The sequence below is a fragment of the Eulemur rufifrons genome, chromosome 12 (assembly GCF_041146395.1).
Source record: "Eulemur rufifrons isolate Redbay chromosome 12, OSU_ERuf_1, whole genome shotgun sequence".
Classification (NCBI taxonomy): Eukaryota; Metazoa; Chordata; class Mammalia; order Primates; family Lemuridae; genus Eulemur; species Eulemur rufifrons.
Genome location: NC_090994.1, coordinates 26,792,615 through 26,864,703, shown reverse-complemented (window position 1 = coordinate 26,864,703; position 72,089 = coordinate 26,792,615). Strand labels below are relative to the sequence as shown.

General features: G+C 40.3%; 1 protein-coding gene and 1 long non-coding RNA gene across 2 annotated transcripts in view; one reads left to right on the top strand and one right to left on the bottom strand.

The window, feature by feature from the left end:
* The window catches only part of LOC138393825 (uncharacterized), an 8,132-nt gene extending 6,770 nt beyond the window's left edge, over nt 1–1,362 (bottom strand). Inside the window, exon 1 of the long non-coding RNA XR_011235247.1 lies at nt 1,095–1,362. This is a non-coding gene — a long non-coding RNA (uncharacterized lncRNA). The remainder of the gene's footprint in view (nt 1–1,094) is intronic.
* A 34,811-nt stretch (nt 1,363–36,173) lies between these two features.
* On the top strand, nt 36,174–65,877 carry LOC138393683 (centromere-associated protein E-like). The gene is made up of 7 exons (XM_069485059.1): nt 36,174–36,326; nt 42,252–42,356; nt 44,306–44,386; nt 44,495–44,524; nt 46,695–46,892; nt 47,722–47,925; nt 65,414–65,877. Exons 1-7 carry the CDS (start codon nt 36,174–36,176, stop codon nt 65,522–65,524), a joined length of 882 nt encoding a protein of 293 aa, XP_069341160.1. The 3' UTR covers nt 65,525–65,877.
* Nucleotides 65,878–72,089: the final 6,212 nt, after the last annotated feature.

Below are 72,089 nucleotides of genomic sequence, written 5' to 3'. Positions count from 1 at the left end.
CATCTCCATGATCAGATCAAATCCTCTGTCCTGGTTCCACGGTGTTCGTGTTCAAGTAACTCTTATTTTACTTAATAGACTTAATAGTAGAATGAAGTAAATACTACATAATAGTGGTCCCCAAACTCAAGAATTGTGGTGCTGGCAATTCGATATGCCAATGAGAAACTGTAAAGTACTTCCTTTAGGCAGAAAAATGAAAGTTCTAAACTTAATAAGGAAAGAAAAACATAATATGCTTAGGTTGCTAAGATCTACGTTAAGTGAAAGTCTTCCTCAGTAAAACTGTGACAAAGGAAAAAGAAATTCTTGTATAGCATATAGAGGGTTCAGTACTACCTGTGGTTTCCAGCATCCACTAGGGGGCTTGGAATGTATCCCCCTCAGATTGGGGAGAGGAAGGGGAAAATACTGTGTTTAAGACAAAGGAAAACCAACCACTATTTTGGGGAAAGAGATTCTGTATTTAGAATAGCTCAGTGTTGGAGATAAGTTCTTTGTGCCTCTGCAAAGGCTCCTTGCTTACCCAGTTTGAACCAGTTAGGTGGTAAAGAAGAAAGGATGAGGTCACTCATTGCTCACGCCATAACTTTGAGGACCGATGGTTTTGCAGTGGTGACTGACCTGCAGGATCCTCCTAATGATCCTGAAATTCAGGATCTGTGATAGCTGGGCTCACTTAGAATTTCATTTAAACTTCTTATGTAGTTGTAATTCAAGTAATGTTTTTAAAGTTTTAACATGGATGTCCAAGTTTCAAGCTGGTGTACAAATCTTGGCACACAGCCAGATTGCTGTAAGCCGTGAGAAAGCTAAGAGAGTTTAACAGGGGTGTGCTTTCTTTTGAAGCTGGACATTTTCTTTGATCTTTCAAGAATAAAGTAATTGTATATGGTAAAAAAAAAAAAAAAGGAGCTTTCTCTTTCAGCTAATGAAAGTATCAACACATTAAATGAACTTTTCCAGTCCTCAGCAGTTCTTTCCCCTAAGTCAGCCTCTTAGAAACTCACAGCCTATGGAAACAAGAGTTAAAGACACAGAAAGAAAAAAACCTAAACTCAAATAGTTTGTCAGGAGCACAACGAGCTTCTTACCTTTCTAGACCGGCCAGTGAGTTTCAACTTTCGTCGTTTGAGGTTTTTTCTTTCTTTCTTTTTTTTTTTTAAACTGTTAGTGTGGTTTAAAAAAAAAAAAAAAATGGTAATTCCCTTCTAGTGGAAAAGTACATGTCCCTGCCTGGTTTCTTCTACAGATTGCAAACTCTTCAAGGGAGGGGGTGGAGGATAGTGTTCAGGGGGTTTTAGCAAACAGCAGTGTCCGGCTATTACCGAGACGGCCGCTCTCTGTCAGGCCACCATCCCGTCCATGCAAGCCCCCCTCCCGCTCGCGGCCAGTCTCCGTCAGGTGTGCGCCGCCTGCCATCGCGCTCCCCCGCACCGCGCCGCAGGTGGACTCGTCCATGACGTCACGAGACCGCGACCCAATCAGAGGCGGCGTTTTGGAAATTTTCAACTTAAAGGCGGGTCTGCCCTTGCGCCCTGAAGCGCCGGCGGCGGAGGGTTTTGGCCACTTTCCTGGGACCCAGCGTGAGAAAGCTGGCGGAGGAAGGCCCCGTGGCGGTCTGCGTGCGCGTCCCGCCACTCAGCAGCAGGTAGGTGGCCCAGACCGCGGCGGGGCGCGCACGGCTGCCGGCGGCGCGGGCCCGAGGGGGAGGGGCGAGTGCTCCAGCCTTTCCCAGAGCTGCTTTCTGGGGTTTGCTTGTCTGTGAAGTGACAGGGAAGGATTCCAGATCTGGAAGATAACTTCCAGCTGCGAGATTCACCTAACTCTAATGCGGGCTCGCTGACGTTGAAGACCTTCACCTGCTGTTTTTCCGACATCTGAACCTCCTTACCCATTCCACGCCCTAAAGAAGTCGTATGGGATGGTCATTTTAAGCTTAATTGGCGACCTCTAAACTCCCTGAGGGCAAGGACTAGTCTGTCGCATTGCATTCAATAGGCACTCAAGACTGCATCCATTCAGTCGTGCTACAAATACTTATGTATCTGCATATATGTACTTTAGTACACCGTTACAGCACTGAACAGATGCTACCACATTGCCCTGTGGATCTTCCATTCTAGTGGAGAGACAGAACGTAAAGGTAAAAATATAGCGTGTTAAGTGGTTATACGTAAGTAGTAAATGCTATGGAGAAAAACAAGGAAGGGGAATAAATGAAGTCAGTTTGTTTTAGTAGCCTCTGGTCCTCGACCCCAAAGGCTAACATTTTCTGTGTTTGAGAAATTTTTATTGAACACAGCGTTTAATTACAGAGAATATCAAGATCTGGGATTTCCTGGTTTTAAGGAGCTCCTTATCTAATACATTAGAAGACATCAACATAAAGAAGCCATTACAATAGGTTGTGACAAGTGTTATGATGGGCAGGTGGAGAATGTTTGCTAAAATGATTAGTCCATAGGAGAGATGACAGTTTGAGTGGGGTGGGCTCCTGTCAGGAGAGTCCTGACAGTTTTCACAAGTGAAACAATAGATAAGTTACTTAATGGAAAGGAAGGTCAGAATATTCTAGGCCCAAAGAGGTTAAATCTGTCATTTTGAGAAGACCTTCAAGTAGAGCTTAGGGTTCATGTAGAAATTTAGAGGACGATGAGGTTGGAGAGTGAAATGACATGATCCAGGTCTCATGTGCTATGCTAAGGATTTCATAAGTTTCCAGAAAGTTTTCAAGAGTTTTAAGCAAGAGGGACATAATCAGTTTCATTTTTAATCTATCCTCTCAGCTGCCAGTGTTGGGTGAAAGGGTGGATGAATGGTTTCACAAGAAACTCCCATGACAGGGCAAGAGGCACTGAAACCCCATTTAAGAGGGCTGAATCCTCAAAGCTGGATTTTTCCATCTTTCTCTTATAAGTGGTATATTATTACTATCTTTTAAAATAATCTTCATCTGGGCATGGTGGCTTATGCTCGTAATCCTAGCACTTTGGGGACTAAGGTGGGAGGATCCCTTGAGGACAGGAGTTCAAGACCAGCCTGGGCAACATATGGATACACCACCCCTCCACCTCCTACAAACAATACAAGCATGGTAACACAGGCCTGTAGTCCTGTCTACTTGGAATGCCGAGCCAGGAGGTCACTTGAGACCAGGAGTTTGAGATTGCAGTGAGCTATGATTATACCCCTGCACGCTAGTGCCAGCAACAGGGCAAGACACCATCTCAAAATAAAATAAAATGTTCTTGAGAAGATGAAATCTTAAATTATCCTCCCTATAACATAACTTTTATGACCAATTATGCTAAAATGCAGTATTATTATATTTTTAGAGAAGAACTTGGAGAAACTGCCCAAGTTTACTGGAAAATTGATAATAATGCCATCTACCAAGTTGATGGAAGTAATTCCTTCAATTTTGGTAAGATATAAAAGCATCAAAAATTAGTTTGCTATTCTTTTGCTATTAAGAGTACAGAAGGCTTATCAATAATACCAGATTTATTACTAAAGATCAGACTAAGGCTTTTGTAAACTGCTTCATTGAAAATGAAAAATTGTTTAGCCATCATGTATGATACATGAGATAATACATTGATATTTAAAGCACAGTTATATAATTTGTATGCAGACAAATTCCAGACCCCATGTGCAACCACTGTGGTCTACTGCCTTGTAAAAACACATAGGATCATTAACTTGTAGTATATTTTTTGTCTTTGAGGACCAAAACATTTTACCTCAAGGAGAGGTTTTTTCAAAGGATCAAAAAGTTGAAGAAAATACTGTCTTAAATATTTTATCATCCTAGATTGACAATTTTATTTCTTTGGGTAATTACTAGTTCAGAATGAAAACACATTTGATTTGTTTGGTTTAACTTCAAATGTGTTGTTGTTTTGCAGGTCATGTCTTTCATAGTAATGAAACTACTAAAAATGTGTGTGAAGAAATAGCAGCACCAATCATCAATTCTGCCATACAAGGCTACAATGGTTTGTATTCGCTCAGTGTTGCAGAAACATTTTAGTCTTGGGTGTCTGTGCAACATGTATTGATAGTTCTATCCACTGCAGATTCATTTTAAATCTTTGTGTGAGTGTATTTTGTTTGTTCAGGGACTATATTTGCCTATGGGCAGACTGCTTTGGGAAAAATGTATACTGTTATGGGTTCAGAAGATTACTTAGGACTTATGCCCAGGGCAATTCATGACATTTTCCAAAAAATTAAGAAGGTAAATAACTTAGCTGAATTTCTAGTATATACTGGTAAAAGTAGCAACAATGTTAGTGTTTTTCTTGTGTAATAATAAAAGGAAGTAAATTTACAGTTATCTCTTGATTATCCATGGGGAAAGAAGAGAGGCATAACATAGATTTACTTTTATCCCAACAAACTTACTTTTTAAAGCTTAAAGTTCTTTTATTCTTTCCCTTGAATCCTGCAACAGTAATACTTTCTACAAAAGTAGTCATTAAGGAACAGGCGTATGTACAAGCCGCCATGATAGGTATACAGAAGACACTCAAGAACTGTGGGTTGACTGACTGATGAGTAGGAAATAGCCCAATGGATGGCTTAGGGAAGAATGTTCCAGGAGGAGACCTGTATGTACAAAAGCTTGGAGTTGTGAAGCAGCATGATATGTATTCTTTGGACTCAAGATTTTCTGGTGGCAGGGGCATTTTAAACCACATTGAGGGATTTAAATGTGACATTATGCTAGAGACAAAGAAAAGCCATATGTGACATCAGAATTGCGGTTTAGAAAGATGTAGCTGCTGTGCTGATCACATTGGCTGGGCCTCCACAAGGATTGTGGCTCCGGAAAAGGAACAAATTGGATAAATTGGAGAGCTATTTGAGAGGCAGACTCAACAGGACTTTGTGATTGGAATTTGGGGGCAGGGAAAGGGAGATGTCCAGAATGACGTGCAAGTATTGCTTGCCTTCCTGGATAGCAGGTGGCAGTATTCATTGAGTGAAGGGACACTGAATGAAGAGCAATGGAGATACTGAACATATTATTTGGTACTTCTTCAGTTTGAGATGGCGGGCAGTCGAAATGCAAATACATGAAAATAAGGTAGAAGAGCTAAGATACAGTTAGTCGATTTGGGCATTAACTACTACAGATCTAAATTAAAGTCACGGGAATGAATGAGCTTGTTCAGTGAACATGTTGAGAATGAAAATAACAGAAGGCCAAGGGCAAAATCTCAAGAAATAACTTTTCAGATGAAGGCAGAAAAAGAATCCATAAAGGAACCCAGGTTTAGCTCTAGAATTAAGAATGAAATGAGGTGAATACGGTAACTAAGGAAAGAGAATATTTCAGGCAGCTAGTGGTCAGTGGTGTCATGGTCTGCCAAGAAGTTAAATAAGATAAAGATAGACAAAAATTCTTTGCATTTAGAAACAAGGAGCTCATTTGCAAATGTAGTTTGAGTTATGTGGTGGAGGTGAAAGCCAACTTACAGGGTGAGATGGCCCATAGAAATGGGGTCTCAAATATATTCGAAGGAATTGGCCTTAGATAGGAGGAGAAAGACCTCTTGAATTGTAACAAACATAGAGGAGAGGATAGGCCTCCGTGCAGGCAGTACTTCTATAAATGTAAGCGTACATTTTCTTTGTGGAATAAGTTTAAGTTTTCTGTGGATGTGGCAGGTGATGGTAGAGTCACAAGTTTGCAGAGTTACTAAGGATTTGAAATAGTCTAGCCATTGTAGGTAATGGAAAAGAAAGCTGACAGGGGGGAGAGGAGCCCTGCCATGTAGCATTAAGGACCTGATTCACGTTGGCAGCCAGTCTTCTGGCTTTATGGCTCTGGCAGTGCTCAGGAAGCTGATAAAGGTTCAGAACGCAGTGTATTCACCTGGGTATACATTGTGTGGTATAGGTGTGAGGCACAGAAAATGGGGCAAATAATTTGAGGATATTGACTTCAAATGTCAAACATAATTAAAATAATGATATGGAATCTAAGATGATGAGATGAGAAGCAAGAGGGAGCTGGCCAGAAGAAAGTCATATAACAAGGGAATAGAGTCCCTGGTAAGCTAAATAGCTTTAATTGGATTAACCTAATAAATGAGTTGGGAAGGATGGCAACTGGAGTAAGTGCAGAAGGTCTAAGATTTAGGTATATGAGTTTCAGACAAGGTCCAGGGGTGGCACTGGGAGCAAACGAGGTTGAGCTAAAGGTTATGGGAGTCAAGGACGTTTATATGACTAGGCTTTTGCAGAATGGGCTGTGGAAAATGCTGTTCATTTCAAGAAGAAGGGCAGTGTGTGGAGTGGCTTGAGAGAGCACGTAGTATGTTCTGGAGACAACAGATAATCTGGAGAGGCAATGTGGTAGGGTAGGCTCTGAACTTGTAGGCATGAGCTCAGCCACCAACTGGCTGTACAACCTTAAACAACTTCTCCAAACTTGTTGGGCACCCAGTTCATATATTAAAAGGATCTAGTAAGAGAACGTAACCCATAGGGTTGTTGAGAGGATCACATAAGATGAGATGGTACTTGTACCTAGTAAAGGCGCAAGAGAACAGTGGAGACTGTGAAACCTGGAAAAACACACACACTTAAGAGTCAGGCAGAGGAACAGAAACCAGCAAAGCGGAGTGAGTAGTAAGGATACCCAACTGGGTAGGATCAGAAGCCGGAAACAGAGGGGTCCCTGAAGGGATGAGGAGCCAGTGGATAAATGATGAGAGAGAACAAAGTAGGAAAAAAACAAAATGGTAGCTAGAGTGAAGTCTTATTTATGTTTTAAAAAACTCAACCAGAGAGGCTTGAGCATTTGTGAAGCAGAGAGGAGGGAGTCTGTGGAGATGACAGATGGACACATAACTGAATGAGCAAGTCTCAAGAGAGAAAGGAAGCAATGAGGTCAGGTGCACTGGTGGAGGCATTTGCTTTACCAAGGAAACTGGAAGGGAGTTGGCATTGGGAAGTACTCTGTGAAAGATTTATTTGCTGAGGGAAGTTCAGATGGGCTACCTGTGATATTACCTGCGATCTGTTCCTTCCCAGTTAGGGCTGGTACCCACAGGGGGTCGCTACGGTGATGGCAGCAGCAGCTGTCCCTCCTGTCTAATGACAGATTGTTTCAATGGTTGTAAGTCAACAACTTCCTTTCAAATAAGTCCCAAAGAAGCTTGTAAGTAACACTTCAAATAAAAAGTGAAATTTAAACAGTAGTTTGATCATATTATTGGTACTATGGGGTTAAACACTCATTTGAAAAGTTTGAGTATATTTTCTGATCTTGGGATGTCCTTTTTTCTTTTTTTTTTTTTTTTTTTGAGACAGAGTCTCACTCCGTTGCCCAGGCTAGAGTGAGTGCCGTGGCGTCAGCCTAGCTCACAGCAACCTCAAACTCCTGAGCTCAAGCGATCCTCCTGTCTCAGCCTCCCGAATAGCTGGGACTACAGGCATGTGCCACCATGCCCGGCTAATTTTTTCTATATATATTTTTAGCTGTCCATATCATTTCTTTCTATTTTTAGTAGAGGTGGGGTCTCGCTCTTGCTCAGGCTGGTCTCGAACTCCTGAGCTCAAACGATCCGCCCACCTCGGCCTCCCAGAGTGCTAGGATTACAGGCGTGAGCCACCGCGCCCGGCCTTGGGATGTCCTTAGACTAGTAAGATATCAAACTAGGCTCAATAAAAATTCTACCAAGTGAGTGGCTTTCAAAAATAGAAACTAGTTACCTTGTTTGAAACCAGACCTCTGTGACATAATTTTGATTTTTTTTTCTTTAGGCTAAAAGAAAACGAAGAGTTACTTGGTGCCTTGGCAAAATTAACAAGATGAAGGACTCAAACTATGCAGGTGGATTTCAAATGCCAACAACTATAACAGCAAAAACACATAAGCCTGCTATAACTAACTCTATTAGGAGAAATTGATGAATGTGAGTTCTTTTTCAAGTGAATCTACTTGTAATTTTAAAATTATAAAAGCCTCCTTATAAAGAGAAGCTAGTTATAACTTAGTTAATGTGATAAACATGATTTTTAAATAAAGTGTGTATTCTGTATGTGATTACAATGGAGACTATTTATGATAAAAATAAGTAATTTTAAGAAAATAAACATTTATGAAGTTCTTTATTAATTCCAAATCTCTTAAGAGTGATGCACTATAGGGGAAACACACAAGAGAAAGGTGTTTTTGTTTCTTTGTTCTAATCATTATCCAATTAAATTACTAATGATATAACATCTACCTTAAACATTGCTAATCTTGAAAGGATAGCATTTACATAGGAATCTGTTTCAAAATTATGTCTCCAACATTATAATCTACTTTGGGGAGCATTTTAAAATCTCCTTACAGGGACCAAATTTCAAATTCAGAATTTGTCCTTTTTACCTATATTTCATTAAGGATCTTATATTTTATCACTCATTCATACCAGTTATCTTAAGTCACACAACAAATGAAAGACCACATCTCTTAATGTATTTTTGGCATTCATACTCTAAGCATGTATTAGCTAATTTGAGCTTATTATTTATTACCTCTGATTGAATTTTTTTTAGGGATCTTTGACTTAGGATTTTCAATAAATATGTTTATGGATAAATTTCTTTTTCCCCTAATTACAGCTCTCTGTTCAGAGTCTGACTTTTGCAGTAACACTCTTGATACATTAACTGAAATAGAGTGGAATCCAGCAACAAAGCTGCTAAATCGGGTAATTCAATGATTTGATACAACATAATCTTTTTCCTCTTTTTAAAATTCTTTTCTGATTGGATTTTGTTGTTGTAGCACATTACTAGCTCTGACTTAATTTCAGTAACAATTGTGGCACTGAAGAAGGCTTCGCTCACTCTTTATATTTATACTTGATACCTATGAGGCATCTAGAGGAAGGCTAAAAATTTCATAAGGCAAGTGTGTACTAATAGGTAAAACTTTGCTTCTGGCTCTTCACTAGCAGACCTTGGTATCTATGATGTCTGTGAAGTTTCTGTTTTGCCTTAGGAAATACCATGAGGATAAAAAGATTGATTTTAAAAGTGTCAAAATTCTCAGGCAGATAGAATGTACAGCTGGATACATTAGGGAGGGGTCATTTTTCCAGATAATACTGATAAAGATATGTAGTCTCATCAAAACTTTAAGAAAGAAGGAATACTGTGGTAAATAATAAAATAAGTTTAGATTCCATGTTTACCATCTAGATTGTTCATGTTCAAAGACACATAGTTATATAATGTATTTATTAAAGAAAATTTCATTTTTTTTTTTTTTTTTTTTTTGAGACAGAGTCTCACTCTGTTGCCCGGGCTAGAGTGAGTGCCGTGGCATCAGCCTAGCTCACAGCAACCTCAAACTCCTGAGCTCAAGCGATCCTCCTGCCTCAGCCTCCCAAGTAGCTGGGACCACAGGCATGCACCACCATGCCCGGCTAATTTTTTCTATATATATTTTTAGCTGTCCATATAATTTCTTTCTATTTTTAGTAGAGATGGGGTCTCGCTCTTGCTCAGGCTGGTCTCGAACTCCTGAGCTCAAACGATCCGCCCACCTCGGCCTCCCAGAGTGCTAGGATTACAGGCGTGAGCCACCGCGCCCGGCCCATTTTTTTTTTTTTTTTTTGAGACAGAGTCTCACTTTGTTGCCCAGGCTAGAGTGAGTGCCATGGCGTCAGCCTAGCTCACAGCAACCTCAAACTCCTGGGCTCAAGCGATCCTACTGCCTCAGCCTCCCAAGTAGCTGGGACTACAGGCACGCGCCACCATGCCTGGCTAATTTTTCCTATATATATATATATATTTTAGTTGTCCATATAATTTCTTTCTATTTTTAGTAGAGACAGGGTCTCGCTCTTGCTCAGGCTGGTCTCGAACTCCTGACCTTGAGCGATCCACCCGCCTCGGCCTCCCAGAGTGCTAGGATTACAGGTGTGAGCCACCGCGCCCAGCCGGAAATTTCATTTTTATTTTGGAATGCAAGTGCAGTGCTTCTTATTATCATTAGTTAATGCCTATAAAGTACCACAGACAAAGTGCTTTTGTGTTCCTGAGACATACTCTAAAGGTTTGTTGTTTTTTCAAAAATCCCTGGTGTAGGCTTTTTTTTAACTTGTAGTATAACTCTTTCTCATGATAGTAGAGAAAGTAGAGATAGGCCTCTTTGAGTATGGTAAAACTTAGCCATACTCAAACCCATACTATTAGTTTTAAAAATCAATAAATAATATCTGTTTCCCTTCCTGAATTCAGAGCCATCTGAAACATAAAATAGGATTTGGGAAATTAAATTATCAGCTGTATTGCTGAAGAACTTGAGGATTTGTAGCCAAATAAACTTTCCAATGTGCACCCTACCTTCCCAGTTGAACTGTGCCTGTCAGGCACAGACAACATGATTTATTTCTATGATTTGTTTTTTATTCTACTCCTTTCAAAATAATCTATTCTAAATGAGTCACTTTACCAAAATGTAGACCGTTAGAACGTTGTTAAAGAAAAGAATGGCTTAAACCACCAAATGCATCAAAGTTAAATTAATTACTTAATCCAAATTTTAGTTAAAGAAACAAAGCATATATGACATGAATTCCCTCTGATTGGAAAATCTGGTTTTGTTTATTATAGAAAAATGTAGAAAGTGAGTTGAACTCACTTTGTGCTAACTATGATAACCTGGTAATAGACTATGAACAACTAAGAACAGAAAAAGAAGAAATGGAATTGAAATTAAAAGACAAGAATGATTTAGATGAATCTGAGGCTCTGGAAAGCAAAACTAAAAAAGATCAAGAGGTAAGAGAGATAGAAAATATGAAACTACTCTAAAGTATACTTTTGAAAGAAGTCTCATTATCTTTTCTGATAATGTAAACATTTATTAAATTTTATTTTTAAATTCACAGACAACATTATGTTTTAATTGTGTACAGCATGATGTTTTGAGGTATTGTGATACGGCTAATCTAGCTAAATAACAAATCCACTGCCTCACATAGATATCATTTTTGTGGCGATAGCACATAACGTCTACTTTTTACAAGTTTTAAGAATATAATAGGCCGGGTGCGGTGGCTCACGCCTGTAATCCTAGCACTCTGGGAGGCCGAGGTGGGCGGATCGTTTGAGCTCAGGAGTTCGAGACCAGCCTGAGCAAGAGCGAGACCCCACCTCTATTAAAAATAGAAAGAAATGATATGGACAGCTAAAAATATATATAAAAAAATTAGCCGGGCATGGTGGTGCATGCCTGTAGTCCCAGCTACTCGGGAGGCTGAGACAGGAGGATCGCTTGAGCTCAGGAGTTTGAGGTTGCTGTGAGCTAGGCTGACGCCACAGCACTCACTCTAGCCTGGGCAACAGAGTGAGACTCTGTCTCAAAAAAAAAAAAAAAAAAAAAAAAGAATATAATATATTGTCATTAACTATAGTCATCTACTGTACAATAGATCTCTTGAAATTTATTCTTCCTATCTCACTGTATTTATGTATTATCTGACCAAGATTTCCCTCTCCCCCTTCCTCGTAACCACCGTTTACTTTCTCTTACGAGAGATCGACTTTTGTAGGTTCTGCATTTGTGTGAGATCATGTACTATATTTCTTTCTCTGACTGGCTTGTTTCACTTAACATAATATTCTTCAGGTTTATTCACATTATTGCAAATGGCAGGATTTCATTCTTTCATATAATTCAATGGTAGTGCATTGTGTCTATATACCGAACTTTCTTTATCCATCCTTCCGTTGATGGACACTTAGGTTGGTTCCATATCTTGCCTATTGTGGATAGTGCTGCAATAAACATGAGAGTGCAGAGCTCTCTCTGACATACTGATACGATTTCCTTTGTGTGTATACCCAGTACTGGGGTTGCTGGATCATACGGTAATTCTATTTTCAATTTTTCAAGGAACCCTCCTCCTATTATCCCTACAGTCCCACCAATATTATAAAAGAGTTCCGTTTTCTCCACATACTTGCCAAAATGTTCTCTTTTATCTTTTTGATAATAGCCATTCTAACTAAGTTGAGGTAATACTTCATTGTGGTTTGGATGAGCGATGTTGAGCATTTTTTCATGTACATGTTGGCCATTTGTATGTCTTCTTTGGAGAAACATCTCTTCAGGACTTATACCCATCTTTTAATAGGGTTATTTGGTTTTTTGCTATTGAGTGTTTTGAGTTCCTTATATATTTTGGATATTAATAGTTGATCAGATGTATGATGTGCAAGCATTTTCTCCCATTCTGTAGATTGTCTCTTCACTCTGTTAATTATTTTCTTTGCTGTGCAGAAGCTTTTTAGTTCAATGTAATCCCATTTGTCTATTTTTGCTTTTGTTACTTGTGATTTTGAGTACTTATCCAAAAAATTCTTGCCAAATATCCTGTTTCATTAGTGGTCCAGTTAGATTTTTTATTTCTTTGTAATTCGGTCTTGGTAGGTTACAGAAATGTATCCATTTCTTCTAGATTTTCCAATTTGTTGGCATATACTTATTCATAATAGTCTCTCATCAGCCTTGGTATTTCTGTGGCTTCAGTTGTAATGTCTCCGTTTTCATCCGTATAGCTAAGCCCTTTGAGAAACGAAGCTGTTTCCAGGTTTAAACCTGGGAGTGCAATTGCCAGATCTCTCACCTGTGTGTTGTTAGGCACTCTCAAAACAACCCTCCTAGGTCTGGGGCTCCACAACCTCCTGCCTGAATCCAAAGTCTCCCACAAAGCATTTTGTCTGTAATGGGTGCAGAATTCTCATGGGTGGATATAAACAGGTAACCTCCTGTTCCACCATCTTCCTGATATCGCTCAGAAGTATTCTCTGAAAGATATTTATTTCTAAGATTGAGATATTCAGTATCTAACCATTTTTCAGATGTACACACAGTTTAGAGAATGTATTTAATTCATTTATGTTGTTTTAAAAATAGTTGAGTCATATTTGTTTCCCTTGTGCTTACACAAGACAAGAAAGAATTAAAAGCATCTATGGGAGCGTTTGGTATATCTGCCTCTTGGCAGATTTATATTGAGGAAATAGTTTCCTTATAGTTCCTATATTATCAATATTTAATTTATTGAGCATGCCATAAATGTGCCTAGAGCATAGCCATTTCCTGCTGAGACCAATATGAATTTAAATATCTAATTGACTGTTTTATATGTGGATGTTGCATATTAATGGATTCCTTTTCCTTAGAACGAAAGTATATTCCTAAATAGTTAAAACATTGGAATAACTGGAGAAGCTGATTTTGCATATTTTATTTTTCTTTCTCCATGTAAGAATGTTATTGTGAAAATTAATATACCTAATACTAAATAGTTTTAATGGAACTTTTAGAAATAAAGCATATGACTCATTTTCTAAGTATGTAATATTAATATTAAGCTACATGTTAAGAGACCCTAATCCAGAAACTGTCAGACTATAGAATCACAAATTATCCAAAAGATTTAAGGGACTTCTTAGTGCAATGTGTCCTTAACCTAGAGTCCACAGACACTATGAAATCATTTTATAAAATTTTTAAATACATACTCATTTTTCTAAAACACGAAACCACGCCTGTTATCAGACTTACAAAGTTATCCATGAACCAACCCCCCACGATATATAAGCCAGTGCTTTGATATAGTTAAAATATGAGTTAATTTGCAGCTACTTTTTAGATTTCTGTATATGGCTAGTCCTAAAAGACATTCTCCCTTTTCCCTCAGTATCATTGCTTACTTTCCCACCCTTGTTTTCTTTTTAAGGGAAAAAAGAATTCTGTGCCAAAGCTATTATTTCCATTCTTCCTGTAAATTAAAGTTAGTCCTACATTTCACAGGTATGGTATTCAGAGAGGTAAGAGTCTATAAGTTCTCCACAGGGTTACATTTAACTTGTTTTAAAATGTACTTATTAATAAAGTGAAAAATGTCATGAAAAGAACATTGGATTTCAATCCATAAAATTGGGTTTTATTGAGGGAGGTTGTCTAGTGTCATGGTTAAGAGCATGGTCTCTAGAGCAAAGCTGCCAGGATTAAAGCCCTAGTTTTGCTACTTAAAAACTCACTGCAGATCCAAACCCATCATGAATTATTGGCAAGACCTCGAGCAAGTCATTGAATCTCTCACAGTTTCCTGTATTTCTCCACCCTTGAGATAGAGACCAGGTGCTCACTAAGGTCCCTTCTGACTCCAAAATTTCATCTGATGTTTGCATATTTCTTATTGGTAATAATAATATTACATAAAACTATGGGCATAAGTATGGCAACAATTTATCTAATTTTTTTCTCACATCATTAATATAACTAGTTGATAATGAAAATTGAAGCTCATTGAATTGAGTCAGCACACTGAGAGATTACAAAATACCGCAGGGTATATAACTTCTTTCACATCCCCTCATTACTTCCCTTTTAACCCCAGTTGAGGAGGAAATTAATCCTACTGCCTTCATTTTTAAATGGACACAAAATTTAAGGTTACCTAAAAGATTATGTAATAAAGACTTACCCTGTTCAAAAACAGTCTTGAAGGATCTATTCCATGTTACTAAAACTATAAGTCTATGTGTAAGCAGCAAAATATGTTCCTAAACCTGCACTTTGGGGAAGAGTTTAACCAAAGGGAATAAAAGTCAAATTATGGCAGTAGGACACGTGGTCATTTTCCTTGTTTTACTGAGGGTTTTGTCACAAATTATCAAAGCTGTGGGTAATTTTCAAGTGGGAATATAGTAATATAGGATACTTAAATAGTAAATTTTAAAGCGAAGAATAAAAAAGGTCAAGTGTCATCATGCTGAGGAACAAGAAAAATCTTAACCATTTACCTATTCTGATCTGGTTTATTTAATTTTATAATTTTCACAATCTCTAAGATTTAAGTTAAATATTTCATTTCACCTGCTGAAAATTATAGTTGAAATCTGCAATATTTTCTTATGTAGCAATGGTTAACTCTTGATAGGATCTTATGTTTAAATCATTTTTGGTTTTCACACACTTTCTCTTTGCTCAGCAACTTAAGCAGCATGTCATTGGGAGACTACACTTTTGTCTTTACAAAAGTTAATATTTTCTGTATATAAGAACCAAACTTAAGATGAGGTGCTATTTCCAATGAGAAGTGGGAGAGTTTTTCTTTCTAAATGGTTACTTCCTAAATGTTTTCAAAAGTTAAGATTATTTGGTCCTTCTTTATCGATAAATGTGGATTTTCTTATCCAGACAGTAAAAATAGGAAAGAAAAGGTCAAGGATGGAAGCCACTTTAAATTATAACTAGTACAAATGTCTGAGACTGCGCTGTACAATAGGGTAACCCCTAACCATAGGTGGCAATTAAGCACTTGAAATGGGACTTGTCTAAATTGACTTAAGTATGGGAAAAAGAATGTAAAATATTTCATTTATGTTTTTTAATGTGTCTGCTAGAAAATTTTGAATTACATATGTGACTCACGTTATTTTACTATTGGACAGCACTGACCTAAAATAGGAATTTCAACATTGTTACTAGTTTGAAATCTAAAACTAGTCAGAACTGAATTAAACATCCAGAAAATATTGTTTAAACAAGACACTATTTTCTTAAATCCCTTACATACTATTAGATTTTGCTTTCACTCTGTAAGTGCTCATTTGACTGAGAAGATTAAATACTTCTAAGGGAAAATATGTTTATCCTCGATAAGTTGTGGTTTGTTTTGAACACAACATATTTGTACTCAAGTATTTAATGCTACAGATATTTTTTTTTTTTTTTTTTTTTTTTTTTTTTTTTTTTTTTGAGACAGAGTCTCACTCTGTTGCCCAGGCTAGAGTGAGTGCCGTGGCGTCAGCCTAGCTCACAGCAACCTCAAACTCCTGAGCTCAAGCGATCCTCCTGTCTCAGCCTCCCGAGTAGCTGGGACTACAGGCATGCGCCACCATGCCCGGCTAATTTTTTCTATACATATTTTTAGCTGTCCATATAATTTCTTTCTATTTTTAGTAGAGGTGGGGTCTCGCTCTTGCTCAGGCTGGTCTCGAACTCCTGAGCTCAAACGATCCGCCCACCTCGGCCTCCCAGAGTGCTAGGATTACAGGCGTGAGCCACCGCGCCCGGCCTAGATATTTTGATAGAAAGGCAACTTTAATAGAAATACTTGTATCTTTATACTTTTACACAGTTGAACAACATAAAGCAATAGCATCATCTTTCCAATATTTCCTGTAGAATAAATCAACAAGGTAATAGTTGATAATCCCATACCTCTATAGCTTTGATGAACAGTAATAATATTCTAAAGGGACTACATGAAACGACTCTAGTCCAAACCTAGATTCCAAATCAGAACTTGTTACAAATTATGTCAGTGTAGAGCCAGATGGATAATTTATGGGAAGAAAAAACATCTTTATAGCATCAATACATTTCTACGCTTAACTTGCCGAAAACAAAAATCTATTAAAAGTGTATTTTTTAAAAGTTTGATTTCCACTTCACTACCTCCTCAAAGTGGTGCATACTAATTTGATATTGGCATTGTTGTAGCTTTAACAGAAAACTATTGGGGTCATGCTGAAATTGAAATTTTTTTTCTTATTTGCTTGTTTTATGGGGTTTTGGTGATTATTTTTTATATTTTTAAATAATGAAGTACTTTGTTATATAGTAGCTTAAACAGTTGATCTCTCAGTCCCTTCTAATTGTCTTGGATGATTCTGAAGCAGGGAATGATTGCTATCTTTTTTTGTTTTTGTTTTTATGTTTTTTGGTGAGTTTTTTTTTTTTTTTTTGCTTTATTAACTATTGGTTGGCTCTATTGCCTGTTGATGTACTCTCACAGATGCAACTAATTCATGAAATTTCCAACTTAAAGAATTTAGTTAAGCATGTAGAAGTATATAATCAAGATCTGGAGGTGAGAATTCATGTTGGTAATTCTATTGATAAGTAACTAGAACTATAAAACATGCAACATATATAATTAATTGTACATTATTTCAGAAAATAGAGGAATTATTTTTGAAATATTAATAACTTTGAATTTTACTATGAATTTAAATTGGTATATACAAGTTCTTTTTTAATTCCTTAGAATTGCAATCAGATGCTAAATCATGTTGCCCTCTGCTTTGGTTCTTTTAGAATGAACTAGGGTCAAAAGCAGACCTGCTTAGAGAAAACGAAGACCAGATTAAGAAGCTACAGCAATACGTAGCCTCTCAGAAGTTAGAAAATACGAAAACGGACTTGTCCTACTCATCGGTACAAATCAGGTTTATTTTGTTATGTAATCATGTTGGCATTTATAGTATACCATCATCATAGCAAATATTTCATTGCTGTAATCAATTTACATATATTTCATTTAATTTGTCAATAACCATATGATAAAGTGACTATTAGTATAACTAAATGCCATTTTTACAGATAAGGTAACATTCATAAAGAGTTGATCATATTCTTTGAAGAAATATAAGGAAGTTAGGGACAAGCTTCCATTAAAAAGCAATAATTTTAAACATTTTGGATTTTTTCAATTGTTTTATTCTAATTTATGTGGAAGTATATAGTCAAGATCTTAAGGTGAACACTTAGAATTGATAAGTAACTGAAGCTATAAAATACATAAGTAATGGAACATGACTTCATAAAATTTATTTAATTAACAGATATTAATGCATTCTCATAATTTAAGTAACTGTTTTAACAGTTTGGTGAGTATTTTTTTAGAATTTTATATCTCTAGATTTGACATTAACATTAAATAACACTGATTCTGGTGGTGAAATTGATAATCTCTTTTCAATTTGCTTTCAGTCTGCCTGATTACTTCAATAATGTATCAGTTTGGTTCCAGTTTTTAACACCCTTTTTTAAGGCAATGGTTTCTAGCTGGGGCTCTTAAGCTATTAGTTTCTGTTGTTCTTTTGTTTTCATTTGAGTTTTTCAGAGTACTTTTTGTTACCTTCTATTATATTCTTTTTTTGCCTTCTATTTGTCACAAATGTTTCTCTTTAAAAGGGTTCACACCAGTTTACACCACACTATTCCGAGAGCCTGGGTAGGAAGGCTCTTTCATACATTTCTGGAGTATCCATTCATAGTGTGGCAAGCAGAATTGCCCAGTTTTTTTCTTATTCATACAATTCATTTATTCCTTCATTCATGTATTAATTTATTGCCAAAGATACAGTGTTGAATTTATGTAAGCTAAAGTCACTTTAAAATGCCACTGCTCTCTAAAAATGAAGTTGTGGATTTTTTCATGTATTTGTCATTTGCATTTTCTCTTCTGTGAGTTGCCTGTTAATATCTTTTTTTATATGTTTCTATTTCATTGTTTGTCTTTTTCTATTCAATTTCTGGTTTACTATCCTTATTTTTAGCTGTTAACTACTCACCTGTCATGTGTTCGAGAGAATAACTCAAAATGAAAATACGTAGGGAACTTAAACAGCATTGTTGAAACAACAATTGTGTTAACCTTTGGCAGGGCGCGGTGGCTCACGCCTGTAATCCTAGCACTCTGGGAGGCCGAGGCGGGTGGATCGCTCGAGGTCAGGAGTTCGAGACCAGCCTGAGCAAGAGCGAGACCCCGTCTCTACTAAAAATAGAAAGAAATTATATGGACAACTAAAATATATATATACAAAAAAAAATTAGCCGGGCATGGTGGCGCATGCCTGTAGTCCCAGCTACTCGGGAGGCTGAGGCGGTAGGATCACTTAAGCCCAGGAGTTTGAGGTTGCTGTGAGCTAGGCTGACGCCACGGCACTCACTCTAGCCTGGGCAACAGAGTGAGACTCTGTCTCAAAAAAAAAAAAAAAAAAAAAAACAATTGTGTTAACCTTTAATTAAACAGTAATAGATTTCTAAATTATGATACTTCTATACATTGCTTTTGTATTTTGGAAAAATATGACTGGAACTTTTAAAAATATTTTTATTAAGGAAAACATGATTTCTTTTCATTTATTGGTAATTAGCATATTTTTAGTTAGGAATAACATCTATGTACATGTTCACTAAAGTATTTTCCAACTCTATGAAAATTACGTTTCACTGAGGCCCTTTTGTCGTCTGTCTAGGAAAACACTGAAGACCTTAAAAAGATGAAACAGACTCTGTTTGATGCTGAAACTGTAGCCCTTGGTGCCAACAGAGTATCAGCCTTGCTTAGCAGTGAAAATCTGGAGCTGAAAGAGAAAATGGTAAGTAAGTTTTGTAATATTTTTTTTTTTAAGCAGTTGTAATGATCAGTACATTTTTGGGAGTTCGCAGTGTTTTTTTTTGTTTGTTTGTTTGTTTTCACTAGAAAGAGCTTGCAAGTACATGCAAACAAATTGAAAATGATACTCAGTTATATCAAAGGCAGTTGGAGGCAAAAAAAGAAAGTGCAAATTGATCTGGAGAAAGAATTACAATCTGCTTTTAATAAAATAACAAAACTCACCTCCCTTATAGACGGAAAAGTTCCAAACGGTATTTTTTAATTTCAAATATTTCTTTGCAAGTCTGACTTCCTCTAGAAATGTACCTAAATGATTTGACAACTATATTCCAAGGATTAAACATCCATTATACTCTGATTTTTTTAAAGAACTTAATATAAGTTTTAAGATTATTGGTATTGGTATTTAAGATATGGATATCATTGGTATTAGTACTTATAATGATTTCCATGGACTTCAAATAATAAGGATTTAAAAAGTATTTTTCAAATACACTGGGCCTGATCTTAAAAAAGGCGATTCAAAGATATTAAAAACAAATTATCTGTTTCCCAACATTGGCTCTTTATTTAATTTATCAGAACTTCCTGGATTTGCTCTCTAATATGGAACTGGAAAGAAAGATTACTGATCTCCAAAAAGAACTGAAAAAAAAAGTTAAAGAAAATGAGACTTTGTGGAAAAAAGTTAATTTGCTCTCAGAATTAAAATCTTTACCCCCTGAAGTAGAAATGCTGAGGAAAGAGGTAACACAGTTTTAAGCACTTAACCTTTGTTTTAAAATAAAAAACATCGTAATAGTACCTTAAATATTTTGATGTCATTTATTTTAAACTAGCGGAAGAGACACTGAAACATTTGATTCAACTCGTTAGGAGGAAAAATGAATATAGTTCATCTTTTAATTTGTTCTTATGCTACTGGATGAAAAAAATACTTATTTTCAAAGTGTATTTAACAGTATACTTAATGACATAATCCACGTAGCAGCCATTCCTCTAGTCCTCAAATGGCCCACCCTTAGTCTTGACCTCTTTTTTCTTGGTAGTAGCCAAGAGAGTAATGAGGTAAAGGGGCAGCGAACAATTAAGCATTTAAATTATTCATGGATTAAGTTTTGGGACATCTAACCTGCATTCAAAGCCTTTAGGGAAAAGAAATAAGTCAAATTCTCAGAAAAACCATAAAATACCTGGCACGCAATAAAGTTAGAAAACTCTTTAGAATAAGAAAATAAAGACACATCCTACTTAAGTGGTTTCACTGACTGTTTTCCATGCAGTCCTTACTAGACCCAAAGAGATTAGAAAACACAATATTGAAGGTAAACAGACTAAGAGAAATGTGGCAATAAGAATACTGTATTGCCTTTCCTCAGTCAATTCTTTAATTTAAATGACTTTTTTTTGCAGAGAAATTTTTTCCTGAAAATTGCTTCAATGAATTATACAGTGCTAAATCTTATTTCTTTTCATAGATACATGATAAATCTGAAGAGCTCTGCATAATAACATCAGAAAAAGACAAATTGGTGTCTGAGGTAGTTCATAAGGAGAATAGAATTCAAGGTTTACTTGAAGAAATTAGTAAAACTAAAGATGACTTAACAACTGCCCAATCGAATTATAAAAGCACTGATCAAGAATTCCAAGATTTCAAAAGCTTTCATATGGAATTTGAGCAAAAGTATAAGATGGTCCTTGAGGAGAATGAGAGAATGAATCAGGAAATAGGAAATCTCTCAAAAGAAGTACAAAACTGGAGGACTGAGTTGGTACAAGATGCAGTCTAAAGAAATGACCTTTAGTCTTCTTGGGTTTGCTGTGTGTGTGTGTGTGTGTGTGTGTGTGTGTGAGAGTGTGTGCACACACACATACACAGCCACACCGTAAACTGCTCTGCTTTTACTATGTCACGTTTACTTTTTTTTTTTTAAGCTTTCTCCCAAGACCCAAGAACTTCAGCAGAAAACATTTCAGGATCATGAAAGGTTAAGAGAGGTGGAACAGCTGAAGAAACAATTAGAAAATAGAGGCTCTGTGCTGCAAACTGTAGAAAAGGAGAAAACACTGATTGCTGAGAAACTTCAGCAAACTTAGGAGAAGTAAGAATTTTAACCCAAGAAAGAGATGAACTAAAACAACTCCAAGAGAGCCTTCAAATTGAGAGGGACCAACTCAAAAGTGATATTCAGGATACTGTAAACATGGCAACATTTTGATTGATTAAACTTTGAAAAAGCAGAGTCTCTAAAAATATTTTAAGAGCCATCATTTATTATTTATGATCAAGTAGTAACTATAAAATAATTTTGTTTCATATGCGTATGGAAATTATTTTATATTTATCTGACAAAGAATATAGATGCTCAAGAACAATTATGAAATGCTCTTGAGTCTTTGAAACAACACCAAGAAACAATTAGCACACTAAAATTGAAAATTTCCAAGGAAACTTCCAGGAATTTGCATATAGTGGGAAACATAGGAGAAACTAAAGAAGAATTTCAGCAAAAGGTAAAGGGTGTTTATTTTCAGAGTTTTCATATACTTATATATAAGCTTTCTCTTTAACCTCAAACACTTAAGTATATAATGATAATTTTGGTTTTATTTGTTATTCACAATGGCAATAACTAATAATAATTTTATAAGTTTAACCCAAATGTCTTTGAAATAACTTTGAACATAACTGTTTACAATCAATCTGAAAAGGAAAGGACAAAAAGGTAGTTCAAACTTTGGATAGCTGATATTTTTGAGACCCAAAGTATTTTAAATATCTTTAAAAGCCCCTCTGAATTATAATTATGGCTAAAGTATTTATTTTATGTCAGATTTTCTGTACTAAATTTGCTTAGAGTTCACAATTCGGTCCATTACAGAGGGGATTGCCTATAATGTTATAAAGGGCTTTATTGTCAATGCATTTCTATTTTATCAAAATAACTTTAAAATATATTGTCAATGGTAAGTTTTTTAATAATCTTTCATTTTTGTTTTAGTCAATACCATTTTAATCCAGAATATTTACTATTAGAATTTTAAAGCATTCTTCAATGGGAAACTGGTGAAGTAACCTTTCATACATCCACAGCTCAGAATAGTGTATAGTCATATTTTTTAAAATTTGTGGTAAAATATGCATAACATAAAATATACCACCTTAATGATTTTTATGTATATAGTTCAGTAGTGTTAAGTTCAGTCACAGTTATACCACCAATCTCTAGAACTCTTTTTGCAAAACTGAAACTCTATACCCATTAAACAACAGCTCCCCAATTTCCCCTTTCTCCAGGCCCTTGCAACTACCATTCTATTTTCTGTCTCTATGATTGACTATGATGGGTACCTCGTACAAGTGGAATCATGCAGTATTTGTCTTTTTGTGACTGGCTTATTTCAATTAGTACAATGTCTTCAAGGTTCATTCAAGGTTTACATGTTATAGCATGTGTTAGAATTTTCTTCCTTTTTACAGTGAATAATTTTTCATTGTGTGTACAAGGGGGCATGCAAGAGTTTGTAGAAAATGAAATTAAAAGATAAAAATTAAAAATATGAACTTTGTTTTTGAACATAAACTCCATCAAAGTCAAGACACTTTTGTAAGCAGTGATACCAGCCATTTAGTCCATCCATAATGAACCGAGTCCTCGGAATTTAACCATGTCAGTGCAGTCTTCTTTACATCATTAACTGAAGAAAAATGGGTACCCTTTAAAGACGTTTTTAAGATTATGACACAAAAAGAAGGCAGAAGTGGCCAAATAAGGACTGGAAGGTGATTTCGCACCAAAACTCTCCCAGAATTGTCCTCATTTAATAATAAGCAGGAGCATTGTTGTGGTAAAGGAGGATTATCTCATGAAACTTTCCTGGGCATTTTTCTGCTAAAGCTTTGGCTAACTTTCTTAAAACACTCTCATAATAAGCAGATGCTATTGTTTTTTAGCCCTCCAGAAAGTCAACAGATGAAATGCCTCAAGTATCCCAAAGAACTGTTGCCAATCTTTGCTTTTACTAGTCTACGTCTGCTTTACCACTTCCACCTCTTGGTAGCCATTGCTTTGATTGTGCTTTGTCTTCAGGATTATACTGGCAAAGCCACATTCCATCTCTTGTTAAAATTCTTCAAAGAAATGTTTCCAGATTTTTTTTTTTTTTTTTGTGAAAGAGTCTGTGTCTGTTGCCCAGGCTAGAGTGCTGTGGCATCAGCTTAGCTCGCAGTAACCTCAATCTCCTGAGCTTAAGCAATCCTTCTGCCTCAGCCTCCCAAGTAGCTGGGATTACAGGCATGCACCACCATGCCTGGCTAATTTTTTCTATATATTTTTAGTTGTCCAGATAATTTCTTTCTATTTTTAGTAGAGATGGGGTCTTGCTCTTGTTCAGGCTGATCTCGAACTCCTGACCTCAAATGATCCTCCTGCCTCAGCCTCCCAGGGTGCTAGGATTACAGGTGTGAGCCACCATGCCTGGCCCATGTTTCAAAATGTTGATCCCACTTGTTTAAAATTTCCATTGAAAAGCCCTGCTTTTGTGTGCAGCTGATCTGGTTGCAACAGTTTTGATACCCATCAGGTGGAAAGTTTGCTCAACTTTTAATTTTTCAGTCAGAATTGTACAAGCTGAACCAATTGCGATGTCTGTGGTGTTGGCTTTTGTTTCTCATGTTAATTGTCTATCTTCTTCTATTAAGGCACAAGCAAGATTAATTTTTTCCTTGCAAAATGATGTGGATGGTCTGTTGCAGTGGGCTTCATCTTCAACATTGTCTCATCCCCTCCTAAAACACGTTATCTATTTGTAAACTGCTAGTTTCTTTGAGGCATTGTTCCCATAAACTTTTCATAAAGTATCAATGATCCCACTATTCTTCCACCTAAGCTTCACCACAAATTTGATGTTTGTTTTTGCTTCAATTTTAGCAGGATTCATGTTGCTCTGATAGGGACTCTTCTCAAACTGATGTCTTATGCTTCTTAGTGCCTCAAACTAGATCCTGTTCAGACATGTTATAAGAAGTTAGTATAAATTTATTTTGGTGCAAAAAATTTTGAAATCTGTTCATAGATTTTTCATAATATACACTTTCCTTGAACTTCTTGAAGTCCCCTCATGTGTATCATATTTTGGTTATCTATTCACGCATCACAGAATCACGGATACTTGGGTTGCTTCAAACTTTTGGCTATTGTGACTAATGCTGCTTTGAACCTAGGTGTACAAATATGTCTTTGAAACGCTGCTTTCAATTCTTTTGGATACATATCCAGAAGTGGACTTTCTGGATTATATGGTAATTCCATTTTTAATTTTTTGAGGAAGCATCCATAATGATTTTCACACAGCTGCTCCGTTTTACATTCCCACCAACAGTGCACAAGTATTCTAGTTTATCCACATCCTTACCAATACATTATTTTCTATTTTTTTGGTAGTAGTTGTGCTAACGGATGTGATGTGATATTTTATTGTGGTTTTAATTTACATTTTCTAATGATTATTGATATTGAGTGTCTTTATATGCTTGTTAGCCATTTGTATATCTTTGCAGAAATGTCATTTCAAGTCTTTTGTCTATTTTTAAATTGGGTTGTTTGATTTTTATTGTTGAATTGTAAGAGTTCTTGATATATTCTGGATATTACCCTTTTTTCAGTACATGATTCGCAAATTTTTTCTCCCGTAGGTTGCCTTTTTAGTCTGTTGATTGTGTCTTTTAATACACAGAAGTTTTTGATTTTGATGTATGTAGTCAGATTTATCTATGTTAACTTTAATTATTGCCTGTGCTTTGATATCATATCCTGGAAATTATTGCCAAGACCCCTCTATATTTTCTTTAAAGAATATTCTCCTATGTTTAGGTCTTTAATTTATTTTCTGTTAATTTTTATACATATGGTATACGGTCAGGATCCAACTTCCTTTTTTTGCATGTGGATATTTAGTTTTCCCAACATCATTTGTTGAAAAGACTATCCTTTCCCCATGAAGTATTTCAAGAATGCCCCTTTCCCTGGCATTTGTTGGAGATCTTGTGACCATATACACAAGGGTTTATTTCTGGGCTTTCTATTCTTTCCATTGTTTTATATGCCTGTCTTTATGCTGGTACCATACTGTTTGATTACTGTAGCTGTACCGTTAAGTTTTGAAATCAGGAATTATAAAACCTCCAACTTTGTTCTTTTTCAAGATAGTTTTGTCTGTTCGGGGTCCCTTGAGATTCCATATGAATCTTAGGATAGGTTTTTCTATTTTTACAAAAGACATCATTGGGATTTGGACAGAGATTGCATTAAATCTGTAAATTGCTTTCGGCAGTATTGACATCTTTATAATATGAAGTCTTCCAATCCATGAACATGGATGTCTTTCCATTTGTGTCTTCTTTAATTTCTCTCAGCAACATTTCTAGGTTTCAGTGTACAAGCCATTTACCTCCTTGGTTAAATAAATCTCTGTGTACATTTATATGCTACTACTCTATAAAATGAGCTGCTGCTTTTCCCCATTTACTCTGGAGCACAGTCCTGCCTTGGAAAAGGAGATTTTTCTGTTTCTGTCTCCTTGTGCTTCAGTACTTCTCTCCTATAAAAACATTTTCGCTTGATCCATATCTTGTGTCTTGGCTTATATATAATTTGGATCAACCATGGGCCAAAAGCACTTGACCTTGATTTGAAATTTTTAACTTCTACTTATGTGATGGGAAGGTTTTTTGAGTAGATTTTTGAAAATAAGATACAATAATCACTGACTACTTCGAGTAAATCCAAAATGCAATTACAGGACCCTATAGGAAAGGGGCAATAGAGGAGGAAAGAGGGTAAAGGAGTGTTATACTCACTGGGAACTGCTAGATCCTCTGTTATAAAGTTCATTCTGGAATCGTCCATCTATGTCAATAAAAAGATCTAGCTGTGGATTCTTTGGGGCAATTCTGTTCATTAGGGGTCCTGTAGTCTGGGATACAAGACTGAGATCAATTTGGTTTTCTATCATGTTCATGCTGGAATTGGCCATGAATATATAAGAGTGGGTGTGGGGATTTCCAGGGGTCCCCCTGTCCATCTGGGCACCAGGGGCTGCATCAGTAGACCTATCATGAATCTGCCTGGAGTGCTCATTTTCAATCCTGCTCGATGTGTCTCTGGAAATGTAGTTCCTTTAGCATATCTCAACAAAAATTTTAAACTTTGTGATTAGTAAACTTATTCTCCTATAAAGGACAAAAGTTTTTTCTTTATGTAATAATTAGATCTGTTAGATTTTACTGATAACCATGGTAGCTGAAATGCCTTTTGGGCTAAATTCAGATTGGAATGTACTTTGACTATTGCTACAGAATACTCTGTCTCAGTCTACTTTGTATTTATGTATACTACTGTTTTTAGGAATAAAGATGCAACATTATACATTATGATATCTAACAGACTAATCCCAAAGATTATGTGTTCCCCACCTTAATTTCTCATGTAGTTAGCTCTGTGCTCACCATTGTCAGAAGCTCATGCATATTGCCAGCAATAAGAGTATTTCAATAAAGTATGATTTATCCATATCCACTCTAGAGAATGAAGCAGCTACTAAAAATTATGATTTGAAGATTACGTAACAGCATGGGAAAATAGATATGATCTAAGTAGATAGAAAAGACAAGCTAAAAATAATCATAGGTATATAAATTAATTACAATAGATATGTTTAAGAAAAATTTTTAATAGAAAAAACTCTTGAAGGAAATATACCAGAATTCTAATAGTTGGTTATATGAAGTTGCTAATATTAGATGTCTTTCCTTTATCTTTCGATTTTTTTCTAATGTGATTATAGATTATCATAAAAACTTTTAAATACATGTGTGGCCAATATGGATCTGAACGTGTGTAGTGGGCTAATGTAAGGTTATGGAATAATACCCTAATGTTGTGCTAACAGTTGTAATGTCAGTCTCTGTCTCCCTTTACCAATGAGTTCATACATTAGGTTACCTTTGGTTGGTTATGACTTATTAATATTTATGGATAAATGAATGTATATATCTTGCTTTTCTTATCAGCATATAAAAATAAGTATATTAAGAAAAGATGAATTATGCCATAATATTATGAGATAGGTCTCTATCAAAATTATTTTACCCTCTACATATAATAACACTCTCTAGCCTTTTGTGAGTACAACTGCCTCAGAACATATAGATTTGCTGGGAGTGGGGGATAGGGAATGATCTCCAGCTTTGGGGTGCGGGAGAATAGGTAAAGTGATAGAGTTCAAAGTTGCCCATTCCACTCCTATAGTAGTAAAAAAGCAAACTACTAGTAATGTGAAACTTAGAAAGTATTTATGGAAGATATGTACAAAGGAAAGGCAAATATCTTTTATTTATTATGTAATTGGTTTGAAGTAAGTGAATATGCATACAGTCAGGTTAACCTATCATATATCAAGATTATTATAGTAATTCTTATCAGTGAACAGGCATGAGAGCACAAACTCTGGAGTCAGCCATTTGGGTTATATCTCTCTGAGTGACCATGGGCAAGTGACTTTACCTCTCTGAAGTTCAGTTTCTTCATCTCTCAAATGGGGATTATGATAATACCTACCTCATAAAGTGATAGTCAAGATTACATGTGTAAAGATATGAGAATAGTACCTGGTACATAATATATGTATTGGCTATTTTATTAGTATTACTGAAGTTGTTGTTATTAACTACAAATTTAATGAATTTGTATTTTAGATGGATGCCATAGATAAAAAAAAGAATTTGGATACTGAAAACACCCAAACACTGATTGCAGATGTTAAGGATGACAAAGTAATTGAGCAACAAAGGAAAATATTTTCTTTAATACTGGAGAAAAATGAACTCCAACAAATGTTGGAGAGTATTATAGTGGAAAAGGAACAATTGAAGACTGACCTAAAGGAAAAAATCAAAACGGTAGGATTTAGCACTGTATATTGGCAATACATTTTCATCTTTGTTTTACATTTTTATCAACTTTATTTAAGTATAATTTGCCAGCAATAAATGTATCTGATGGAAGTGTACAGTCTGATGACCTTTGACAAATGTCTTTACCTTATGTAGTCCCCACCCCAGTCAAGATAGAAAATATTTTCATCACGCCAAAGTTTCCTCATACCCCTACCAGCTGATCCTCATCTCCCCTTTTGCCCCCGATACCGCCATGATGTGTTCACCTCATACTGTCTCTTCTAGAACTTCATACAAGTAGAATCATGTAGTATGTAGTGTTTTGTGTTTGACTTGTTTCTACATTGCTTTTTATTGCTGAGTATTAGTCCATTGTATGAATGTCCCTCTGTTTTTTTTCCCTTATTCCTTCTGCTATTGATGGAAATCTGGGTCACTTCCAGTATTTGACTATTTTGAAAAAAACTTTGAAAACATTCTTGTACAACTCTTTATATGTGTACATTTGTTTTTTATTTCTCTAAGGTAAATATCTAAATGGAATTGCTGGGTCATAGGGAGGTGTATGTAACTTCATGAGAATTTGCTAGATTGATTTCCAAAGTAGTTATACTGTTTTACATTCCCATGAGTAAATTAAGAGAATTCTGGTGGCTCCACATCCTTCCTCACCAACACTTCCTATTTATTGTTGCTTTTAATTTTAGCCATTCTAGTAGGTGTGTAATTTGTCTTTCCCTAATGACAAAAGATATTGAACACTTTTTCCTATGCCATTGTATATCTTCTTCTATAATTTATGTGTTCTCTCAGTGGTATGCTGTAGATTTTCAGTGAACAGGTTTTACATATTTTGTTAAATTTGTTCGTAAATGTTTCTCTTATCTATGCTGTCGTAATGTTTTAATTTCATTTTAATTGTTTATTGTTGGTGTTTGCCAATATTTTCACACCATTTAGTTTCTGTATCTTTGTTTAGGAGCAATATAATGTGTATAGGTTGAAATTAATATTTGGAGAAGTTCACTATGGATCACAGTCAAACTTGACCATTTGTGTTTTAATTTTCTAAGTTTCTTGGTATTGTCAGCTTGGTCAAAAGAGCTGAATGTAAATAAACATACAAACAAAAACTATATTCTCTTCTCTTTCTCTGGCTAGTTTTGTTTTTTGTTTATTTTATGTTTTTATCTTGATATGAGAATGTCACTGTGTGAGTTTACTGACTGGGATTAGCCCAAGACATGCTAGCAAAGGGTGGCTGCCATTTTGAGCTTGCTGGTGATCGGTGCCACAAATCAAAGCCATCCCAGTGTTTGAAAAACCCATAACTACAATCTCATTATTAGTCGATGATAGTTTGACAAAGTCTTTTTTACCTTACAGGCAGAAGTGAGTAAGCTCTCATGATAGAATGTAAAATCCAGTTCTAATTCTCACAATAGGAATGTAGATTGAACAATAAAGAAACAATAAATAAAACATATTCTTGACATCTATATGATTAAGGACTCACTTTCTTTTTAGAATTAGTCTTTTCCTAAATAGTTTGCCTTGATGTCTTCATTTGTAGGCTGAGGTAAATGCTGATTTTTACCTGATTTCATAAATATAAGTTAATATTTATTTTAATATCAACTTTTTTTAAAATTATAGACCATTGAAAACTAAGAAGAATTATGAATTCTTGGAGATGAACTTAAAAAGCAACAGGAGATAGTTGCTCAAGAAAAGAGCCATACCATAAAGAAAGAGGAAGAGCTTTCTAGGACCTGTAAGAGACTGGCAGAAGTTGAAGAAAAGCTAAAGGAAAAGGTGAATTTTTAAAATTATCTTCCTGGCCATTTTTTCTGACTAAACATTTTTTTTTGCTAATGTATTTTGATTCCCATAGACCTAAATCCAGAAATAACATGTACCTCCCAAATGAAGATCTTAATGCTAATATTTTAGACAATTTCATCTTACACTAAGATCTAAATTAACATACTTTGTAAGGATTATATTATTCTAGAGTCTTTAGGTGAGAGATGGCCTGTGTCATTTAAAGAAATCATTCATCAAATATATATTGAGTAATACCATGGACCAAGCACTGAGATGCATTAGACAACAAAACAAATATCCTCTCCTTATAAAGATATGTTAGTCATTCTCTAAAATGTAAGATTTATAACTATCACCATGGTTTTGATGTCTGCAGTTTCCTGAATCATTTATTTTATAGAAGTAAAGTGCTGTTGTAATATTTGCGTAAGAGCTAAGACCCCTGTAACAACCTGGGCATTTTAGCCCAGGTGATTCTAAAATGCACCCACAAAGATATTTCTAGATAAGCTGAGGGCAGTGCCACATGTATTATAGATAATATATTGTGGTTTCTATTGTTCTCCTGTTGAGTGTTTTTTCCCTAATATGTGTTTTCTTTTAATTCTGATCTCTCTCATCATTTCGCCTAATTGAGTTTACTAAAACCTTATATCTATTTCATACTTCTCCTAAAGAAGTAAAATCAATAGCCTGTGAAGGTCGATGTCTCAGTATTTTGGGGGGGGTCACCCCTTATAAGCATTTTATTAGACATGAAAGTAAATTATCCAAAAAGTTTTTAAGAGAGTGAGGAATTAGTCATTTGATAGCCATATATGTACATTTAATTAGTCTCTTTGCTTTTTTACTTTATCTCATTTTCCCCTTACCTCCTTAATGAACCTATATCAGTGTCCTAGGGCTGCCAAATCAAATTACCATAAAATTGGTAGCTTACAACAACAGAAATTTATTCTGTCACAGTTCTAGAAACTGGAAGTCCCAAATTGAAGTGTCAGCAGTGTCATGTTCCTTCTGAAGGCTCTAGGGAAGACTCCTTGCCTCTCCCTAGCTTGTGGTGTCTCCCAGCCACCCTTGGCATTCTTTGGCTTATTACTGGATCACTCCAGTCCCTGCTTCCATCTTCACATGACCTTTTAATCTGGGTCTTTATGTGTCCTTTTCAGTCTCTTATAAGTACACTCTCATTGGATTGAGAGACCACTCAGTAGGGTCTCTTCTTAATCATAATCTAATTACATCTGCAAAGGCCCTATTTCCAAAGAAATTCATACTCTGAGGTTTTAGGTAGACATGAATTTGGGTGGGACACTATTCAGCCCACTACAGACACGTATGCCTAGAAGATTAGTTTACTTTTAGTGATACTTGCCTGTTTCCTGTGGGGAGGGGAGGCAGGGCTATTAATGATTTTACATAAGAATCTTGAGAGAATGTAGACAAAATGGTAATTATAAAAATTGTACATCTTAAGAGCCAACAACTTCAAGAAAAACAGCAAGAACTTTTTAGTGTACAGGAAGAGATGAGTGAAAGGCAGGAAAAGGTGAATGAAATGGAGAATTTAAAGAAGGAGTTAAAGAATCAAGAATTAACGATGGAACGTCTGGAAATAGAGCGACTTAAGTTGGCTCAGGAACTTCATGAAAATTATGAGGAAATGAAATCTATAACCAAGGAAAGAAATGATCTGAAGGAATTACAGGAATCATTTGAAACAGAGAGAGACCAACTTAAAGGATATATAAGAGAAATTGAAGCTACAGTAAGTTATATCTTTTTCCTTTATCTGTTAAATGTTTCTTTCAAAAACTGAGGAAAGGGGGAGGCAATGTTGGGACAATGTTGTTATATTTCTTAAATTTCACTTGTTAATTAAGGGCCTACAAACAAAAGAACTAAAAATTGCTCATATGCATCTAAAAGAACACCAAGAAACTATTGATGAACTAAGAAGAAGCATTTCTGAGAAGACAGCTCATATAATAAGTATTCAGCAGGACTTAGAAAAATCCAAAACAGAATTACAAAAAAAAGGTATGTCTTTTCTTCGTCTCATTGTTTGACACTTCTTTCCTTACTTTCTCCTTTAAAGAAAAGATAAGAAGTAAGTAGTGGCTAAGTTATAGTTCATTCATTTATTTGGTAAGGATTTGGTGAGTGTTTAATGTGTCAGGCATAGTCCTAGGTTATGGAAATACAATGGTAACAAGGTGGACAAAATCCCTATGATCCATTTGTAGTGGAAGAAAATAGTTGATAAATAAGTAGTCGAAGGTACAAGATAACATCAGATAATGATAAATGCTATGGAGACATGAAACATTGGGATAACTGGGACAACGTGTTAAACAACTACTCTGTGCCCAACATTGAGACTATGGATATAAATAAGACATCGTTCTGTGCCCCTGATATAGGCATATAGAAAATCCCTCAGGTCCAATATGGTGAATACAGAAATATGATAATGCAAAATTACATGGTACCACTAATGACCATGGATAGGGTAATAAATCTGTACACATAGAAAAATTGAAAAGTAACATGGGGACCTATTTGAAAATGGGCACCATATAGTTACTGGAATACAGCCTGCTTTGATTTTTCTCTTGTAGCATTTGGAAACTAGTATAGAAATAAGGGTGCAACTGACTGAATCAACAGTTTGTTGGTAAAGCATAAGGATTGGTTCACTTTTGGTCTAAGCTGGAAAGAAAATTATGATAGAAAATGCCTAGCATGGGGGGGAGGGACATATACCTACCTGATGGGTGCAATGCGCACTACCTGGGGAACGGACACGCCTGGAGCTCTGACTTGGGGGGAAAGGCGGTACATAGGCAACGTATGTAACCTGCAATTCTGTATCCCCCATAACAATAAGATGAAATAAATAAAATAAAATAAAAAAAGAAAGAAAATGCCTAGCAGAAAAGTCATGAATAGCTTTAGTTGGAAATGAGGGAAAATGGATAGGAGTTTGCGACCCAAGGTAGGCTCTGAGGGTTCAAGATCACTTTCATTGTTGTAGAAAGTATCCTGATCTTTTCCCTTTAAAAAATTGTGATATTCATAGTGATCTTCAAACAGTAACCTTGGTATTTTATCAATATGATAAGATCGCAAGGCTTCATGAGGAACAGGAGCTATTTTCCAATGTGAAGATAGTCAGCTTGTCTCAGGAAATAATAAATGAATTGGAGTTATTGAAAAACAGTCCACAACCAAGGACTCAACAACACTGGTAAACATAGAAACAGAAAGGCTCAAGTTGACTGAGAAACTTCAAGAAAGTCATGAAATAAAATCTCTAACTAAGGAAAGAGATGATTTAAAATAATAAAAGAAGCTCTTGCAGTTGAACATGACCACCTGGAAGCAGACATTAGAGAAACTTTGACTTAAGTCACTGTCATCTTTTCCTCCCATTTAATAAATATTTTATAAGAGAAGATAGCTGTTTTCTTAAATATTCAAAAATGATTTTGAAAAAGCAATGCTAAATTACAAGAAAGGGTAAAGCCAAAAATGCATCATTTCTTTTCTCCTTTAAACCTGTTCCTCCAGCATCCCATAAAGCATGACGACTGTCTTCCTCGTTACTTGAGTCAGATTTCCGGGAGTTATCCCTACTGGTGGTATCCCTTCTTCTCTGCTCATTCTATAATCCAAGCACCAAGGTCATTGATTTGAGAGTGTAAGAGTGAGTGTGTGTGCGTGTGTGTGTGTTTAAAATCCTCCCACTTTTCTCTCCACATTGCCACCACCCTATTCCAAGCCACCATCATTTCTTTCTGCATCAGCCTCCTAACCGGTCTCCCCACATTCATTCCCACACTTCTCTACTCCAGTTTCCATTCTGAGCCCAAGTGATCTTTTCTTCTTAAATTCCCTTAATAACTTATTGTTGCTTTTAAAATGAAGCCCAGGATCCTCTACATGGCCTGGGAGGCCCTGGGTCCCAGACCTTGCTGGTCTCTAGACTTCCTTCAGCTCACTCTTCCTCCTGCTCCTTGTGCTCCAGCGACACTTACTGGTTGCTCTTTCTCATCTCATTGCCTTCAGACATTGATCTCTCCACCTGCAGTGCTTTCTTACTCCTTTTTGCCTAACTAATATTGTTATTCTTCAGATCTCAGCTGTAGCTTTCATCCCTTAGGAAGCCTTCCTCATGACTCACAATAGGTTAGGTTTGACACTAGTGCCTGGGGAGAACTCAGCACCTCTATTTGGTAAGATACAGCATAAAATCTATCTTTGTTCCTAAAAGTGTAAGTAAAAGGCAGAGATCAGGTAAGTTTTACTTATCATTTTGTCTCTGTCCTCTAATAGGATACTGACAACAGAGTGAGCCCTCAGTAAAAAAGTCTTAAATACCTGAATAATGGAAGAGCAGGAGGGTGGAAAGATTGCTCTGTAAATGAGTCATTGAATCCTACCTTAATTGTTTTAGGAAGTATTCTGATTTCTTTTCCCCTAAAATAAAATCTCTCCAAATATCAACTGTATTGTTGTTTGATTCTCTTAAGATCCAAGAGTCTCAAGACCAACAATCACAGTCCTTCAATATGAAAGAAAAAGACAATGAGACTACTAAAATAAAGAATGAGACGGAGCAATTAAAGGAGAAGTTGAAAGCCAAAGATTCAGTACTACTAAGAATAGAAATAGAAAAGCTCAATTTGTCCAAGAGACTTCAAGAAAGTTATGATGAAGTGAATTCTGCAGCTAAGGAGAGAGATGACCTACAGAGACTGCAGGAAGTTCTTCAGTCCGAAAGGGACCAACTCAAAGAAAACATACAAGAAGTTGTAGCTAAAGTAGGTTTCATCTTTTCACCATATATTTTCATAAATATTTTGTAAGCAAATATTTTCATAAGCATTATAGCTTTGGAAAACGGTGTTAGTTATAGTATAATGGTTATAATTTTTCTATAAATGTCTTGGAATTTCCTCTAATAAAGCACCTGGAAGTGGAAGAAGAACTTAAAGTTGCTCATTGTTGCCTGAAAGAATAAGAGGAAACTATTGATAAGTTGAGAGTGAATCATTCAGAGAGAGACACTGAAATATGCATTCAAAACAAGTTAGAAACAACCAATGATGAATTAGAGAAAAAGGTAAATTGTGGGTGAAGGAGCAGTGGGAAGAAACCTGGGCACAGTGTAGCCAACTAGATTGTGAAGACTACTGTTTAACATACTTAAACAAGGTTGCTTTCCAAAGCAATTTTTTCCTTAAAATAAATAAATATATATATATGTTCATATGTATATTTTTATTAATATATAATTATTTTTAAGATCCAACAGCTTCATGAGAAACAGGAACTTACTAATGTAAAAGAAATTAGTGAGACTGAGGAAAAAAATGAGCGAACTGGAACAATTCAAGGAGTATCTCAAAGCCAAAGACGCAGCATTACAAAATTTAGAATGTGATAGGCTCAAATTGACTGAGAGACTTCAATAAAGTCAAGAGAAATAAAAATTATGATTAAGGAAAGAGATGAGCTGAAAAGGGTGCAGGAGGCCCTTCAGATGGAGAGAGACCAACTGAAGGAAAACATTAAAGCCATTATAGCTAAAGTAAGTTTCTCTCTTCTAATGTTTTTTGGGTATAAAAATAATGTTAAGGTGACAATGATGTTCACTATTAAGTTTTATTAATTTTCCTCTAATCATAAAGAGACTGGAAATGAAAGGAACTAAGAACTGCTTACATTCATCTGAATGAGTACAAAGAAACTGTTAGTAGAGGGAATATTTCAGAGAAGACAGCTCAAGTAGCAAATATTCATTGGGATTTAGGAAATTCAGATGTTGAATTACAGGAAAAAGTAGGATTTGTTTTGTTAAATTGGAAAATGACATCTGATTATTGTGTTATTCATATCCCTTATGAAAGAAAACAGAACATAAGTTAGATTACAATGTGGAGATGATTGCCTTAATTTAGGAATAATTCTGTTTTCCTAAAAGACTCTGCTTGTATCTTAACTGATTTTATGATTTCTCAGATGCAAGAACTTCAGGAAAAAAGAAGATCAATTTCTTAAGATGAAAGCTGTCAAGGAAGCTCAAGAAGAATGAAATGGAACACTTGAAGGAGCAATTTGAGGCCCAGAAGTTAACTCTGGAACATATAAAAATGGAGAATGTTAAATTGACTCAGAGACTCCATGAAAACCTGGAAGAAATTAAATCTATAACAAAAGAAAGAGATGACCTTAGGAGTGTGGAGGAGACTCTCAAAGTAGAGAGAGACCAGGTCAAGGAAAACCTAAGAGAAACCATAATTCGAGTGAGTTACCATCTCCTACCCACCCCCCCAGGAGCTAAGACCTTGTGTCCTAAAACAACAATTGGCCATAGCATTAGTGGGAGTGTAAAATAGGTCCGATCTTGGGGAAGATTGGAGGGAGTATATTTGGTAATACCTTCCACATTTTTCAATAAGTTTATTCATTGACTCAAAAAGTTCAATCGTGGCTATTCATCCTGCACACATTTGCATAAGTATTCAAAGATATTTGTAGAATATTTATTACAGCAAGTTGCAATAATGACATAAAGCAAACAAAAAATGAGAAAACTTCTAACTGTCCATTGGTAGGGGCCTGGAAGAATAGATGCAGCACATTCACATCATGGAATACTACACCACAGATAAAGAGTGTTGTAGGGGTGGAGTGCTGATTTGGAAGTGTGCTATTAGGGAAAGGGGTAAGTTGCAGAGTAGTGTGGGTGAGGACTGGGAGGCCTCAGAAGGGGGTAGGAAGATGTTTACTTCCTGCCCTAGATCTTTCTATACTATGTGAATTATTTTACTCTCAGTGTATTATTTTTCTTTCTCTAATAATAAAAGACCTAGAAAAACAAGAAGAACTAAAAATTGCTCAAATACATGTGAAAGAGCACCAAGAAACTATTGATAAACTCAGAGGGATTGTGTCACAGAAAACAGATGAAAAATCAAATATGCAAATAAAGTTGGAAAACTCTGATGCTGCCTTAAAGGCACAGGTATTTTGTTTTAAGTTGTTACTGAGTAACAGAGTTTGAATCAAATATTTTTTGTAATAAAACAAGATATGAATTGGCTGAAAATTGAAGGCAAGTGAAGATTTATTTGCCTATTCAGAGACTACTATATAGATTTTTATGTATATCTATTGATATTCTAATTTTACTGTATGATTATCTCAAGATCCAAGAACTTCAGGAGAAAGAACATCAACTTCTTAAAGTAAAAAATGTTCTTGGGGGGCTGGGCGCGGTGGCTAATGCCTGTAATCCTAGCACTCTGGGAGGCCGAGGCGGGTGGATTGTTTGAGTCAGGAGTTTGAGACCAGCCTGAGCAAGAGTGAGACCCCGTCTCTACTAAAAATAGAAAAAAATTATCTGGCCAACTAAAATGTATATATAGAAAAAATTAGCCAGGCATGGTGGCACATGCCTGTAGTCCCAGCTACTCGAGAGGCTGAGGCAGTAGGATCACTTGAGCCCAGGAGTTTGAGGTTGCTGTGAGCTAGGCTGACGCCATGGCACTCACTTTAGCCTGGGCAACAAAGAGAGACTCTGTCTCAAAAAAAAAAAAAAAAGTGTTCTTGGGGAAGCTATGTATCAAACAGAGCAACTGAAGAAACAATTAGAGGCCCAGAGTTCAACTCTGGAAAGTATTAAAATGGAGAAATTAAGGTTGACTCATGTGATGAGGCACAGTAATCAGTATAGCTCTGTGAGCCACAGTACGGCCATCTTGTGTACGGACTCACTGCTGTGTAAAGTTAAAAAATACATAAATAACAGAAAAAAATTTATACAGTGATTAACTTGTAAGTGATTGTTTAAAATCATTAGGTGTCTATAGTTACATTGTACTACACTTGGCAGTTCCTTGGAAAAATGTTCCTTGGATGTTCCTCAAGGAAATGTTCCTTGATTTAATGGATGCTGTTTGCTTCTGTAAGTTTGCTTGCTTATGAATTATTGTAATCAACATGTTTTTAGCCGTATGTGTATTGTTAGTATTGTTAGTATTGTTAGTGATGAAGGTATATAACCCCTGCTCACTTTAAGATCGGGGCCATTCTCTGTCTCTGGACTTTCCCAGGACAGGTGGTGGTTGCTGGCCAGCTAATAAAGACTCCTAATTTGGCTCAATTCGGTCTTTAGGTGGTCATTTCTCGCATCTTAGGCTATAACAACTCAGAAACTTCATGAGGCCGGGCGCGGTGGCTCACGCCTGTAATCCTAGCACTCTGGGAGGCCGAGGTGGGCGGGTCGTTTGAGCTCAGAAGTTCGAGACCAGCCTGAGCAAGAGCGAGACCCCATCTCTACTAAAAATAGAAAGAAATTATATGGACAGCTAAAAATATATATAGAAAAAAAAAATTAGCCGGGCATGGTGGTGCATGCCTGTAGTCCCAGCTACTCGGGAGGCTGAGACAGGAGGATCCCTTGAGCTCAGGAGTTTGAGGTTGCTGTGAGCTAGGCTAACGCCACGGCACTCACTCTAGCCTGGGCAACAGAGTGAGACTCTGTCTCAAAAAAAAAAAAAGAAAAGAAAAAGAAACTTCATGAAAACATTGAGGAAATAGGGTTTGTTACTAAGGAAATTGATAGCCTAAGAAGAGTAGAGGAAACTCTCAAAGTGGAGCGAGAACAACTTAGGGAAAGCCTTAGAGAAACAGAAGCTAAAGTAAGTTATACTCATTCCTCTTCCTAGCAAGTAAATGTATTGTTTCTTAAAGCAATGAACCCTTCTTTGAAACGAGCAGTATAGTTGGCAAGAGTGAAATGGTATAAACTTTAAGTGCATAATTTGGTATTGTTCTTGAAAACTTTAAAATAGCATTTTCTTTATGGACTTTATCATACATATATATTGAATCAATGTTAAATGAATATGTGTATATATATATATACCACAAGGTTGTTCATAGTAGTAGTTTGTAATGGGAAATAATTTAAATGTTCCTTAGAAGGAAACCGAGTAAATGTGAGCAATAAGTCAAAATAGTTTGCAACACTTAAAAAAATATTATGTGTTTGCTTCATAGAAAGCAGGAGAAGATTAAGGGGAGATGAGAACAGGGAAGAAGCAGCCTACAACTTTCTAAAAACAACAAAAGTGTAGAGTAAAAGTGTTATTATTTTTACTAAGAAAATGTATCACTTTATAAAAAAAAAGTACTAGTTAACATTAAGATATGTCATTGTTCTTAAAATTTCTCTAATGATAAAGGATCTAAAAAAACAAGAGGAACTAAGAATTGCTTATGTGCATCTGAAAGAGCACCAGGCAACTATCGATAAACTCAGAGGAATTGTTTCTGAGAATACAGATGAAATATCAAATATGCAAATAGATTTAGAAAATTCAAATGCTAAATTATGAGAAAAGGTATTTTTGTGGGGTTTTGTTTGATTGGATGTCTGATTTATCTGTGCCTAAAATTTGAGGGGATGTAAAATGGTTCAGCCACATAGGAAAACAGCATAACAGTATTTACTAATGCTGAACATAGCCAGCCTTAAGGCCTAGCATTTTGACTCCTTGGGGACGTACGCAAGAGAAAAGTTTTGTGTATACTTCCACAAAAACACATGTACAGGAATATTCATACCAGCTTTATTCAAAAATAGGCATTGGAATTGTTTTCAGTTGTTTGCTATCAGTAAGAGAATGGATACATATATTGTGACATATAAGTTCAAAAGCAGGCAAAACTAATCTAGAATGATAAAGGTCAGAATAGTGGCTCCCTCTAAGAAGGGACACACAGAAACCTTATGGAGTACTGGAAATGTTCCCTGTTTTAATCTGGGTTGTAGTTACATAGCCGTATAACATGTCACAAATAATTGAGTTATATACCTAAGATTAATGCACTTAATGTATATTGTACTTCAAAAGAAAATTAAATTCTATGGAATTATGCAGGGTATCAGTGACAGTAACATAGGTAGACTATTTTTTTTTTTTTTTTTTTGGAGACAAAAGTCTCTCTCTGTTGCCCGGGCTAGAGTGCTGTGGTGTCAGCCTAGGTCACAGCAACCTCAGACTCCTGGGCTCAAGCAATCCTCCTGCCTCAGCCTCCGGAGTAGCTGGAACTACAGGCATGCGCCACCATGCCAGGCTAATTTTTTCTATAGATATTATTTGTCCATATAATTTCTTTCTATTTTTAGTAGAGATGGGGTCTCGCTCTTGCTCAGGCTGGTCTCGAACTCCTGAGCTCAAACGATCCACCAGCCTCGGCCTCCCAGAGTACTAGGATTACAGGTGTGAGCCACCATGCCCAGCCAAGAACCAAGCTTTTTTGAAAAGGATAACAATAGAAAAATAAGCACCACATGTACTCACCAGCAAATTGGTTTCCCTGATCATCACCTAAATGCACATTTAGGAATAACACCAATTGGGTATCGGACAGAGGTAGGGGGTGGAGGGAGGGGATGGGTGTATACCTACATGATGAGTGTGATGTGCACTGTCTGGGGAATGGACACGTTTGAAGCTCTGACTCGAGAGGATGGGGGGGTATGGGCAATATATATAACCTGAACTTTTGTACCCCCATAATAAGCTGATATGAAAAGAAAAGAAAAGGATAACAATATTTTTCTTTTCTGGAAATCTCTATGAACAGTAAAGGGTAGTGGGAAAACTATTTACTATAACTTTCACACAAATAGTAAACAGTCTTAAATGAAGTCACATTTTTTTTTAGAAAATACCATTTAATTCATTATTTTTGAGAAAAGATTTGTTAAAGCAACTATTTTCCTTAATATAATTTTTTAAATCTTTTTTAAACCAAGAAATAGCATTATTCTAAATGAAGAAATATCTGAAGGATTTGATTTGTAAAAGAGCAAATAATCTCATTTCTCTACATGAAATGATAGACTTCTAGAGATGGGCTCTTTTTGGTGAAGTTAAAAGGGAAAAAGGCAACATAAATATAAAAAAGAGAAGTACTTCTGGTATGACTATTGATAAATACTCAGAATCTCATATATTTATGAGAATATTTATGAAAAAAGATATATATATTTTTTAAGACAAAATCTTGCTGTGTTGCCCAAGATAGAGTGATAGGGTGCCAGGGTCATGAACATAGTTCACTGTAACCTGGAACTTCTGGGCTCAAGCAATGCTCCTGCCTCAGCCTCCTAAGTAGCTAGGACTACAGGTGTGTGCCACCACTCCCAGCTAATTTTTCTTATTTTTTGTAAAGACAAGGTCTCACCAAAGTGAGCCACTGCACCCGGCCCAAAATTATATAGTCCTTTTTTTTTTTTTTTTGTAGAGACAAGATCTTGCTATGTTGCCCAGGCCTAGGCTGGTCTCAAACTCCTGGCCTCAAATGATCCTTCTGTCTTGCTTGACCTCCCAGAGTGCCAGAATCATATATTTTTAAAAAACTTGATTGAATCCTCTAAAAAGTAACAAAAAGTTCAAATAAATGAGTTGTATGAAATAAGTCTGTAAAAATGTTTTTCATTTTCAATCAATAATAAAATAGAAAACAATTTCATTTGCTATCTGAGCAGAAACACTAGATATTTGGGAATCTTTGTGTTTCCTAGCTAACTTTATATAGAGAGTTAATTCATTCAACAAATATTTATTGAACAGTTAGTCATTCTCCTATGTACTCTAGTGAACAAGATAAAACAAGTGGGAGAAAGTGTTGTGTTTTGTACTTTTTAATCAGAAATGCAAAACATAAACAGGTTATGAACTTTCTGTTCCCAGGTGCTGGGAAGAATATATAACTAGGGCTTGGAACACTGTGGACAGTGTAGGTAGCTTTGCTAGCATTTTTGGTTGGTGGCAATAAAGTGCTTTAGGATAAAAGTTAGTGCCCCCTGTCAAAACTACAAATGAATAATGCAGAGATTTGGAAAAGTCAGGACCAGAAATAAATCTAAAACCTTCTTTTACAACTATGAAGAATAAATCTTACCTCCAAAAAGTACATGATTCTCCCACTTTTTTTTTCCCAATGAGTTGAAGTCACTCAGTATAAGATTTAGTGATATTATTATTCATTTTCAGATCATTTTAACATTGCTTTTGTGTTATAAGTGTAATATTTAATTCTATTATTAAAAGTTAATGTAAAAAAGTGATAAAAGAGTATATAATTAATTAGACATTATGTGAGAATGTAATTACAGCTGAAGTCCTGTTTATTTCTTTGTACCAAAACAGAACCATCAGAACCATGAGGAGGCAGTAAAATATGAAAAAATGTTACTAAGCGATGGACAACAGCACCTTACAGAAAGCCTGAAGGAAAAGCGCTTTAGGATAGAAGTAAGTGCCCCTCTTAAAACTTCAAGGATTCCTAAAAAGGATTCAAAGGGACCTCTGTGGAATGAATAGTTGGTGCTCAGTGATTTTCTAAACGTTCTAATCTAGTACATGTATGTATGTGTGTGCATGTATAAGTACATACACAAACAACAATAGCAGTTTGTGAGGTAAGGCCTCTCTGGAAAGGTGACATTTGAGCAAATACCTGAAAGAGGTGACACCAGGTGAAGCCATACAGGTATCTGGGAGAAGAGAATTCTAGGCAGAAGGACCACCAAGTACAAATCTCCTAAGGCAGAAGACTGCGTGGTGGATTGAAGGAACATGAAGAAGGAGAGAAGCTAATAAGAAATACGGTCAGCAAGTTACAAGGGAGAAGGCAGGCTGCGGGACATTAAAAGGACTTTGGGTTTTATTCAGAGTAAGATGGAGATCCATTGGAGAGTTTTGACCACAAGAGAGACATATGTGACTTACATTTTAAAGGGATGACTCCTATTGTTGTGTTGAAAATGGACAGAGTGGAAGCAGGAAGACCACTGCAAAGACTAATTTCAATAATCCAGGCAGAGGTGATCATGCTTTGGCCCAGAGAAGGAGCAGTGGAAGGTAGTGAGAAGTATTTAGATTCTGAATATATATTGAAGGTAAAGCCAACAGGATTTGCCGTCACCCCTATCAGAATGCAAGATCACGAAGGACTTTTTGTATAGTTTATGGTTATACCATTTAGCACAGTCCTGACAGAAGTCAGTGCTCACTGTGCTGCTGCGTACCATAACGTGGTTCATCCCAGACCAGAAGTAGGAATCTGCTCTCCAACATCACAGATTAAGGAACGTGTAGCTTTTCTTAAATTATGAAAAACAGAGGGCTCATCATTGTGAGAAGCCTCCTGTTGTATTGCTTCACACCCTGATTGAAACATGTCACTGACAATGATTGCAGCAACTTGAACTTAACATGCTCCTCCACCTGGGCTCTGACCAGTGTGTCACCTTCCTGGCCCCTAGGCATTGGAGTTTACAGGCCCAGGTTTATTACATGTCTACCACATGCCAGGTCCCATGCTGGGTGTTTTACCTCAGGAGATAGGCTTTGTCACTCCATTCATACACAAGGGAACTAGGGCTCAGAAAGGAAATTTAGCAGTTGCCCAAGTTTACACAGCTAATAAATTGGTAGAATAACTTGAAACCAAGTCTAAGTTCAAAACTTGGGTATAGAAACATTTTTACAAATATAATTTTATTTCCTGCAAGCTTAATGTCTGTATCTTTTTATAGAGTACATAGATATATATAGATGGAGTTAATATTTTACTTAATTCCCTGGAAAACTTTGTGGCAGTTATTGTAGTCATCCTGTTGTTGATGGAAATGGCTCGGTAACTTCCCCAGTTAAGAAGTGCCAGAGCTAGAACCTGAACTCTAGCACTGAGAGAGGGCTAGAAAGCAGATTCTAGGCAGATAATAGAAACATGTGAAATGGCTATACCAAGCTTGCAGATAGGCAGTTTGATTCTTAGTCTCTTGTTTTAGCTGCTAATTTATACTGCCTACTATAAACATAAGCCAGCATTCAGCCTTGAGCTACAATGCGTACTAGAGTGAATTCACTCAAATTTCTCATCAGATTTTGCCAATGTTAATTCAAAGCATGGATATTCAAAGACTAAAAGAAAAAGCATCAAAATGATAAGAATGGTTGTTCCTGGTTTTCTTTGTAATGTTTAAAATTTTTTTAATTTCCACAATAATGGTGTATTATTTCTTTAATCCAAAACCAAAAATAACAATTTCCTTTTGGTTTTAAATGTAAAGGTCTTAATTTATTTCTGGTCTACAGAACACGTAAAAATGTAAGTTTAGTTAAAATGTTAGGGTTGGAACTACTTATTGTTAAATTTGAATGCATTGTTAAGTTGAATGAATTCTAATTTCCTTTAGGGGCTCCTGAAGAGATACTCAGAGATGAATAATCACTATGAGTGCTTAAATGGATTGTCTCTTGACTTGGAGACAGAAATTGAAACCTAAAAAGAGCTTTCAATTAGAGTAAAAGCAAACCTGTCACTTCCAGATTTGCAAACCAAACAGATTCAAAAACTTCTTACCGCAAACCAGAGATGTTCCATGGAATTTCATAAAATCATAAAGAAATTTAAGGTACTGTCTTTTTTAGTAATATCTTTATAGATAGAGCTATAAATTTCAGTTACAAACTTCAGTGTATTTAAGTCCTGCTATGGGTGCTGGCATATTTGCTATTTTGTGTACTTACTACCAAATTAAATATTACATAGGTCTGTGAATAATATGTTCAGAATCTTCAGTATTCCTAATACTTGTTCATTCAGCAAGGCCTGAGCTCTGCCTGTGGGTCTAGACACTGCCAGGGTGTTCAGGAGGCAGATGTGAACAACATCTGAAAGATCTCAGTCCAGCTTGGAGTTCATTTTGTAGATGATAGGCAGTCATTGGACGGTTATTCTGAGGGGTGGCAGTAACAGGATCAGATGACCATTGAGGTACTTCAGTACAGAATAAAGAAGAAATGAGTTTGAGGGGGATATTTCTTCCAGTGGTAGAAAGAAGAGACAAGAGGCAGTTACAATAGTCCAGACGAGATACTTGGTGTGACTATACTGCTAGGGAAGGTTTCATAGTGCTGGAGAGGACAAAAGGGATTAAAGCAATATTTAGCAGCTTAAAATGGTAGGTCCACATGATAGATTGTGGAGGTAAGGGAGAACAGTTTAGATGGAGTCTCGAGTTTGGGCTCAGTCAGGTTTGTGAATAGTGGTACCATTAAATGAGATAAAAAAGAAAGAGAAGCTTGGTAGGTGAGGCAAGAGAGACCAGGTGATTAGACTGAGATATTTTGAGGTTGAAAACCTTATAATGGAATATCCAAGAAGAGAAACCAAGTAGGCATTTAGTTGTGATTCTGAAGTTTGGCAGGAGAAAAGTCGGGACTAAGATTTGAGATTCATCAGCGTATAGGTGATAGGTAATAGAAGAAGTGTGAGGTAAGATCATGCAGAAAGCATTTGAAGAATAAGAGTCTTGGGCTAAGAAGAGAACTCTGGAAAAGATAAATGTCTAAGAGGCAGTAGCAGAAAAGGGAGCAATACTTGGGTTCAGGGTTGAAAAAGTAAGTGAGACAGGAAAGAACTGAGTGAAAGTGGTATTGCTTAAGTCAGTGGAGAAGAGTATAAAAAGTGAAATGGTCAAGGCCCGGCGCAGTGGCTCACAGCTGTAATCCTAGCACTCTGGGAGGCTGAGACGGGGGATTGCTTGAAGCCAGGAGTTCAAGACCAGCCTGAGCAAGAGCAAGACCGCGTCTCTACAAAAAATTAGCCAGACGTAGTGGTGCAGACCAATAGTCCTGGGAACCATGCACCATACTACTACTTGGGAGGCTGAGGAAGGAGAATCACTTGAGCCCAGGAGTTTGAGGTTGCAGTAAGCTGTGATAATGCCACTGCTCTCTACCTTGGGCAACAGAGCAAGATCTGTCTCAAAAAAAAAAGAAAAAGAAAAAGATGAAATGGTCAAGAGTGGCAAAGACTTCAGAGAGCCAGAATATGGACTGGTGATATCCTCTCAATTTGGTGATAATAGAGCTCATTGGTAACCATTGTCAGAACCATTTTCATTGGGTGGTTAGGGAAGAGGCCAAATTATAAGAGGTTAAGAAATGGTGGAAGTTGAGCAATTGGGGAGCAGTTATCTCCTAGGTAGATGGCCCCTCAGGCCGTGATAATTCTTCCTCAGATCCTGGCAATGAGACATCCAGAACTTATTCCTGAGGTCCACAGATACATATGGCATTCAAGTCATTGTCACCTTGAAGTCAAACATCTAAATATGCTTAGCAAGGAAGTTTTGAGGTATGTAACATCATCTGTTTGGTTACCCAATCAAGGAGGGGAAGAGATGATGTTGAAAATGAATCTCAAGTGTCTAACTAGGAAACCTGGGTGATTGGCAATATAATTAACCAAAAAGAGGGCAATAGAAAAAGGAGGAATCCTTATGGGGAAAGGGATTATGTTAAATTTTAAACATACTGAATTTGAGGTACTTATAAGACATCCATGAGGTATATCTAGTAGGAAGTCAGAAATATGGAAGTAGAGGTCTGGAAGTTATTCTCCCAAGATGCTGAGTAGAAAAAATTAGGGATAGAGAGAAGCTCCTTACCTGTTCCTCACTTATCAGAGTATATAGATAAATAAGAAATGCCATCCTACCTCATAGTTTCAAGGATTAAAACTTCCTCTAAATGTGATAAAAGTTTCATTTTCCAATTTGTTTAATTTTTTTCTGCCAGTGTGTACTAAGCTGTATTACAAAGATGAAAGAAGAACAACATGAATCCATCAATAAATTTGAAATGGATTTTATTGGTGAAGTGGAAAAGCAAAACAAATTGCTAATTAAAATACAGCACCTTCAACAAGATTGTGATGTACCATCCAAGGAATTCAGGGACTTCAAGTTGAACCAGAATATGGATCTACATATGGAGGTATAAATGGATTTAATTAGACTTTAAGTCATTTTAACAAATAGAAAGGGGTCTTCTCATATGCTTAGAGCCATTTTTATTTGACATAAGTTAAAGATAGGGTTGCAGAGTGACAACTGCCAAGACACAAACGCTGCCAAGTAATGGACTAGCCTCCCTACCGACCTCCATAGATAGAGAAAAACAGATTTAACATCAGCAAGTGGGAATTCATGGAACCTCAGAATAAGTTTCCAAAATGCCTTCTAAAACTTCTTTCATCTACGCTAGGAGTCAGAAACTTTTTATTGCAACAGCTCCATGTGGAGTGTGTTACTTTAACCCAAAAATGTGAGGCTGGCATCCAGCTCCTAACATGCATGTTGTATGTAAAAAGCTACATTCAGAAGCACTACATGAAGCTGGGCATGGTGGCATGCACCTATAATTCCAGCTCCTCTAGAGGCTGAGGTGGGAGGATCACTTGAGTCCAGGAGTTGAAGACCAGCCTGGGCAACATAGGGAGACTCAGAAAAAAAAAAAAAAAAAAGAAGCACTTCATGTATCATGATAGTGAACCGCGTAGATTTATCATTTTGACAGGTTCTAATTCTAACAGATAGAATCTATTACATTACCTATGCTGCCAAAATTTTATTACAGAAATAACTAGAATAAAGTTTTAAATTAGAATTATATTTCTTAGTTTACTTTAGACATTAAGAAGAATAAAAGGCCAGTAGATACTTTACTTTTTTATGATATTTGTATCATGTATGATAAAATTTATATCATATTTGGATAAAAACTTTCCTAATGTTCAGGCCCTTCAATGCTTATTCTTCACTAGGAAATTCTTAAAGATTTCTCAGAAAGTGACTTCCCCAGCATAAAGACTGAATTTCAACAAGTTTTAAGTAATAGGAAAGAAATGACGCGGTTTTTGGAAGAGTGGTTGAATACTCATTGTGATACAGAAAAGCTTAAAAATGGCATCCAGAAGGAAAACGATAGAATTTGTCAAGTGAATTACTTCTTTAACAACAAAATAATTGTAAGTATTACTTTTTATTATACCACCTCATTCTTGTTGTTTGCTTTAATTTTTTTACCTCCTTAAAGGGGGTTAGAGCAACTTAATTTTAAGTATTTTTTAAAATTTATTTGTATATGTTTTATAAAAATTGGTTTTGTAATACACGTTCTTCTAATGTATTATGGTTCCTTAAGATAATTAAATATATCAATTTCTGCTGATAAAGGTAACAAAATATTGATGTGTAATGTTCAGTTTCCACTTGTGGAATCTTGAATCCTCTTACTGTTCTCTGTTCCATCTCCTCACAGCTTTTGTAAGAATTGAGCCTTTTCCCCGAGTAGCCTCAGAGATGGTGAGACATGAGTCCACTTCGGGGCTTTGGGCAGCAGCTGCGGTAAAGCCATAGCCAGGCCTGGCCACCTATGTTAGTAGGGCCCCATGTGCTAATCCTTGAACACTGAGGTTCAAAAATGTAGTTTGTTTTTTATTTATAAGCTTTATTTTTCAAGAGCAGTTTTCAGTTCACAGCAAAATTGAGCAGAATGTACGGAGAATTCTCAGTTACCTCATCTCCACAAGCACACAGTCTCTCCTGCTGTTGTCATCCCATACCAGAGTGGAATATTTGGCACAATTGATGAATTGATATTTCATTATCATCCAAAGTCCATAGTTTACATTAGAGTTCACATTTGGTGTTATACATTCTATGAGTTTTGACAAATGTATAATGACATGTATCCATTTTTATAGTTATCATACAGAATAGTTTCACTGCCCTAAAAATCCCTTGTGGGCTCTGCCCATATTCATCATTCTCTTCTCTAACCCCTGGCAAGTGCTAATCTTTTTACTGTCTCCATAGTATTGCCATTTCCAGAATGTCATATGTTGGAGTCATACAGTATTTAGCCTTCTCAGATTGGCTTCCTTCACCTAGTAATATGTATTTAAGTTGTCTCCATGTCTTTTCATGGTTTTATAGCTTATTTGTTTTTCACACTGAATAGTATTCCATTATCTGGATGTACCAATTTACTCATCTCCTGTAGGACATCTTGGTTGCTTCTAAGTTTTGGCAATTATGAATATAGCTATTGTAAACATATATAGGCATCTATTTGTGTAGACATACATTTTCAACTCATTTGAGTAAATATCAAGGAATGCAATGCTGGATCCAATAGTAAAAGTGTGTTTAGTTTTGTAAGAAACTGCCAGACTGTCTTCCAAAGAAGGTATACCATTTTGCATTCCCACCAGCAGTGAATAAGAATTCCTGTTGCTCTACATCCTCTCCAGAATTTGGTGTTGTCACTTTTGGATTTGGGCCACTCTAGTAAATATGCAATGATATCCCATTGTTTAATTTGCAATAACCTCATGGCATATGAGGTTGAACATCTTTCATATGGTTATTTGCGGCCTGTGTATCTTTTTTGATGAAGTGTCTATTCAGGTTTTTTTCCCATTTTTCAGTCACGTTATTAATATTTGCTTCTTTATTATTGAGGTTCAAGAATCCTTTGTATATTTTGAATAACAGTCCTTTATCAGATATGTCTTTTGCAAATATTTTCTCCTACATTGTGGCTTGTCTTCTCATTCTCTTGGTGCAGTGTTCAAGTGCTGAGGATTTTTGCATCTATGTTCATGAAAGATGTTAGTCTGTAGTTTTCTTGTGTAATGTCATCCTCTGGTTTTGATATTAGGATAATCCTGGCCTCATAGAATGAGTTGGGAGGTATTCCTTCTGTTTCTATTTTCTGGAAGAGATTATAGAGAATGGGTATAATTTTTTCCTTGAATTTGGTAGAATTAACCAGTTAACTCATGTGGGCCTGGTACTTTCTGTATTAGAAGGCTCTTAATTACTGATTTCATTTCTTTGATAGATGCAGGCCTACTGAGACTGTCAATTTCTTCTGTTGAGTATTTGTAGATTGTATCTTTCAAAGAATTGGTCCATTTCATCCATGTTATCAAATTTGTGGCTTAGAATTGTCCATAATATTCCACGAGATCTGTAGTGATGTCTCCTCATCCATTTCTGATATTAGTAATTTGGGTCCTTTCTCTCTTTTTTTCTTAGTTTGCCTACCTAGAGACTTATATATTTTATTGCACTTTTCAAAGAACCAGTGTTTGGGGTTCTTTATTTTCTCTGTTGATTTCCTGTTTCAATTTCATTGAATTCTGCTTGCTTTAAACTTAATTTGTTGTTCATTTTTAGTGTCCTAAATTTAAAGCCTACTTTATTGATTTAGATCTTTCTTCTTTTCTAATATATGTATTTAATGGTGTAAGTTTTCCTTTAAGCACTGCTTTCACGGATTTTGATAAGTTGTATTTTCATTTTTATTTAGTTCAAAATATTTTTTAATTTCTCTTAATATTTCTCCTTTGAGCTTTATATTATTTAGAAGTGTGTTGTTTAATCTCCAAGTATTTGTGGGATTTTCCAGCTATCTTACTGGTTTCTAATGTAATTGCATTGCAGTCTGAGAGCAGACCTGGTATGATTTCTTTTAAGTTTGTTAAAATATGCTTTATGGCCCAGAATGTGGTCTGTCTTGGTAAATGTTCTATGTGATTTTGAGCAGAATGTGTAATGTGCTGTTGTTGGATTAAAAAGTAAAGGGCTGGAGAAATTTATACAGCTACTCTCACTTTTTTTGATTAATGTTAGTCTCTATGTGCTTTTATATTTAAAGTGGGTTTCTTGTAGACAACATATAATTGAGTCTTGTTTTTTGATCAGATCTGACAATCTGTCTTTTAATTGGTGTATTTAGGCTATTGACATTTAAGGTGATTATCAATATAGTTGGATTAATATCTACCATATTGTTACCGTTTTCTATTTGTTGCCCTTATTCTTTGTTTCTGTTTTTGTCTTCCACACTTTTTATGCCTTTTATGGTTTTAATTGACTATATTATGATTCCATCTTCTCTTCTTAGCATATCAAGTATACCTCTTTCTGTACTTTTTCAGTGGTTGCTCTAGAATTTGCAATATACATTTACAACTAATCCTAGTCTACTTGCAAATAACACTATACCACTTCATGAGTAGTATGAATACCTTATAATAACAAAATATTTCTAATTCCTCCCTCCCATCCCTTGTATCATTGCTTTTATTCAGTTCACTGATAAGCATGCATATATATATGGACTTATGTAATGAAATACAATGTTGCTATTTTTATTTCAAACAAACTTATTTGTTCAGTTAAGAACTCACTTATTCTGTCTCTAATGCTTTTCCTTTATGTAGATCCAAGTTTCTGACCTACATTATTTTCTTGTCCTCAGCATAACTTCTTTTTAACATGTCTTGCAGGGAGGTCTACTGGCAACAAATTCCTTCAATTTTTGTTTTTCTCAGAAAGTCTTTATATCTTCACTTTTGAAGGATAATTTCACAGGGTCTAGAATTATAGGTTGGTGTGTTTTTTTCTCTTAACATTTTAATTATTTCACTCTGTGCTCTTCTTGATTGCATGGTTTCTGAGAAGTTGGGTGTAATTCTTAGCCTTGCTAAGGTAAGCTGTTTCTTCTCCTCTGGCTTCTTTTAAGATTTTTTTCTTCATCTTTGATTTTTCTGAAGTTTGAATATAATATGCTTAGATATAGTTTTTTGGGCATTTGTCCTGTTTGGCATTCTCTGAGCTTTCTGCATCTGTGGTTTGGTGTCTGACATTAATTTGGCAGAAATTCTTAGTCATTATTGCTTCAGATATTCCTTCTGTTTCTTCTTTTCTTCTGCTTCTGGTATTCCCATTATGTATATATTACACATTCTGTGTTGCCCCAGAGTTCTTGGACATTCTGGATTTTTTTTTTCAGTCTTTTTTCTCTTTGCTTTTTAATTTGGGAGATTTCTGTTGTAATTCTCTCAAACTAATTTTCTTTCCTGAGCCCATCTACTAATGAGGTCATCAAAGGCATTCGTCATTTTTGTTAACAGTATTTTTGATCTCTAGCATTTCTTTTTTATTTTTTCTTAGAATTTTCATCTTTGTTTATATCATCTATCTGTTCTTGCATGTTGTCTGCTCTTTCCATTAAAGCCCCTAAAGCATATTAATCATAGTGTTTTTTTTTTAATTCTTGGTGTGATAACTCCTATGTTCCTGCCATTTCTCACTTTGTTTCTGATACTTGTTCAATCTCTTCAAACTGTGTTTTGCCTTTTAGCATGCCTTGTAATTTTTTTGTTGGCAGTCAGGCATAATGTGCTAGGTAAAAGGAAATGCAGTAAATAGGCCTTTGGTAATGCAGTGGTCAGGTGTGGCGGGGGAGCATTCTATCACCCTATGACTAGCTCTCAGTCTTTTGGTGAGCCCGTGCCCTGGGGCTGTAAGCTTCACCAGTGCTTTTCAGTGCCCCCTCCTTAGGTGGAACAAGATGGCTGGATGCGGCTGAAGTAGTGTATTTCCCTCTCCTCACGTGGAAGGCGAGTGGTGCCTGGAATTGAGGACTTTTTCCTTTGCCCTCATGGAAGGTTAGAGGGAGCTAGAGCTGGGTATTTCCCTCCTCCCACATGGAAGGCAGGAGCCACCTAGAACTGGGCATTTCCCCTTCCCCCAGATACATTAGGCCCTGATCAAAGCCGAGCATGTTAGGGTCTGCTCAATAGTTTTTCCTCAGAACAGGCCTTGTTGAGAAAAACAAAATGGTATGTTTTATTTCAAAATGGTTCCTTTTCTCCTCTCCTGCCACAATCAGGTACAGTTGTCTGAGTCTCCAACAGTTCACAATTACAGTTCAGGTTTTCCTACCTCTTAATTGATTCCTGCAAATGTTTCTGTGATTCTCTGTATCTGCCTCTCTGTCTCTCCAATTTTGGGGGCAGCCCTTTGTTCTGTGACCACACTTCTCTGATGGATCTATATTGAGTTGTTGAGAGTTTTCAGTATTTTCCTTTTTATTTGTTGTTAGCATAGACTGGCAATTTCTAAGCTCCTGACATGCTATACCAGAAACTGCAAAGTTGTGATTTTTATCATTGTTCCCAAGATGGTTGGTTGGTCCTAATTTACTAATTCATAAGAACCAACATTGCCTAAGACCAGTTTGTTGACTTGTTTTACTTTTCAGTGATGGGTATATTCATTCTGCTTCCTGAAGTAATCTCTTCTCCATATATTTGGTAAAATATGTAGTATTCAAAAGGTTGCTTGTTTATATGAAATTGGAGCAGTGGGTCTTCCCATGCATAGTTCATCCCATTTGTAGAATAGCCAGAGTTAACAAAATAGTAATTGAACTCTTTAGGGAAAAAAGAAAAAAATCACAATCAATAGAGAAAGGCACAAAACCGGTGTTTGGATAAGATAAACTCTATGTAATTTGGTGTTTTTCATATAATATTGAGGGCCCAGCTGCAATTAGAAAGTAGGGATTTCTACTGTGCAGACCAGCATGGATATGTGGCTTCTTCCAGCGCCATGAGAGTAGGAATTGATACAGTGTGAGGTCAGTAGTCCAGAGCCAAGGAGAGTCCAGGATACCAGAAATACAACTAACCTAAAATCCAAACCTGGTAGAATGACCACAAAGCCACAAAGAACTTGTAGATGATAACACAAAGTACATTCCATAGGAATTAGGAAGTAAAAAAGATATAAATAATTTTAGAGTGAGTTAGCCTTCAGTATAAAAGAAAGTATAGATTGACTCTTATTCCTTGCATAGAAATACAAGGTTTCCAGATTAATTACCAAAAGTCAGTGAGTTATTTTCCATATTAACACTGAGGTTTGGAATGAAGTAGGAAAATAGATTATTGTTAAGTTTCTAGGTGTGCTTTGCTATGTGATGTCAGTTAATGTTTCATTGTCAGACATAGCATATATAATGATTTTAATCCGCATCATTCTTCAGTTTCTCTTTATATGTGAATATAAATCTAATAAAGTGAGATTATCATCTTGCAGATCAATATGAATCCTCTCCAGTCCTTATTTTCATTCCTGTCATCCACTTCCAACATCTCAAATCTCAGTGACTGATGTAAACCACAAAGAATGTTCACAGTCTTTTGAAACATTGTTCTAAATAATAAATTTTAGCACATACATTGTCCTAGAATTCTAATTTTTTTTCTTAGGGTTTTTTATATGTACAGTAGTCCCCCCCACCTTACCCATGGGGATATGTTCCAAAATCCCCAGTGGGTGCCTGAAACCCTCCATGTCGGTAGTATTGAACCCTATATATTCTGTTTTTCCTATGCTTACATACCTATGATAAAGCTTAATTTATAAACTAGGGTACCATAAGAGATTACTAATTATAACTAATGATAAAATAGAACAATTATAACAATACTATAGTAAAAGTTATATGAATGTGTTGAGGCTAAGAATACTGAGTTTTAGAAATGTCCCCTGTATTTTTTGAGACAAAATTTGATTTCAGAAGTCAAATAAGGCTTTGCCTTAAAGAAAAAATAAATGTGTTAGTTCAAAAGCTGCCTTGCCTCGGGAGGGTGTCTCCTTGGTCAGTGACAGCTGCATTTCAAAGAGACAGCTGTAAGCTGGGCCTATGGTTCTCCCCTGTTTTGAAAGACAAGGCAGGCCTCACCAAGAGCCATAGGTTGCCAGAGCTGATCATCAAAGGCTGCTGGAGATGAGAGCTGATCAAATAGATACGCTAATGCCCAAGCCAGGCCCAGACGGAACCATGTGGTTAAAGTAATTAGTACAAGGCACAGCTCATGTTGACTTCTGAGATCATCTCTGTTTCCAAAAACACAATTACTGGAGCCAAGATGTCTCTGTTTTTTGCTAAAGTAATAGCCTTATCATAAAACTTAGAAGTTTGCCCTAAGAAGATTTTGTAACTCATTGTTCACCTAGATAGCGTTAGTTAAAGGATCTGTAGTGGCCTTTTAGAAGACTTTGACTCTAAACCAAACTGCCTGTTATGTAAATCCCATTGCCCTTGACAACCTAAGCATGTATCTGCCCTGTAAATACCCATGTAAAAAGTTCAGTCTTTGTTATATCTCTGCGGGAGAGATATATACCTTCCGGATAGCCTCCCTTTGTGTATTTTCATAAACCTTTACTTTATAAACTATATCTTTGGCTCTGTGTATTATTATTTTTTATTTCTGTTTCCCACTATTTTTTCATCCTTTGTGACGACCCCTGCCTGAGAGACCCCACTGGAAAAAAAACCTCTTTGCAGGGAGCGTAGCTAACTCCCCACATGAATGTGGTGTGTCTCTCTCAAAATAGCTTATTGTACTATACTCATCCTTCTTGTGATGATATACGACGATACAATTCTACGTGATAAGATGAAGTGAAGTGAACCATGTAGGCATTATGATCTAGCAGGCTAACATTGATCTTCTGTATTCCTGATTCTGTATAACCATCCCTTACCTAGAGTAAATGGCTCGATATCACTTGCTTTAGGGGGATCCCTTGCTGAAGTCTTTGTATAGGCTCAACACTTTCTGGTGCAGCATTTTGTCATTAATTGGAACACTTCTCTGTTGATGTCTTCCACCCACAAATGTAAGGCTTTTTCCATCTTAACTGAGCACTGCCATGCACTGGGGCTGTAAATTTTACAGATTGGAGATGCAATAGCAAAACCAGCATGAATTTCTTTCCTTGTTTACAATTTCATGGGAAGATTTGTTTTTACCATAGATATTAGCAACCCCAGCATATGATTTTTTTCTTATTAAATTGAGGACTTTCACCTTTTCACTTAAAGGAAGCACTTGACAGCTCCTCTTGGTATATCTGAATTTTTAGCCTTACTACTCTTGCATTTTAGGGGCATTGTTAAGTAAAAATAAGAGTTAGTTGGGGCTGAGCATGGTGGCCCATGCCTGTAATCCTAGCACTCTGGGAGGCTGAGGTGGGTGGATTGTTTGAGCTCAGGAGTTTTGAGACCAGCCTGAGCAAGAGCAAGACCCCTTCTCTACCAAAAAAGGAGAAAGAAATTAGCTGGACAGCTAAAAATATATAGAAAAAATTAGCCAAGCATGGTGGCGCATGCCTGTAGTCCCAGCTCCTTGGGAGGCTGAGGCAGTACGATGGCTTGAGCCCAGGAGTTTGAGGTTGCTGTGAGCCAAGCTGATGCCACGGCACTCTAGCCTGGGCAATAGAGTGAGACTCTGTTTCAAAAAAAAAAAAAAAAAAAGATAAAAAAAAGAATATGGAGAAATTGAAACCCTCACACATTGCTAGTGTGAATGTAAAATGATGCAGCCACTTTGGAAAACAGTTTGGCAGTTTCTTAGAAAGTTAAACACAAACTTACCTCACAACCCAGTAATTCTACTCCTAGATATCTACTCAGGAGGAAAAACTAATGTCCACACAAAGACTGGTGTGTGAATGCTCATAGCAGCATTATTCATAATAAACATGCAAGTGTCCAAGAACTGGTGAAGGAATGAGCAAAATGTGCCATATCCATGCAATGGAATACTACTCAGCAATAAAAACGAGCAAGCCACTTAAACACATTACAACATGGATGAGCCTCAACAACATTATGCTCAGTGACAGAAGCTAGACACAGAAGACCACACATTTGTATGATCCCATTTATATGAAATTTCCAAAAAGGCAAATCCATGGAGACAGAAAGCAGATCAGTGGTTGCTGGGGCTGGGGTAGGAATGAGGATCAACTGTAAATGATTCCAAAGGAAAAATAGTCTAAAATGGGATTGTAGTGATAGTTGCACAACTCTATAAATTTACTAAAAATTGTTGAACACTTAACAAAGGATACATTTTATGAAATTACATCTCAGTAAAGCTGTTAACAAAACAAAACAAGCAAACTTGTTAGGCATTGTTTTATTTACTTATTTATTTATTTAGTTTTAGAGACAGGGTCTCACTCTTGCTCAGGCTGGTGTCAAATTCCTGACCTCGAGTGATCCTCCCGCCGCAGCCTCCCAGAGTGCTAGGATTACAGGCCTGAGCCACCGTGCCTGGCTCCAGAGCTCTTTTCAAAAATGGAAACTTCATACCCATTAAAGAATAACTTCCCATTCCCTCCTCCCTCAGCTCCTGACAACCACCAATTTTCCAAGAATAACGCTACCTGGGGTTCCTCATACAGCAGAATCACACAGCATTTTTTTTTGTAACTGGCTTATTTCACTGAGCATAATGTCCTTGAAGTTGGCCTGTGTCAGAAATGCCTTCCCTTTTAAGGCTGGATAATATTGCACTGTATGTATACACAAGCCACATTTTGTTTACCCATTCATCCTCCATGGACACATGGGTTGCTTCCACCATTTGGCTAAGGTGAATATCCCGCTATGAACATAGCTGTACAAATATCTCTTCGAGAGCGAGACCCTTGTATTTTTACATTTTTAAAGTATATGAATGTACTACCTATTTGAAAAAAAAAAAAAGAATTAAAAGGTTGAAATACAAATAACTAAAACTGAAAGTTGTGCTCTTTCGTCCCACATCCCTTTTGGAGGTTCCTGGGCAGCCCTTGGGAACAAGCGGGTGCGGTCTCCACACCCTTCCTCCCCAGTCTTTGGGTCAGCAGCCGGGCTCTCCTGGGCAGCAGCCGTGCAGGGCAGCCCCGCAGTGCCCTCGCCTGCCCGCAGCCCACCCAGGCCACATTCCTGGGTGACTCAGGGCCCAGGCAGCCCAGAAAATCCGCTCCAAGGATAAGGCTGCAGCTCGCCCGGCCGCGTCCTGGGGCCTGCAGCCGCCGGTTTTCCCATTTGGAAACTCCTTAGACGCCTCCGCTTCCAAGGAGCCGGTCTCCTCCCTGGTGCCCTGCAGGCCGGCCAGGAAAGGAAGGCAGGGAAGCCTGGGGACCAAGCACCCTCTCTGTGCTGGGACCCCAGGCCTTATCCCCCAAGAAACCGCCCTCCCTTGTCCTCAATTCCAGAATCCTCAAATGCCTGGAAACCAAACTTACAGGATGGCAAAAACTGACCTGACCTGAGTCCAAGTTGTAGACTACTTATCCTGCTTAGCAGTGAACATGCATGTTTGCTGCGGAAATGTCCATGTTTGCTCATAGGGTGCTTTTCTAGGTCCCCTGGGGGTGCTATAGAACATACAACTCACGCACCAAACTCCTTTCTAATATCTGAAAAGTTCTGAGTTCCAGACCACACCTGGGCCCAGGATTTTCAATAAGAGGCTGTGGGTCTGTGTTATACCCATTTTACAGAGCAGAGTCAAGGCTCAGAGAGGTGAAGTCACAGCTGGGAAGGGCTGGAGTCTGAGCCTGAGTTCCCCTCTCCCTCACCCAGCTGCTGCAAAGCTCTGCCCACCCTCTCTTTCCCACCCCTCTCCCATCCCTCCGCTGAGAAGCTTTCCTAGTCCACCTTAGCCGTGGCTATTGTCCTTCTTGACAAATGACCTTTCCTTCTTGGGTCCCAGAGCCAGCCCAGCACCCACTACTTATGGGCACTTGTTGGGCGACAAGGGATCTTGGTGATTAAGCCTCGACTCAGGGCTCCAATTACAATACCCAGGACAGAGCCTTTGGCCACTTTTCAGCTATGTGACCTTGGGCAGGTTACTTATCCCTTTGGTGCCTCAGTACCTTCATCTGTAAAGGGTTGTGATAGTTGTACCCCTGTCACAGGGTTGGTGTGAAGATTAGAGAATGTGGCCTGGCATGGGGCTGCCAGGTAAGACACAGGACACTCACATTGCATGGGACATACTTAGACTAAAAAATTATTCAGTGTTTATCTGAATTTCAAATTGAAGGGGCATCATTTATCTTTATTTGCTTAATCTGGCAACTTTAGCCTGGCACAGAGTTCGTGCCCAGTATATGTCAGCTGGCATGTTAATAATTAATGTTGCATGGCATGCCAGGCTTATCGTAGTATTGGCACATGCCTAATCGTCCTCCACTGGATTAAAAATGCTTTGAGACAATTCATTCATTCACTTAATTATTTACTGGGTGCCTCCGGCATGCAAGTCACAGTTCTAAGCCTTGGAGATACAGCAGTGAACCAGACCTGGGCTCTGCCTCCAGGGAGCTTCCAGTCTGGCAAGGAAGATGAATGTTAAACACCAGTTATCAAAAATGATTAATAATTATTGTTATTGTCCCAGCTGCAATGAGAGTCTATGGGGGCCTCATAATTTCCCAGCTCCTCCCTCACCCCTGCCCCCATGGGTGCCTGGGCAGCGGTGCGGCAGAACGGGGCTTGGCCAGCATGCTCCTGCTCCCTCCGGAGGAGGGCTGGAGAGTCCAGTGGTGTCCCTAGTGGGGGAGCTGGGCCACCCCAAGCTGCTCACACTCTCTCCCCACCTCCCCTGTGAATGGAGCAAGTTGGCCGGTGGCAAGGGTAGCGGAGGAGAGACCCTGCCTGAGGTCATGGTGGGTCTGGGCTACACCCACGCCCTCATCTTTGGGAACACTTGCCGCTCCAGCAGGCTCTGCATGGGCGCCAAGAGAAGGGGTTTAGGGAGAAGAGTCTGTGTGGTGACATCAGGGGAGCAGAGGGCCTTACAGACCAATCAACCTGACATTTGATAAATGAGGAAACTGAGCACTCAGAAGGGAAGTGACTTCTGAAAGTCACGGAGATCTTTCCTGGTGTAGCTGCTACCAAAACCCAGGCCAGAGTCCCTCCCCCAACCCCGGGGCACAGTGTTAAAGGAGAGGGGTCCTGTGAGTTCATGGCCCTTCTCCCAAACTGGGAATCCCCTCAGGGGGTCCCCTCTCTCCCACATCCCTCAGGCAAGTTTCGGTGTGTTTCAGGCCCCGCCCCTGTGCCCCTGTCTGCCTCTCCCGGCAGCGGGGCCACTGAAGGCCAACCTCAAACACCAGATCAAGCTGGCCTTGAAAGTTTCACTTCCCAAGGGCTGTGGTGGCTGCAATGTGGGTATGGGGATCTGACACCCCCAGGGCCCCTTGCCAGCTCCTCGCAAAGCCTGGCCAGGCTCTCTGAGAGCAGGACCCTGTCCTCCATTCTCCCTGGCCCATGGTGTTATTTCAGGCCTCCAGCCCAGGACCAGGGCTTCTCTGAGCATGCGCACATCCAGCCCCAGAACCACCCACTGGCCCAGCAGTCCCTGGTCCTCCATATCGTCCACACCGCACAGGGCAGCCCTCTTACCATCCTAGCATGACTCCTCTCTGGCCCATCCCTGGCCCACAGCCACTGCCTTCAGGAAGCCCTCCTCTCTCCTGGCAGCCTGGCGTCATATGGAGTCCCAGGGCCTAATGTAGACTCTGCCATCGCACATCCTGCGTTCACCTGCTGCTGCTACCTCTCCTAGCTGTTTGGCGGTTCCAAATGTCCACAAGTTATCCGGCACTCCTCCCATCGAGAACTGGTCTTCTCTCCTTGAAGCTGAGCCAGCCTTATAGAGGACAGTGACAACAGGACATGGCAGAGCAATGCTATGTGATTTCTAAGGTTCAGTCTTAAGGACAGTTCAGCTCCCTTCAAGTTCTACAGGGACACTCACCTTCAGAGCCCTAAGCTGCCATGGAAACGGTGCAAGGCCATGTGTAGGAGTCTGGTCCACAGTGTCAGCAAGGGTCCCCGCCAACAGCCAGCATCAATTGCAGGAAGTTGGGGGGGGCGGTAGGGTGGAGGGTGGTTGCACTTAGAGAGGAAGGGATAAGCCAGAGATGCCATCAGCAGTTCTATGAGCTCCTCAGTCAGGACTCACCAAGTGCTGGGACCCCACTCGGCCCAAATCTGGCTCCATGTTGTCTGGTCTCCGGAGACATGTGGGCTCAGGGGGCCAGACAGCCTCTCCCACCTGGGCTCACAGTAACGAGACAGGCCTGGGCCTGGGGGCTGCCCCAGCCCTTGAGCGAGCATCCTCCCTCCTGGGGCTCCCACCCAGGCGGAGTGCTCTCATGACAGCAGGGTGGCAGCCGTGGTGGTGGGTGCTGTAAACCGCACCAGCTCTCTGACTGACTTTGCGTTCCCTCTGTTTCTGTGTCTGGGAGGCAGAATGTGAGCCCATGAAGGCAGCGATGTTTATCTCGGCTGTAATCTGCTGCAGCCTCAGCACCTACCTGTGCCTGGCATGTAGCAGGGGCTCAAAAACCACTCACCGCATAAATAAATGGACCGAGAGCACGCTCGCCACCATGGGCCAGGGCAGCTGCGGGGAGCTGAGCTCCCTCCTCTGTGAGATGGGGCTGTGACACTGCCTACCTGCCAGAGGTGTGGCGGGTCACCTGACGGGGTGGACTCCACATCTAAGGCTTATGCCTAATGTGTCGTAACACTCAGTGGGCCTTGCTGGGCCTGTTACCTTTATCAGTTGTCACAGGCTACTAGGTGAGCACCCTCCAACCAGAAAGACAAATTCAGGCTTCCTGGTGCCTCTTGGCCCAGGCTCCATGAAGACTCCCAACCTGTGAGCATTGTGACCCTCCAGGCAGACAAGGCATCTTCTTGGGGATCCCATATGCCTGTGCGTGTCCCCAGTCCCAGCTCTGGCACACCGATCACTTGGCGGCCTGTGAAATCCCAGGGTTTCGGGACTGGACCTTACCCCCTGCGTTGCAGGGTCTAGCCCCACTCCTGCCCGGGGTTTTGGAGTGGACACTGAGGGCACTGAGTTGGTCAGAGCTTCCCCTGACATCACCTGACACCCTTCCATCTAGCAGACTTTGTCCCAAAACACCACAGCCTCCCTCCCTCCCATGGTAAGGTCCACTGCTCTGTAATAGCCAAGATGGTGACCACAGGGCCAGTTTCTTCCCATCCCCTGCCCCTAGGTGGGAGTCCCACGGCAAGCCTGTCAGGACAAACGAGAAGGTACATTACACGGGTCCCACCTGCACACACGGATAAGGCAGCCTTGGCCCTCTGGGAGGCACCTGCCTGTTCCACGGAAGAGAGACCGCAGGGGGCCTGATGGCTCGTCCAGTGCCCCAGGGTCCCCACCAACCCCCTCGTGGTGGGAGAGTGGTCTCTGCGCTGCTGTTAGGTGGCGCCTCTCTGCCCAGGAGAATTCTCTGCAGAGGAGCGGGACTGCGGAGGTGGGCCCACCCCTGCGCCCTTCATCCACTCACTCACACCTGGGTCTGAACCGAGTGCTCCAGAGCCGAGGGGGGTGGGGAGACTAGTGCTGCTGGCCTGGAAAGAGCTGGGCAGAAAGCTTCAGTCTGGGAGTTCTAGGCAGTTCTAGAAAAGGTAGTTAACTCACGCTAAATGTGAGTTACCTTCTCACCCCTCGGACCCTCCCACTTTCCCCCATGTCCTCGGCCACTCACAAGTCCCTCTCCCCGTCCTTATCTTACCCCACCCCACCCCTCGCTGGCCCACTGGAAAGTCTGTCTGCCAAGTGTGGCCTCAGCTTGGCCACCTCCCTGTCCAGACTCTCTCTAGGGGCTTTGGGGTTCTCAGGGTTCTCCTACTTCCGTGCCCTGGTGGAGACGTCCCAGCAGCCTTTTCCAGAGGAAACACCTCCGGGCCAGCACGTGGAGGTTGGCATCCTCCTCTTCCCTTCTGCAGCTTCCAGACTGTTCCTCATCCTTCCTCCTTCACCCCTTGGCTTCTCTGGACACACACCAGCCAGTGCTGGCGCCCAGCACCTCCACCTCCACCTCCAGCCACTCCCCTCGCTGGGGGGACTTTGGCTCTCCTGGCGCATGGCATTTGCAATACCCAGACGACAGCATCCTGACCACCTCACCTCCAGACATCACTTCCTCCCCTGCACCCAGCTGCCCACTCCCACGGCCACGCCCCAAAGCTCGTCCTTGTTGCTGACAGCACCGTCCCTGCGTTTGCACCCTGACCACAGCTCTTGCACCTCCAGCTCACTTTCTCTGGGGCGGCTCCTGCTCAAGTTCCACTCTCTCACGGCCACCACGTTTCCCCTGTCCCCTCCCTCCTTTCCCAACTTGGAGTCCATGGTCTACCATTTTGATTTTTCTCTGGCAACAGCCCCAGCTCTTGACCCTTTTCATCTTCACCTGGCGGAACCTCACTGTGGCTGAAGCTGAATGTCCACTGTCTCCACCTGCACCAGGGAAGAGTCAGTAGCTGGGACTCTCCCACGGCCAGGCTGCCTGGGTGCACCTTAACCTCAAACACAACTTGGCACTGCCTGGAAACTTCCCTTCTCCTGGTGTGGACACTGACAGGGCTGGATGCGGGGGAAGGGCCGGGGAGGGGAAGAAGAAAGGATGCAGAAGTTAGACATTTCTGGCTGGAGCCATAGGGTTCCAGTGGTGCCATTTTCTGGAAAGATGGGGAGAAATAGGTTTGGAAGAGAAACCAAGGCTTCTGGAATTGGTTCTGACAGTTTTATCTCTCACATAGACCTTAAGCCAATGTGGATCTTCCCATCTCTGCTGCCTCCAGCGTGGCCTGGTGATGGTGTGGAGACCTCAGCCAGGACACGCTGGTTCACCTCTGTAGAACTTTTCAGTGGACTCGAATCTTACTGTAGGGACCAGGCACGGTGGCTCATGCCTGTAATCCTAGGACTGTGGGAGGCCGAGGTGGGAGCATCACTTGAGCTCAGAAGTTCAAGACCAGCCTGAATAAGAGTAAGATCCCATCTCTACTAAAAATAGAAAAATTAGCCAGGTCTGGTGGTGCACACCTGTAGTCCCAGCTACTTGGGAGGCTGAGGCAGGAGGATCATTTTAGCCCAGGAGTTTGAGGTTGCTGTGAGCTTGGCTGATGCCACGGCATTCTAGCCTGGGCAACGGAGTGAGACTCTGTCTCAAAAAAAAAAAAAACCTCTCACAGTAGGATGAATCCAAATGTCGACAAGCCTTTCCTAATCTGGCTGCTGGCTTCCTCTTCCATCTCATCCCTTTCTCTCCCCACTTCACCCCATCGAATATTCTAGTTCTCCGGTGACACTCAGGTACTGTCCCTCCGATGCCCAGGTACTGTCCCACACTGCCGGACCCTTTGCATTTGCTGCGAGCTCGGCCTGGCGCGTTCCTCCCATGGCTGGAGGTTTCTCCAATGGCACCTTCTTAGAGAGCCCCCCGACTGACCAGAATGATGGGCCCAGTCTCTCCCCATAATATCACCCGTTTGTTAGGTTTTACACAGAGTTTATCACACTTGCAGACTGCCTTGCTGGTTTGTTTACGAGTTCGTTCTTCCCCACTCCATGAGGGCCTTGCTGGCCTTGCCTGCTTTGCATTCCTGGCACCTGGCACGTGCTCAGCACTTGATACACATTTACTAAGTGTTTGAGTACGGGAATGGACGGACGGATGGACGGATGGACGATTCCTTTCTGTAGGGCTGCTGTGAGCATGAGGCGTGATACTGGGTGGCAAATCACTCTGGAAATTGGCCTGTGCTGCACATGGTAGGTGATTTGCCCCAACGCCATACCTTGCACACAGTAGGGGTTCAGTAAGTGCTGATGAATCAACTCGCATGACATGAGACAGGATGTAGAGTGTGAAGGAAGTGTAGACAAAGTGCTAGGGCTGTGGGGTCTCATAATAGGCAGGGGTGAGGGAGGCTGAGGGCCTCTCCAGTCTCATCCCTCCGGCCTCTGCCTGTCCACGCCAACCGCAGCCCATCTGCCCCCCACACCCTGCTGCTTCCCACCTCCAGGCCTTTGTTCACCAAGTGCCACCCTTCTGGAATACTGTCAGAAGGGCCACTGCCCTCGCAGCCCTCACTACGTAGCTATTACCTGATTTCCCACAGATGCCGACTGAACACCACCTACTCTGCGCCCATCAACGTACCGGCCACTCAGAATCAGAGACAGCCAAGGACAAGGTGGAGGTCCCTGCCCTCGTGGAGCTTACAGTCTAGTGGGACAGAGCAAGCAGTCCAGCAATCAAAACATTAACCTCGGCAGAGCGTGGTGGCTCACACCTGTAATCTTAGCACTCTGGGAGGCCGAGGCAGGAGGATCACTCGAGGTCAGGAGTTCGAGACCAGCCTGAACAAGAGTGAGACCCTGTCTCTACTAAAAATAGAAAGAAATTATCTGGACAGCTAAAAATATATATAGAAAAAAATTAGCCAGGTATGGTGGCACATGCCTGTAGTCCCAGCTACTCGGGAGGCTGAGGCAGGAGGATCGCTTGAGCCCAGGAGTTTGAGGTTGCTGTGAGGTAGGCTGACACCACAGCACTCTAGCCTGGGCAACAGAACAAGAGTCTGTCTCAAAAAAAAAAAAAAATGGCTAAGATGGTAAACTTTATGTTATGTATATTTTACCACAATGAAAAAAAATGTAAAGGTACAAAAGTAAATCTCATTCCGGGGAGGCTGAAGCAGGAGGATCGCTCAAGCTCAGGAGTTCGAGACCAGCCTGAGCAAGAGTGAGCTAGAAAAAATTAGTTGGATGTGGTGGTGTGTGACTATAGTCCCAGCTAAGGGGTCTACAGAAAGAAAGAATAAAAAAGAAACCTGATATCACATGTCACATATAGAAGGTAACTGTAAAGTAAATAAAATAAAAATATTAATAAGACCATGTTATCGTTCCATCTATTAATCACTAATTGTCTTTCTTTTTGTTGTGTTGTTTTTTCTGCTAGTGGCCTTTCTGGCTGGCCGGCGGCTGTGGCTGGAGTCCTGATTCCCGCAAGAAGGAGAAATTAACGAGGGAAAAAAAGATGTTTCTTTCTCCTCAGTGTAATCAGAGTTAGAAAGAACCAACTTTCTCATCTTGCAATTCTGTGTTAATGGTCACCCCAGGGTGCCCTGGTGCATGGTGTAGGTCCTTGAACCTCCCAGAATCATGTCATGTGCCACTCACTTCATGAGTCCTACATTTCAGGAGACACAACTGGGACATGGATGCAATGAAGGCTTTAAGTCAGAGTTGACATAACACGACTAATATTTTAGACAAATCATCCAGGCGGCAATGTGGTCAGCAGCAAAGGCGCAGGCAGGAAACCCAGCTGCCCTGAGGAGAGGAGGTCCAGGTGGGACGTGTGGAGGGTCCAGCCTAGGAGGGACTGGAGTGAGGTGGGGGTGGGGAAGCTCAGAGGTGCAATCCGGGCAACGTAGTGACTGGCTGATGTGGGGAAAGGAGCCATCTAGGGGGACTCCGGGATTTGTAAATTTGGGGAGGAGGAGGAGAGAGGTGGCAAAGACAGGAGAAGGCAGTTGTGGGGGGTGTGTTGTGTTTCAAGTATCCGCAGGACCTCAGAGGGAGAGTCGTTCATTCATTTATTCATTCATTCATTTCACAAATATTTTCTGAGTCCGGGAAGGTGCTGGGGGTGCATTGGTCCATCAGACAGACAAGATTCCTGCTGCGATGGAGCTGAATGTTTGCGGGAAAGGCAGACACTGGGAAGGGCAGAAAGAGACAAGCAAAGAAGAAGCAGTGGGAGGTATGCGTGGGGCTCAGGGCTCTGGGCTGCGTGGGGGATTTGGGGTCCGGCAGCACAAGTGCGGAAAGTAAAGCTGTCTGGGTGGGTGAGCCTGCTGGGGAGGGGGCGGAGTGACCTGAGCAGGGGGGAGGGCAGCCCACCAGGGTCCCTGGGCTGCAGGGGAAGGAATGCCCGCATAGAAAACCGCCACGGAGCAATCAGTGGGGGAGGGGAGCTTCAAAGACAGGACAATTGACAGGTTCATTCATTTATTCAATCAACCTTCACTTGGCCCCTTCTGTGTGCCAGGCTCCGGGCAACAAGAGACGAATGAGAAGTCTCACAGGTGTATGGACCGAAAATTACTAGGCAAGGCCTCATGAGGGAGATTCTCTTAAGTACAGGTAACTTACACGCGGAGGGGACACAGAGGATGGGGATGCGCATTGTTTTAACCCACACACAGCCAGCGCCCAGCCCGCGCCCTTCACGAATGCGGATCCGCACAGCCCAGAGTGTTCCGGGGAAGGGGGGGTGGCTGGGGGGGCGTCGGGGAAGGCGTCTTGCAGGGAGGCGGGTGGGAGGGTGTAGAGCACACGCCAGGGGCTGGGGAGAGAAGTGGGCAGTCGTTAGGGATGGGAAGGGCGGGCAGAGGCGCCCCGGCGCAGCCCCGTGGCCTGAGCTCAGAGCCACCCTCTGAGGGGCAGTCCCGGCCTGCTGAGGACCGCCCTGTGCCTGACCCCAGCCCACCTCTTCCTGGTCCGGGCCTCCCCTTGCTGCCTCCTCCTTGAGTACACATCGGCCTCATCCCGCAGTCTCGGACGCTCAGGGCCGGACTGAAACCTGAGCGCTGGGGTGCAGAGACCGACAGGACTTCAGGGTTCTCTCGGCCAATGTGCACAGTGGCCCAAAGCTCCCTCTAACCTGCCCTGGCGGTCCCGCTTCGGAATCACCTCTTGGGCAAAAGGCCTCTGGCGCCCCCTCCTGGCAGCTCTGCTTCTAGACTCCCAAACGCTTCTCTGCCGCAGACCCCACCCGCGTGGCCTGAACTCATCCAGACGGTGCCAGCCGGGCGGGATGCGTGTCCGCCTCGCGCTGTTTACCTGAACACCGGCAGCCTCGTAACTGGGCCCCTTCCTCCGTCCTTCAGCCACCGCTGCGAGAATCTCTGTAAGAGCCTATCTGTGGAACGCTACCGAGCAATACAAGTAAGGAACGATCGATCCCCACAGCAACTGGAGTGGGTCTTAGGGCCCTACGCGGACTGCAAAAAGCCAATCTCAAACATACCGCGTGATTCCACCTATTAACATTCTCAAAATGAAACATTTATAGTGATGGAGAACGACAGGGTTGCCAGGGATGAGGGAAGGAGAAGGAGGATGTGACTATAAGGGGAAACGTCAGGAATTTCTTCTCCAGAATGGAACATTCTGCGTCTTGCTTGTGGTGGTGGTTATATGAATCCACACATGTGATAAAATGTCACGGAATTATACACAAAGACAAGCAAAAATGGGTGCATGCAGGCGGCGGTGACGTCAAGCAAGGTCTGTAGTCTGATCAACTGCAGTGCGGGTCACTTTCCTGATTGTGATAATGTGCTGTGGTTATGTAAGATGCCACCACCAGGAAAGCCAGGTGCTGGGCACACCAGACCTCACTGTACTATTTACATAACTTCTTGTGAGTCAACAATTCTTTCAAAATAAAAAGTTCATAAAAAGAAGAACGCATCCCTGGCCATATTGTCCACCTGGTCGTCACGAGTGGTGCCTGCTGGGCTCTAAAGAATGACGTCCGTTCTCCCAGCCAGACATGCGGGGCTTTCCGGGCCTGCCACTTCTCCCTGAAAGGAAATCTGCCACCTCCCTTAGCTCACCAAGCCGCGCCCCGGGCTGGCCAGCAAAGTAGAACGTCCGCTCTTGGAGGGCACGGGAGGCTGGACCTCACTCGGCCCCCTAGTCCCATCTGGCAGGACCTCTCAAGTTAATCCCAAGGGGTCCCCTCCTGTCCTGGCCTGCGGGGGGCACTCTTCTCTCTCTGCTGCTCTAGTCCTAAACAGACAAAGTACCCTTCCCCATGGCACTGCCGGGCTGAAGTCTTGAAAAAGGACTGCTCTAGAGCTCTGGAAACAAAAGGGTCCCAGGCCCAATGTGCTGTCCTGCCCTCGAGGCAATCTGGCTGCACCCCGGGGGGACCTCTGTGACCCTTCTGCATCTGGCTCCTTCTGGCCCTGACACAGAGACTGTCTCACCCCGGGACCCAGGACTATCCTTGGCTCTGAGGAATGAAGGCCAGCGAGACTGCGCAAGTGTCCCTGCACCAGGTTCTGGGCCGTGCATGTTGCACGTCTCATTTTATAACGGTAAGAAGTTTCCGAGGTAGGCGCGAATGTCCTAACTTTACCGCTGAGCGCGTTGAGGTGAGCAGCTTGCCCACGATCATGCAGTAGGAAATAGCAGAGCCGGGCTTCTCGCTCGGGCTGTCTTCCTTTTCATGTATTGGCTTGAACACCTGCTGCATGCCAGGCACTGTGCTGGGCGCTGGGCGTAGGATGGTGAGCAACAACAGAGTCCCCGCCCTCCTGGGCTTATAGGATTGTGGGGGGAGGGACACACAGCGATAATCATGATGTATAAATGTGAAATGACAAACTGAAATAACAGAAGCGTATGGGTCTCTGATGGTGTGTAACAGAGAAAGCTGACCTGGCTGGGCACTCCGCAGAGCCGCCTGAGGAATGTTACCTGGGCACAATGCTAAAAGATGACTAAGCAAAGGAAAAGAGAACTGCAACGTGGGCACAGCACGTGCAAAGATCCTGGGGTGGAGGTGGGGAAGCATGAAACATTTGAGAAACCCATGGGAGGCCAGTGTAGCTGCAGTGCAGAAACTAAGAAAGCGGGTAAGGCGTGAGGCCCAGCGAGTGTTCCCTGAAAGTTCGCTCTGAACAGACTCTGTTCTCACAACCTTGCAGGTGTCATCTCGTCATCTGCCCAGCCCCCCTGAGGCCGGTGCTGCTGTTGCATCCCTATTCTCCAGATGAGGAAACGGGACACAAAGGATGAGTCAATTACCCAGAATCCTCTAGCATGGCGGAGCTCAGATTTGAATCCGGGTGGCCTGACTCCAGAGCCCATGCTCCCAGCCACTGAGCCACACTGCGTCACAAGAGGAGGCAGAGGGGTGGGCAGGCCATGCTAAAGCTTGGGGTCTTTTCCTTGGGCAGGTGGGATGGTTTCTAAGCAGGGTGATGATATGATCAGGTGTGTGTGTTTAAATGAGGCTGGGGGGAGTGGGGGCCACGAGGATGTGGGAGGGGGAGGGCTGGGAGCAGCCGCAGTGTCCAGGTGGGAGATCTTAGCCCCTGAGGCCAAGCAGGGGCCCTGGCTGGAGAGGAGGAGTGCGGCAGAGGGGGGAACGACAGGACTGGGACACAGATCAGGTAGGGAGGCGGGCAGAGAGGGGGAGATGGAGGGAGCAGGCCACATTCCCAGGTTCCTGGCTTGCCTGGCTGGGGGTGGGTGGAGACTGTTCCTGGGACGGGTAAAACCCTGGAGGACAGGTGTGGGGAGGAGGAAGAATCCAGTCTCAGACTGAGGACTGTCCCAGAGCAGACATCATCAGGTCGTCAAGGGGACACTGGGGTTGAGAGTTTTGAGGGGCAGTCATGCCTGCTCACCAGTCACTGATGCGGCATGTGTGGACGGCGACATCCAGGGAGGGAGGCCAGGGAGAGGAGGGCTGGCCCCACGGGCTCTGCCCTTACTGGCCACGCAGCAGAGAACGGGCTGCTTGGCCAGAGGTAGGAGGAAGATGAGGCCGTGGCATCGTGCAAGCTGAGAGGAAGGCAGTGTTTCCAAGGCAGGAGCAGCCAGCAGAGGACAGGATGTCCCCAAGAGGACGATGACTGTGAAGACCCAAAAGTACCCAACAAACATGATGTGGCATCGCAGTGGTCTGTTGGTGCATCGGGGTTGGGGAGTGAACAGGAGCAGCGCGTGGGGACAGTGAGTGTGGAGGACTCTCAAGAAGTTTGGTGTGGAGGAGGAGGAGGAGGAGGAGGAGGAGGAGGAAAGCAGGCAGTTGCGGGGATGTGGGGTTGAGGGAGGATTTTTGGGAGAGAGACTTGAGCACGATCCCATGGTTAGGGGAAGGGGCCTGTTGGAAGTCAGAGCGGATGCCACGGGCACCACCCAGAATCCCAGGACTGAACCTGAGCTGCCCCAGCTGCAGGGGGGCCGGAGGCTGACGGCTCTCCTCCGAGCCTCTCTCCAGGACGCGCCCTGGGCTGAACAGAGCCATGTGGCCCCAATCTGTGCCCTCCCTGCCCCAGCCCTGGAAGGCAGTGGCCTGACTCCTGGCCACAATGTGGTGTGACGCTGAGGCTGTGCCTGCTCCAGAGCTTCCTGGTGGGGTGGCTGAGGCCTTTCATGGGCCTGCGTCACAGCTCAACTGTCCCTCGGCTCCATCCTGCCTCCCCCAGCACAGGTGTCGGTCCTGAGAGCATGCCCAGTGAGCTTCCTGCTCGCTGATCTCCGTCTCCCGGGCCCTCAACCCCAGACAGCAGTTCAGTGAGCAAGAGAGAGGAGCGGTCAGTGATCGTGGGTATTTCCCGAAAGACGGAGATCAGCTGTGCCCTAGAGAAACGTCTGCTCTGAGCTTCCGGGGAGAGGAGGGCAGGGAGGGTAGGGTGGGGGAGGTCTGAGCTGGACGCTGGGACAGGCGTTTCCATTTTCCTGCGAGGTGGAGGCAGGCCCTCTGTTGAGAGGGTGGGAAGGTCGGGAGGGCCAGGGGTTTGAGGAGAATGAAGACCCGAGACAGCCGTTGCAGAAAGTGAGAACAGAAACCCTCGTGCCCTGCTGGCAGGTGTAACTCGTGCCGCTGCAAACAATCTGATGGTTCCTCAACAGGTTAAATCAGAGTTACCTTTCATCCAGCAATTCCACTCCTAGGTATGCACCTGAAGAAACTGAAACATGAGTCATCTGCTGAATATTTGTGTCCCCCCCCATTTATATGTTGAAGCCATAAGCCCCAATGTGGTGGTATTTGGAGGTCAGGCCTTTGGAAGGTAGTTAGGTTTAGATGAGGCTGTAAAAATGAGACTAGTGTCCTTGTAAGAAAAGGAAGAGACCGGAGCGCAAGCTCTGCCTGCCACGTGAGGACACAGCCAGAAGGCGGCCGTCTGCAAACCAGGAAGAGGGTCCTCATCAGAACCCGACCATGCTGGCACCTTGATCTCGAACTTCCAGCCTCCAAACTTGTGAGGAACAAATCTCTGTTGTTTAAGCCACTAGTCTATGGTATTTTGCTATGGCAGGCCGAGCTAAGACAATATGTCCACGTAAAAACTTGTACACAGATGTTCATAGCAACGTTATTCATAATAGCCAAATAGTGGCAGCGACTCAAATGTCCATCATTTGATGAATGGATAAACACAGCGTGGCATGTCCATAGGATGGGGTGCGATCTGGCAACAAAACGAGTGAGGCAGCAGCACTGGCGGCAAAGTGGGTGAGGCTTGGGAACATTCTGCTGGCCACAGCCTAGCGGGAGAGGCGGACACGGAAGCGCAGTTGCGTCCAGCCAGCTGAGCGTGACGAGGGAGCTGCACACATGGGGTTGCTGAGGCTTCAAGGCGGAGGAGAAATGAGACAGGGGAAAGTGGGAGAGGCGGACACGGAAGCGCAGTTGCATCCAGCGAGTTCAGTGTGACGAGGGAGATGCACACATGGGGGAGCTGAGGCTTCAAGGCGGAGGAGGAATGAGACAGGGGAAAGTGGGAGAGGCGGGGGGACCGTCGACTCAAAGGCACTGAGGCAAGAAGCAGCCTGCAGTGTGCTGGGAGTGACAGGCACGGGCACAGCTGGCATGTGGAGAT

What these genes read in the sequence shown, in the direction of transcription:
- LOC138393683 (XM_069485059.1), top strand. Translation starts at nt 36,174, where the DNA reads ATGGAGAATGTTAAATTGACTCAGAGACTCCATGAAAACCTGGAAGAA. An exon ending in TAAGAGAAACCATAATTCGA is followed by an intron (nt 36,327 to 42,251) that starts GTGAGTTACCAT and finishes GTACCAAAACAG; the next exon opens with AACCATCAGAACCATGAGGA. An exon ending in AAATCATAAAGAAATTTAAG is followed by an intron (nt 44,525 to 46,694) that starts GTACTGTCTTTT and finishes TTTTTCTGCCAG; the next exon opens with TGTGTACTAAGCTGTATTAC.